Here is a 72,089-nt window from a genome sequence, read left to right as displayed (position 1 = left end):
CGGATGTCTTCTGACATCAGAGCTGTACAGCCTTCAATCAGAATGTCTTTAGACATCAGACAGGGGATTGGAAAGGGTTAAACTTCCATTGTTAAATCTAAAGCTTCAGAATTATAGAATTTTTGTTTACTTAGTGGCTCACCTGCTATCTACATGCTCTTAAAGTCATTACGTGACAGCAACAACATGGAGCGGTATACACCATACTGAGAAAGGCAGTCCAAGAACACTGGGACTCTCCAAAAAGGACCTCCTAGAGGTCCTTCAGCTAGCAGTGATGGAGCCATGAATAACATGAAATGCAAGAAAGCGGAACAAGAAAGAGCAGAGTTTGAGGTAATGCACCTGAAGAAAGTCATCACCATCCTAATCTAAAATTACCTTCCCAAAAAGATGCAGCTTTCAGAGAACTAACACTGCGCGTGTTCATTCCTCCATCTAAATTTCCAAATCGAATACGGAGGACAACCTCATTCTCAAGATTTCAGGATGGGAGTTTGGCTCATCAAATGTATGCCTCGTCAACTGGAATATGCATTAGAGGACTGGATTCAAACCCTACAGAAGAACGAGGACAATTAGAAACTAGCAAAACTAAGTCACTGTAGTTTTTAAGATCACTATGCAAGTTGCTGGAAAGCTGTTATTAAACTATTAGATAGTCATCAAGATAGCATTGGTAGCTCTAGTTCCTGCAGTCATGTCCAGAAATATGACCCTGTTGCAAAACTAAAGTTCAAGCAGAGTTGGTTAATAAACACAAAATGCTGGCAGGAACATTACATTCACGAAATGGGTATGGCGGTACTGTGAAAGTATCCAAAAATGTGTTTTTATTTTCTGCAGTTACAATAACAAGCAATGATTTAGTGATAAAGTATTTAAAGGGGTTGTCCCGCGGCAGCAAGTGGGTCTATACACTTCTGTATGGCCATATTAATGCACTTTGTAATGTACATTGTGCATTAATTATGAGCCATACAGAAGTTATAAGAAGTTTTTCACTTACCTGCTCCGTTGCTGGCGTCCTCGTTTCCATGGAGCCGACTAATTTTCGCCGTCTAATGGCCAAATTAGCCGCGCTTGCGCAGTCCGGGTCTTCTTCTTTCCTCAATGAAGCCGCTCGTGCTGGATGCCGGCTCCTTGTAGCTCCGCCCCATCACGTGCCGATTCCAGCCAATCAGGAGGCTGGAATCGGCAATGGACCGCACAGAAGCCCTGCGGTCCACCGAGGGTGAAGATCCCGGCGGCCATCTTCAGCAGGTAAGTAAGAAGTCACCGGAGCGCGGGGATTCAGGTAAGCACTCTCCGGTGTTCTTTTTTAACCCCTGCATCGGGGTTGTCTCGCGCCGAACGGGGGGGGGTGAAAAAAAAAAACAACCCGTTTCAGCGCGGGACAACCCCTTTAAGCATCACTTGTTTTGGGAATTCAGGTTTGTGTTCTATGCTGATTCCATGACTCCTATAGAAGTGAAAGAGAGTGACGGAAACGGCGTAAAATAGCGAGTTATGCAGTTTTCCTAACTTCTGAGATGTGAAAACTGTGTATAATGCTGATACGAGGTTTCTGTAACTCTCATTCACCTCTATGGGAGTTATGAAAACAGTGTGGAACCGCGAGTTAGTCTGTTTTTGTAATCCTGCTTACGTCAGGCAGTGAAAGGGAACTGGGAGGTATTACCCATGCGCCATGTTGGAGTTACTGGGCGCTGCTATTTTGGAGAAGCATCAGTAGAGGCTGAAGTTAAGAGGTTCTGCCCCCACCAGCGAGGAAGCGGTGAAGTGACTAGTGCGCCTCCACCACGGAAGTTTTTGTTGGCGCAAGGGAGAAGGAAAGGAGCTGCGTGAGAGTTGAGACGCAGCTAAAGTAGTGGCGCAACACAGTGAGGTAGGGTGGACCAGCAGCAGCTTGAAATAAACTGGCAGCGGCCATTGAAAGGGGGCTACACTGTATCCCCATGCTGGTGAGCTGCCATTGGCTAAAGAGCCTGATGACCTTGGGGACCAAAACGAATAATAGAGCAGCGACCAAATTCCTGGGGTATTCTAATGTTATGCATAAAGGGCTAATGACGACAGTGTAATGTATCTGATGTGATGTAATAGAGTGTAATAATGATAAGGCGGAATGATACAGTTAGGCACATGGTATAGAGTGTATATGAAATCGAGTAACACAGGACAGAAACTGCTAGTTGATTTAACAATGATTTAACGACCTCTGGACTTTAGCATCGTCTGCGATGTGTTTAATACATTCCATAAGTGGGGACGCTGTTCCTACGGTGCGTTTGAGGTCTGGGCCTATGACCTGTATACTGTATGTAGCGGTAATGTCACAAGTAAAGTACAATTATGCTGATAAAATATGAGGAACGCCATGTGCCTTACTGATGCCCGAGTGAACTAATGAGGAACTGGATGTATATGTTGTCGAAAGATGCCAAGTGATGAAAATGCCGCTTTAAGAGTTTATGCTACCAGTTTAGTACACAACGTTAAAAGTAGACTAGCCTTCCTATGGAGGGTAATCGGTTTATCATGCAACTGTTCAGTAATGTAATTTTTATAGAAAAAAGGATGTGCCGTCTCTGCCTTCATTTGTCATCACCATGCCATTCTGAACCTTTGTTGTATCACCCCCCGCAACTGCATACACAAGTATAAAGCAGCTAAGCTAAAATATGCTGGGGTAGATTTATTAATACTGTCTAATAGTTAAATAGTGTAACTTTACATCAGACAGTTTAAAGAAAGATGCCAAATTTATTGCAGTAGCTCATCCTGCATGATACATTTGGTGTATCTTTAGATACTTTTGTATATCTTTACACCACCTATTTGGCTTATCAAAATTTTGATGCAATTTTGGCACATGTTGTTGAAATTAAACTGTATTCCTCTGCCATCACACCATACCCCTTTACAATTAACTCATGCTTCTTGTTGAGCAAGGCATACAAAAGGGTTTAAGACACAAGGCATGTACGCTAGTTTTTCAGGGTTTTTTTTGCACACATTGGGCTTGAATTCTGAGGCATTTAGCTTATCTTCCCCATTGTATAAGCACAGTCTCAGAATAACAATGAAAAGATATCCTTCACTTATCAAAGCAACTGCTTCAGAACAAAAGACTTTGAAAGCTAAGTGCTTCATTTCTCATTAATGCAAAAAAAAAATTGAAAGAAAGCAGACCTGTTTTTCCAATCATGGACAACCCCTTCAAACACAGTGCCACAGCGCCACCCTTGTCCATAGGGTCGTGTGTGATATTGCAGCTCAGCTCTATAGAAGTGAATGGGAGTTGAGCTGCAATATCAGACACAACCCATGGACATATGTGTCACTGTGTTTGGTAGAAAGCAGCCATATTTTTCGAGCTCTGGACATCCCCTTTAAGTAAAAATCCAATTAGGCAAAGAATACAATGCTACCTCTATTTATATAATATAAATCCATTTGGATAAACTACACCAGTGGATACATACGAGACAGAAAAGAAGCTTTTTTGGACAAAGAAATAACAGCATTTTTATTGAGTGAGACACATTTGGGTTGCTTCCATAAACTCTCCCACTATGCGATAAACAAGCAAGCTCACTTTGTGGATTAACTCTTCATCATACTTCCTACATGAAACTTTAGATTGATTAATTGAACTCATAAATCCCATACAGGACACTGCATGACGAAATAAACCAGAAAGACACTTTTATTACACATACACAGGAACAGAGCTATTGTCAATGCCCCCACTTTCCTGCCAAAAATGGCAGAATCTGCTATGGAGACTCTGAATGCATTGGACGGCCCTGTTAAGTAGTTCGCCCATTGTAATTTTAGAATGGGCGGACTACTTAGCAACACTGCTCAATGCATTCAGCAGCTGCTTCCAGCGGGGGAATGACAGGGAAGGTAAGTATATCCCTTACATCGGCAGACTCCACAGGTCACCTACTTTCATGGCAAACTCCCTTTAAAGCAGATTTCCTGCCAGAATGAGTGCCAATCAACAATATAACAAGTTGTTTGCCACTTGTTTAACCCCTCTTACACCAGTGTCGCATCTTGCCGATGCTGGATTGGAGCTGCAGGTGTAGTAGCCGAGCCAGTCACTGGAGAGTACTCAGAATAGCCAGGAGTCATTATCGGGAAGTCATGGTATGCGGTACAAATGGATGAGATGGAAGCATAGTCAATGGAAGCCAATAGGTCAGCAGCAGAAGGTATCGGTCTGCAGTACAAATGGGACAGAACCGTAGTCAATGGAAGCCAAAGGTCAGCAGCAGTAGATATCGGTATGCTTGTAGAGGAGCCATAGGAAGAGGAGCCTTATCAAGGTATTGGAACACAATAATCATGCACTGAAGGAGTGGCAGGGCTAGGCTTATATAGGGAGTCCTAATTAGCAGGGTGGAGCCAGAACAGGGAGACAGCAAGGTATTGTCCAAATCCTGGATAGCTTAGTGGAGAGAGCTGCCAACTGGAACACAAGAGGTTGTGGGTTTGAGCCTTGACAGTAGCCACCCTCTTTGAGGATGGCCTCTGGACATCCCAGGTGCCGGTTTTCCTGGGTATCTCATGTGAAACTACTTTGTGAGCCTCAGAGCATTTTTCTCTGGCTCCCAGGAGTTCTCCTCTGGCACATACCCTTGCCACTTTACAAGGTACTGTATTTTACCTCTCTGAATTCTGGAGTCTAGAATCTTCTCTACCACAAACTCGTCTTGGCCCTGAACTTTCACAGGAGGGGGAAGCAGTTGATGTCTTCCCCCAAAAGTATTCTCATGAAATGGCTTTAGTAGGGAAACGTGAAAGACAGTGTTCTGGATCCTCAGGCTGTCTGGGAGCTTTAGTCGGAATACCACCTGGCTGACCCTTGCTGCCATTTTGAAAGGTCTTAAGAATCTTTGCCCGAGCTTGGGAGAGGGTATATGCGCCTTCAAGTTCTTGGAGACTAACTACACCTTTTCTCCAACCTGGAAGGTAGAAGCTGCTTAGAGATGATGGTTTTCTCTGCAGGTGATAACATGTAGGATAGAAATGCTCAAGGGTTTAGTTGCATCTTATCTCCAATTCGCTGTGACAGGAAGGCTCCCACAGCGGAGTCGGAGGCATCAACCTCCATGACAAAAGCAACTCAAGAGTTTGGGTGGATCAGTATTGGTGCTGAAGTAAATAAAGTCTTTAGTTTCTCAAAGGTGGTTTGTGCCTCTGGGGACCAGGAAAACGTGTGCGCTTTCTTTGTGAGGGAGGTGATGGTAGAGATAATTTTTGAGAAGTCCTTGATAAATCTTCTGTAGAAATTCGCAAAACCGATCAGGCGCTGTACTTCCTTCAAATTTTTTGGAATAGGCTAATCCAGGCCGACTTTAATCTTGCTGGGATACATGCTTAAGCCCACTGGGGAGATAATGTATCCCAGAAATTGCACTTGAGTCTGTTCGAGCTCACATTTCTCTAATTTGATGTAGAGGTTATTCCTTTGAAGTCGCTCCAAGACCACCCAAACGTGCTTGCGATGTTCCTTCAAGTTATCAGAGAAAATGAGGATGTGGTCATGATATGCCACTACGAATTGGTCCAACAGGTCTCGTAATATGTCATTGATGAAGTGCTGGGAAGGTAGCGGGAGCATTGCAGAGACCGAATGGCATCACTAGAGATTTGAAGGGTCTATATTTTGTTCTAAAAGACATCAAGGCATGGCCGAAGAGTAGAGTCCTTCTTTTCAACGAAGAAAATGGGTGCTCCTGCTGGGGAGGAAAATGGTCGGATGAAGCCCTTCTTTAGAGTCTCAAATTCTGAAACCCATAATTTTTTAATTTTTTCGTTGATTGAGCTGTTCTGAGGGCTTGTTTTTTGTGTGTGTTGAGCTGCAGTTTTTATTAGTACCATTTCAGGGTACATCTTTTTCTTTTCAATAATTTTTATTGTGTTTTATAATAAACAAAGAATAAAAGGAAGTTTACATCTTTTTGATCACTTTTTATTAATTTTTTTGGGAGCTCATATAACAAAAAAAAACCCTGCAATTTTGGCATTCTGTACTTTAATTATCCAGACCTTTATGGAGTTGAAGTTCACAACCAATTTAAAAGGGTGATTGGCAGTTTTTGCCAAGAGAAAATTTGGCTGGTGTACAAAGGATAGTGATATTGACAAATAATTTAATCAAACACTAAATTTCTTTTCATATGGGTGTGATGAATGGGGGTCTCAGTCTTGAGACCCTATTCTATTAGATAGAGGTAATCCTAGTGAATTTGGTCCATCTACATATTATATCGTCAGCCATTCATTTCTAGCAGCATCTTAGGTTTCTAAAACCAGATCTGGAAGCATCAGCCAGATGGTGGGCGGGCTTTGATCTAGGAAAAAAAGCTGTCATTATGAGATAACCCATCTTCATACATAGTTTCTTACAAATCACTGTACATTAGGATTTTTGTAATTCCAATAGATGTTCTGTTTTACACTATTTTATACCTGAAATAAGGTCTATGTGACACAGAACAAACCACACTGTTATAAAATCGGGTAAATAAAGCTGTAGACATCTATTAATGCTCATAAAAAGCTAATTTTCCATGCTGCCAAAGTGAACAAATACCATTGAACTGGTGGACAAATTACATGATGGTTTCTGCCACCACAAATTACCCAAATTATAAGGTAACCATCATTTTCTTGGCCCAAATACTTAATATCTTCATTTCAACCACAATGGTAAAAAGTTCTGCATAAAAGGAAGCTGAAAGCAATAGTGTACCACCCATGGAGTAGTTTTCTTCTGATACAAGTAGGGACTGTTTTCTCTGTAGCGAAAGCGACTAACAACTATCCACATAGTGATTCTAGCAGAGATTTTTTTTCTGATATAATGTATATTCATCGGTGGCATATCGGTCCACATTTCCCATAACTGAACTTTCAGATCATGCAAACTCGTAGGATCTTGAAGTTATAGCCCCATACAGTCCTATAGACATTCCATTGAAACCAGGCAGGCCACTGAAGTGTGACAATGTTGTGGAGGCATTCTTGTGCCCCCCTTGTGTGTGCGGCTGAGCATTATCCTGCTGGAAGACGTCTCTTGGAAGCGGCCACGAGAGGAACACGTGGCTGCAGGATGTCCTGAACATATTGCTGAGCTGTCATTGTCCCTCGTATCACTGCTAGGGATGACCAACTGTCGTATGCGATGCCCCCAGACAATCACACCAGCAGAGGGCAGTGTGCTACTCCACAACAAAGGCAGGATTGAGGTGCTCACCCCGAGGTCTCCAGACACAAACACAGCTGTCGTCAGTGCTTAAGACAACCCAGTTCTACTCCTTAGTAATCCAGCTTTGTCGTGCACAACACCACTATGAGCCCAAATTAGCTTCAGCCAAGCGCTTGGAAATGGTTCCAACAGACACATGAACCTGTAATGATGGCGCCACCTGTCACTGGATAGCGGACAATGAAACAGATGGAGCTGCTCGTTCTTGTTGGATGATCAGGCGATCCTTACTGTTGGTCTGAAGAGGGACTCCTGAGCCCGCTTGCCTTGTGTTTGTGCCCTCATGCATCCATGGATCTCAACACCTCTTAACAGTCTGGTCAGATCGGTCCTGGTGGTGGCAATTCATTGATATGACTATCAAGCTTCTCACATTCCAATACTGCGCCCCCTCTCAAATTCTTTTAACTGGGCTAAATCTCTTTGAATTGCATTTGCTGAGGTGTCTAGTGTACAACAAGTTCTACAAAGAGGTCACTGCACATAGGTAGCCTCTGAGAGCCTTTTTATAGGCCAAGGGTGGAACCACTTTTATGGCCTCAGGTGGCAAAACCGTTCATCTAATCACACCACAACTCTAATTATTTGTATATCTGCCTGAGATGTAACGGCATGCCGAGTTTTACAGTGAAACGACAACTCCTAATAGGTGCGTGATGCATGCACATTAGTTGCAAGTTATTGGATATGAATTTTATTTAATGGTTGTTTCATCAAGACTACTCTTTTTTTTACTTGAAGCCAGCTTGGAGATGTTTTTCTGCTGTAGGTCCCCAAAGAACAACTTCTGAAACCCCTTGTAAACAGCAGCCATCTGAAAGAATAAGTGACCATATAAGGGTTGTGGCTGGAACCCGACCTGCATGGCCTCATACTCTGCAAGCTCCTAACCTTTACTTCCTAAAACAAGCAGCACAAGGCTTTTCACCTGCTTCCACTAGTATCATGGGGAAAAAAAGCCCTTATGGGCAAGGTCGTCCATCAGTAGCAGTCGCCCACTGGGTCTTACACGCTGAATGGCTTGCTGCAGCGAGCCACACTGTCCTCTTCCGGTGAGCCGCTATTCTCTCTCCATGTGGCCTCCTAGGACAACTTCTCCTGTCACATTGCACCCACTGATAGAGGACCACAGCCTGCAGCCTCTTCTCCGGTGATGCCACAGGGAAAACCAGATAGCTCAGATAAGTTGCCTTCTGTGTGCTCTGCTCCTTCTCATGCAGCCTCCCTTTTCCCTATAGCTCCTGAATTCCTCCCTGTCCCCCAAATAAGCGCTCCGGTATCAGAGGTATGGGGCCTGCCCTGAGTTCAGTAGCAGGGATGAGTGGACTGTAGACGACCTCATTAACCCTTCCTCTACCTCTCCATAACTTCATAGAGGGGCCCCTAAGGATGTTTTTTATATGCCCTTCTGTTAAAGGAGGTGCCCCCCTACTTCTGTGCTGCATTTAGCCCACACACAAGCAGAAGCAGACATTACTTTATCTATGAGCCCATTTCACACACTCCAGACAGGGACTTCCTATCCTTCTGCAATGCCATCTTTCCCATCGCTATATTAGCAGCAATATTTCTCTCAGACACCAACTAAGAAGATCTTGTCAATGACTTCAAAATGGCATGCCGCTCAGAGGTTGCAGCTTTAAAACAGGATATCAAGCAGGTAGCAGAACGGGTAGACTCCTTGGAGGTGGCACACGATGAAACTCGCCAATATATCACCAAACCTTCAGGGGATGGTTGCTTCCCATGCTAATGCCCTCAGGAGTGCTAGTCACTACCTAGTGGATTTGGCGCCGCAATAATATACAAGTCCGCAGGCTTCCTGAGGTGACTGGTGCTGAAGATTACATTGGGGGCAATATTTAACCTGATCCCTGGCGAACCCCCCACCCATAAAATAAATTTGGATAGGGTACATCGAGCACCTAAAAGCTCAGCTATATACCCGTGAGATGCGGTCTGTTCTGTATATGACTTTGAGTTCAAGGAGACTATCATGGTCAGTGCTTGTGCATTGCACAACTTTGAGCTTGACAGAGCTCCCATACAACGTTTTCCTGACCTATCTTGGATCACCCTGCAAAAGTGGAGACATCTGCAGCCATTACTAAGCTTCCTGAGGGATAGTCAGATTGCTTACCGTTGGAGATTTCTTTCTTTCGTATAGCTAAGAAGGATGGACGCTTGATTGACCTGTAGACATTTTACTAACTTTCCTCTTTTTCTTTGCTGCAAATTCTAATATCCCTAATATCAGACTAGGAGAAGGACTATGCCGCTCTGGCACCCCCTCCATTATGGCAGCCAGTTCAACATAAGCGGAGACACCCTCCTTCCATTAATTCTACTACTTCGTCTCCAAGAAACAGTCTTCCTCGTTGATGAATTAGTTGTCTACTTTTGATTATGCCTGCTTATGTGGCACTGTATGTGGATATTTTGTTCACTGGTCTGTTTGCATAAACCTCAATGCTAGTATTCTTTCTACAATGGAGGGGGTGTGGCATGGAAATACAATTGAAACAAAAAATACCTGTGCTGCGCATGAACGCCAGCGAGCCTCTGCGGTCATCCGCAATACAGTAAAGTCTTCAAAAGAAGGCTGGATATTATTTAGTGAATCCTGCACTGAGCAGGGGGTTAGACCCGATGACCCTGGAAGTCCCTTCCAACTCTACCATTCTATGAAAGTGCCATATGCAAAGTCAACGACCAGGCTCACAGCTGGAATCCGCTGCGGGCCTCCCGAACGCAGAATCCGATCCCAGCTTAACAGAGGTCATCATTATATTGAATGAATGTATTAGGCTGAATACACACAGGCAGAATTTCCACCGTTGCACGCTGCCATAGGACTGTATTTGTTTATGGAATGCTATGCAGACAGCCGCAATTTGTTTGCGTGAAAATGCGCGTGGTAACAAAATCGAGGCATGTCCTATTTCAGTGCGAGCCCTTCGGAGGCACCACCGCTGACACGCCAGCTCTGCACTGCGCACATGTTGCTATGCGCCAGCCGGTATATCGCAGGGCAAAGAGAGAAGACGTCTAACGGGTAAGAGAGAGGTTAATGCAGGGGCTAGGGTCGCATCCCACTGCGATAATCTCGCAGTCAGAATCCGACCTGGCCGTCTGCATTCACCCTCAATAATCTGTATACTAATATTTCTGACTAGAAAATGTCTTGTTAAATTCATTACAATGTGGGATCCTGGGTAAAAAAAAAACCTGCATGCTAAAATTGTTTTCTTTCCATCACTTGTTTAGTAAGGGTTAGTCTGATGTCCATATTATGCATAACATTTTTGGTTAGGTTACTACTATTCTTCTTATTGCATTGTATTCCCATACTGGTGTGTTACTTTGTGATATCTGTTATTGTATCTGTACTTGTTGTTTGTGCCAGTTTTGAGCAATAAAATACTGTTGTATTGCAGGCTTTTATACCGGTGTACTTGTCTGCTGCACCTACAGTTGTCCTATTTTGGGCTTTTGCATGTGCAGGCTCCTGTATAGAAATGGATGGATGCCAGGGATCATCTTGTGGCCTGTGATTTAATTTGGAAAATACTAGAAGTAATAATTTCCCTCAACCACATTTTCCAAAATAGCCTGGTTAGAATTTTTTTAAAATTCTTCTATTGAAATAGTTTGGTTTTGCCGACTAAGAATACTTGCACACTAAGGGCTCGGTCAGATGAGCGTTTTCTTGGGTGCGCAAAAAAAGCGGAACCCTTACGAAGTCCCTTCATCCCTGCGGAGACTAACAGGAGTTAACAGCGGGACGTTTAAAAGGTGGTTTGGGCCAAAAGCACCCTTTAAGTGCCCTGCTGTAAGCAGCGGGTATCTATTCCCAGCGCAGGAATTTCCATTAGCTCCTGCTCCAATAGGAGTCAATGTAAACTCCTGTGCAAAACGCACCTATGCTCCTTTTTTAGGTTTGTGCTATTTTGCGCTGCAAATTCTGCGCATATGACCGCTTCTATAAGAACCCATGGGTCTTTTTAGAAGCGTTTATACACAGACCTAAAGCACGCTCATCTGACCGAGCCCTTAATATCAGGGGATTACTTTTATAACAATTAATCAATGTAGTTGCAATATTTAAAAAACGCTATAATCCTATGAAAAAGCTATTTACCTTCCTCCAGCTGCACCCTTTTATCCCTTATTTGTTATAATAAACTATTTTAATTAACTATGTCTTTGGGCTGGTTTACAGGGGCAGATGATCGCTCAAAGATCGCTTAAACAACAGTTTGAGTGACAGCTTTGAGCGATCATTTTTCATAAAAATTAATTGGTATTAAAGTAGCTACTCAGCTACTTAAATACCAATTACGTGTGCAAATGACCTTGCGGGATTTAAATGGCTAATAGCTGCGATTGGCCGAACGGCCGATAGCGGCTATTGCCCGCGGGTGTCAGCTGTTATAAACAGCTGACACCCGCACTGTATGAAGAGAGGTTGCCACGCAACCTCTCTTCATACATACCCCGCCGCTCCATGACGTACCGGTATGTCATGGAGCGAGAAGGGGTTAATGATCAGCTAACAGTGCCTGAAAAGCATACGATGGGCGCACATTTACATGCGCCGATTGGCGATTTTTTAGCGATCATCAGCTGGTGTAAATGGGAATCTTATCACTAAATTTAAATGTAAAATTAGCTGTTTGCTGAACATATTTTTAAGAAAAACCTGATGATTTTTTTCCATGTCACGATTAAAAAAAAAAAAAAAAAAGCTGAAATAGTGGCGTTTTGACACTATCCACTGAGCCCTCACTATAGACTGACGCTTCCCGCCATTTTTCAGCTATTGCTGTGTAAACGATACACAGGGTCAGCAGTCATCTCATTACCACCATAGAGCAGAATCACAATAGAAGGTAAACCCTCTGTTTTAAAGGAGTTGTCCAAAACCTTTTTTTTTCTATTAATGACCTGTCCTCATGACAGGCCATCAAGAGATGATTGTTAGGCTTTACCACTCTGACCCCTGCCGGTCAGCTGATTACCGATACCATTGTCCCTATAGAAAGCAGACTGCACTGACCATAGCGCCGTGGCCTGGGTTGGTATTGCAGGTGGAGCTCCTGTTGAATTCAATGAGAGCTGTGCCTGAAATACCAACTCGTGCCACTGAGCTATGCTCAGCGCAATCTGCTTGCTACATTTGTCATAGTTACAGCGGTGCCAGTAATCTGCTGACCGACGATGGTCAATAGAAAAAAAAAATGAAACAAGTCCCAGACAACCCCTTTAAATACCAAACATTTTTCAGGTTTTCATTTTTTCATGCCTCTGTTCGAGCTATAACTTTTTTAAGCATATGAGATCTCAATTTTTGTGTGAGGAGTCGTATTTTTTTAATGGTACAACTAAATGCACCATATTTTGTATTGGAAAACGTTTTAAAAATCTTGGGTGGAGTGCAATTGAAAAAAAGCAGATGCGCCATTTTTTGGAGGGCTCCGCTTTTGCGACACTCATGGTGCAAGAAGAAATTACATGTTAACTTCATTACGTGGGTCATTACCATTAGGGCTTATTTACACAAGCGTATATTGGCCGGCGTTTTCACGGCCGGCTGATATACGCTTCCATCTGAGCAGTCCCCCCGTTCCTTCCCCCTTATCGTCTTTCCTCCTCTCCGAGCAGTTTGCAATGGGAGTGGGCGGGATGTGGTGGAGCTAAGCTCCCGCCCCCTCCCCTTGTCCATAGCCAGCAATGGGAGTGGGCGGGACAGAGCGGAGCTTAGCCCCGTCCCCACCCATTGCAAACGCTGGAGTGGAGGAGAGAGGCAGAGAGCCGGTGAGGAGGAGGGAAAGGGGCGACTGCTCAGATGGTAGCAGATACAGCCGGTCGTGAAAACGGCGGCCGATATACGCTCATGTAAAGAAGCCCTTATGGCAATAATATGTTTATTTTTTTTCTGCTAGAATATTTGTTAAATAACTGAAACACACTAGAGATGAGTGAGCATACTCGATAAGGCAAACTACTCGAGCGGGTAGTGTCTTATTCGAGTACCTGCCCGCACATCTCTAAAGATTTGGCTGCCGGAGCGGGTGAGAGGTGAGTTGCGGCGGTGAGCAGGGGGGAGAGAGAGATCTCCCCTCCGTTCCTCCCCGCCCCCCCCCCCCCCCCCGCCGGCACGCGAATCTTTAGAGACAAGCGGGCAGGTACTCGCATAAGGCACTACCCGCTCGAGTAGTTTGCCTTATCGAGTATGCTCACTCATCTCCAAAAAACACCTTTATTAAATAAAAAGTGATTATATTCATAGCCCCATTTTTATTTTTCCATCAATAGGAGCGTAGTTTTTGGGAGGGCAAACTATAGTTTGTATTGCTACCATTTTTGGGTACAGATGACTATCACTTTTTATTCAACAATAAGGTGACCAAAAAACCCCCGCAATACTGGCATTGTATATTTTTTATAGCATTTACTATATGAGATAAATAATGTGATACTTAGCTAGCTTTGCCTTTTTTGATACAGTGATATAAAAACATTTTTCAGATTGTTTTGTGGGAGAATTAGGAAAAAGCGCCAGCAGTCAATCACAGCCATTCAGTGATGTCATCCACTGAATGGCTGTGACTGGCTCATCAAGCGCCGGCTGTCATTGGCAGATGGTGGGGTATTCAAAGCCCCGTCACCAGCAAAAGCTGAGCAGGCAGACGGGGAGGACTCAGCCGTTTGCCACAGCGTTGCCGGAGACCATCCAGATGTCGCGGACCAGGTGAGTATTGATTTTTTTTATTTTTGGGGCACCTGAGCTAGGTCCTATTTTCGGGGGAGGACTATATTTCAAGCTTCCCCAAAAACCCGATAGGTCTTACTATCGAGGGTAGGACCTATTTTCGGGGAAACAGTACTAAGTTTAAAAAAACACTGCAATACTCACCTCCCAGCCAGCGCCTGTGTCACCGGCGTGATAAGACTTCTCCCCGCTGTCATCTCCCTGCTCGGCTTTGAATTCCCCTGCCGTAAGCGCTATGATTGGATCGAGTGCCAGCCAATCACAGCCGGCGCTCGATAAACCAATCACAGCCATTCAGTGATGTCATTCACTAAATGTCTGTGAATGATCGAGTGCCGGCTGTGATTTGCTGGCGCTGGATACAATCACAGTGCTTACTTACACAGTAAGTCAATGGGTCTGCTTCTGTCCATTATGGCCCATGAAGCTGCTGAAAAGCATCTCTAAATGCTGTTAAATGTAGCTCAGGAAAGATGGCTGTCCCTACAGTCCTGTACGGACAAAATAAAAAATTCTACAATCAAAAAATTTAACAGATTTGGAAAAGAAAAAAAAAATTTGAAAATGTTTCACTATATGGTTTTAATTAGTAGAAACATATTGGGGTTACATACCCTTTAACAACCATCGAATATTTTCATTATTTCATCCCCAAATTTCAAGTGCTATAACTTTTTTTAATGTTAACTTAGCTGTATAAGGGCTTGACTTTAGAGGGATGGGTTGTATTTTTTAGTGGCACCATGAAGGGGTACATATGGGATTCCTGCCATGGTTCTATAAGAGCAATTTGCATGGAAAATTTTGCATCAGATTTCGCTGTTTGAACATACCCTTAATAGTACCATTTTGATGTATATCTAATTTACTTACTAATTCTAAGAATATCGATGTGAGATGGAATGGAAACTTTTTTATTAATCCTTTATTTATCTTTCTTTTTTGGTACCCTGTAGAACTTGCAGCAGCAATTTCTTAATCACTTACAAAATGCTTTGAAATACTTAGTACTGCACAGCACTAATGCCTGTCAGTGTGACACTAACAGTTAAACCTTTAGACCATGCCAATAGAAAAATGCTTATGGTAGACCTAGGAAGTCTTTCTTAAGTCGCTGTTTGCAAAGGTAACTAATCGGTGACCTGCGACTATGTTGCAGGGTGCTGATGACCTGACAGAGGGATTCCAGCTGACAATCATGCCTTATTTTAAGGCATTCCATGACATACATGTACACCATGTAGGGTAAAGGGTTAAGTACTAAAAAAAAAAAAACTCTCTGTAACAAATTGTTTAATGATTAGGCACTGTTAATATTTATGTTAAGAGTCAGGGTATTTTCAATATTTTTGGTGCCAATGATATTGTAGTCTGCATTGCCTAACTGCCTTGAAAAATACCTAAACCCAGACGACTCTATTAAAGATAATAGGGTCCTTTTTATACGATTGAAAATGGATTCTGCGTACTTGTCAGGGCTCCATTATAAGTAGAAAAAGTAAAAAGAACCTCTATTTTTGAATAAGGGATGGAGAAATGGTTGTGCTTGAGGGTCTGGGTCCTGGTGTGAGCGATTGTGGAGTGGACCTGAAGAGTAGTCTTCCAGTATGCGGTCTCACTACAGGGAACATGAGAGAAGGCAGAATCCTTGAGATGCAGGGACCGCTGACAGAGATGGAGCCGTAGCACCACAGGGGACTGTGATGGAAAGATGAAGCCCTTGAGAGTTGGGCCTGAGAGAGAAATTGTCACCAAATACATGTCAGACGCTGGGAGCTTACTGTGAGACTGTGTCAAGTAACATAGTCTGGATGCTATCTCTGGGAGTTGAACGGGGACCTGTAGAAGAAAGTTACATGACTTCAGTTTCTAGTTTGTTGATTATTTTGTAGCATTGACACGTCATGCCACCTTGTGTGTACTGACCCACTAAGAAGCTGTACTTCATCTGAGAGCTGAAACCATATTGTAACTTTGAAAGTGACAGTGGACATAACATATTGTGAGCTACTTTATTTACAGTTGTGTTTAGTAAAGTTGATTTGTTTAGACTTACATTGTTCAGTGATTGTCTCCTCTTAAGGTGGAATAACCATGAGGGAAGATACCCCACGTTACATATTAACCACCCCGTGAATGGAAAGTAATTCTGCCACATATGCCTTACAGCATCTGCATTGTGCCCCTGTGATATATCTATGCAGATAAAGTTGTGATGCCCTTCATTGTCTGCCACTCTCTCATAACCTGCAAGCTACCCAAGATTTGCATCCTGCCACCAGAGGTCTACATCACTGCCAGATTAGGATTACCCTGCCATTGGATTATTTTGTTGCATGTAGGTATTAATGGGTGTTACATCCAAGATGGACGAATATACAAACAGAATACAAAAAAATGGTGTATAAAGAAACATAAATGGGGAAAACAGAGAAAGTGAGCCTAACCAAATGATACTAGAGATTCCAGCCTAGAAGTGGGGCGATTACCCTGATGAAGGCAACCCCAAATAAGGAACCTGGGGAAACCCTGACTTTCCATAGTGAGTAACAGAGAATATGGCAAAGGTTAAATGAAAAATAAATGTAGAAACCATAAAGTACAGCGATAAGATGTAACCACATGATAAAAATGAACAGCAGACTTAGCTTTAAGGGGTTGTCTCGTGGCAGCAAGTGGGGTTATACACTTCTGTATGGCCATATTAATGCACTTTGTAATATACATCGTGCATTAATTATGAGCCATACAGAAGTTATTCACTTACCTGCTCCGTTGCTAGCGTCCCCGTCGCCATGGATCCATCTAAATTCGCTGTCTTCTGGCGTTTTTAGACGCGCTTGTGCAGTCCGGTCTTCTGCCTGGTGAATGGGGCCGCTCGTGCCGACGAGCTGGTCCCGCGTCGTCATCGTAGCTCCGCCCCATCACATGTGCCGATTCCAGCCAATCAGGAGGCTGGAATCGGCAATGGACCGCACAGAGCCCACGGTGCACCATGGGAGAAGACCCGCGGTGCATCGAGGGTGAAGATCCCGCCGGCCATCTTGGAGAAGGAAGAAAGAAGTCGTCGCAGAGCGGGGATTCGGGTAAGTAATATATATATATTTTTCTTTTTAACCCATCCCTTGGGTTTGTCTCGCGCCGAACAGGGGGCCTATTGAAGGAAAAAAAAACCGTTTCGGCGCGAGACAACCCCTTTAACTCTTCGAGGACCAAAGCATATATTTGTCCCATAGTTTTAAACCATTTCAAAACTGATTGAGTCAATTACGGTGTTGAAAGGGTTAAAAGGGTTGTCCCATGACTTAAAATTGCCTCACAAGCACTCTGTTCTTCCTGTGTGCTACTGACTAGGACATGTGACTGTTGTAGCAAGTCGCTGGCTATAGAAGGCTTTAGCTGTGGACAGTGATTGACAGTAGCAATCACATGTCTTTGTCAACAAAAATCAGGAAAGGCAGAGTGGTTGAGAAACAATTTTAAGGTTGTGGAAAAACCCTTTTAGCTCAACACCTAGAATAAGATAGGAGTCAGACTGACAGGGAATCACAGACCAGACCAGATCTTCACATAGTGTGACCAGACAGGGAGTCAGACCAGACCAAGTGACTAACCGTCATTCCTCTGTGAGGAGGAGCTGGAATAAATGTACACAAACTAATGGCGATTGGCTAGCTAGGCTGTCCTACTGCCCAGACAACCAATCCCCATATACATACAAAGAAGTGCTCCCGTTGGGGGCAGGAGCCCAAAATGACAGTGAGCATGCGCCAAGAAGCAGGTCTCATGGACCAGAAATGACACTGTGACATCACTCCGGTCCTGTTTCGGAGTTGCGGCCGGGGTGCCATGACAATGGGGTTTTTAGGCAATCAAGTGTCAGATTAATGTCATTTTATTGTTTGTAGTTCAGGAGGCAACTGAAAGCCATTAATTTCAAGCACAGGTGAGGCCCAGTTGTTACTATGTACTGGCTGAAAAGACCTCATTAGGAAAAAACTTTGAAGCCCAGCTTTAGAGAGCATTCATTCCTGACCTTTATTCTATAAAGCTATTTTTCCTTTACTGAAAGTAAATAATTTATCTAGGAAAGTAATTTAACTGTTGTTATTATTGCAGAGTTCTTCATAACGTTCCATTTTAACCTCAAGCTTCTATTATTCTATATCTGTATTTTTAGAAGACAGACTTTGCAGTGGTGTATAGTATCTGCATGACGCCACTAGATGTAACTGTACTCCCTGTCGCTGCTAGACTGGAATTGCATGTATGATCAGCATGATGAAAGACAGACTGGAGAAAATCAGCATTACTCTTTAATAGCAGTAAGCAGCTTTTACAGCAACAAATAACTTACAACTGCGCCCATACTAAGGTCTCTTTACCTTCAGATAACCTATTCAGTATGTAATACATGCTGCATTTTCATGGACCCGTGACTCATTAGATTTTTTCATATACTGTACATCTCTAAAATTCTATATAAAAGCATTAGTATGTTAATGTATATTAAAATAAGTAAATACACGGATATTCTACATTTATATGCATGTATATTAAAAATGTGAAGTAAAAAAATATAGTGCAAAAACTCACCACAATTATTCCAATTATGTTGTGATTTGTGGTGTATTGCAGGATTCAGGGTACGAAGCAGCAGATGGAGTAATCAAAATTCATAATATTTAGTAATAAACAGAAAAAGAGATGAATAATAGTATAGCAACAATAGTTGTTATTGAACCTTTTTACTTAGAATCACCTGTCACTAACTATGGCTAACTAGACCCTAAGGAAAATACTTTGCGCATTATATGAAATAATTCCAGAAGAACGATATCAATAACACAATTATCATCAGCACCGTTTCATACAATGCCTGGTTATAGATTAGGCACAGCTACACAGCTTCCACTTAGGGGTTAAAACTCCAAGTCTCTTAGAAAATCTGGTTCCCATATTCGTGTATAATGTCCCTTTAAATAACACAGTCCATAATCTTGTTTTGAGCATAAGAAACTTGTACAATGTTACTATCTTCAAACCTTTTGTCGGTGTGCACACCTATTGTCAGATTGAGGCTAACCTCACTTACAATATGTCGTGTGGGAATGCTCACTTTGACTGACCCAGGCTAGTTCAAGATTTGGAGTGCTCCACCACCATGGTTTCTGTAAAGCCTCATAGCTCTCCAGGTGTTCTGCTGGACTGGAGGCACAACACTTTCTCTCCATCTTTAAGCTCCAGGCAAAGCGCAGTCCCCGATCACTCTCAGCAACCTCCCCTCACAGGCAGCAGCTCCTAAGTACTCTCATGGCCAGCTTTAGGATCACCTCCAGCTCACTCTGCACAGTTCTGTCTCTCCACTATGACTCAGCACAGAAAAGTCCCTTTCATAACCAAAGCGCAAGTCCCTAGAAAGTTCCTACTGAGCATGCTTACTTCCAATGTGCCGAGATTTGGCACAAATCACAGTCCATCTCCATGATCACTCTTGTGTGAAAGCGCATGAGTGATCATCTCTGGGACGGCTGCCAGTGCTCGTGCATCTAACAGTCATCTCATGTAAAAGGGCCTTAACTTTCAAAAGGGCAATCTGGAAATAGTTACTAAGTGTCAAATAAACCTTAGCCGCAATTTACAAGAAACCATAACCACTAGAGCTATGAGGTCATCAGGACACCTTGAATTATATTGACACCTATGTTTACAGAGTCTCTAAATTTAGTTGTGCCATCAGGTTCTGAAACCTCAACGCAAAAACGTAGCTGATGCTAATGCTCACAGCAACAAATTAGTTTTCAGATTAGAAAAAAAAATGCTAAATTGTATCATCTTTCAAAATGTATCATGACACCTGTGTAATTACAAAAGGGCAGTGACAAAAACGGCTAGAAAGAGGTACAGTTACTCAAAAACCACAATGGCCCTTTTACGATTGGACCTACCCTGTATGGATATTAGACATGTGACTCCGAATTGCAGGATAAAATCAAGTGAGCAAGTTGATCAGTTTGAGTATGAATCCATATTGGAATGGGAAAATCCAGAGATCTGAGCAACTTCGAAAGAAGCCTGGCCAAAGGTGGTACATTAACCAGCTTTACAAAGACCCCAAGAGGGTCGAAACGTAGCAGGACTTTGGAGGAATAAATTATTATATTATACCACGCCCTGGATGCTGCCATTCCTTTGGTGAGAAAGTGGAACACAGGTACATTGGGGTCTCTGGAGGCTCTGACCCCAAAATTGTGGCGTGCATCCCATGGACTTAATAGTCATCTTTGTACTGGCTTAAAAATCCTGAAGTGTGCTGTGAGTCACATTCAGAGTGAAGTTGCGGTACATTAACCAGAACCAGTATTTCAAAGGCATGGTTTCCCAAAGTGTGGAGCTTAGCGAGAGATTCTCAGGGGCTCCAATGGAGAGTCTAGGTCCCCATTCTACTCACTGTTGTAGTGTCTGAATAGTCTGACACCGAGAAAATCAGCGGCTCCGGTCATGTGATCCACATTACTATGCCGACAACAGGTCCTGAATTCTGATTTTTCTCAGGACACCACTACAGTGGTGAGTAGAGCTGGGACCAATGGCAGATTATAATAGGGGTGATCGCCCCGGGCCCAAGACTCTAAAGGAGCCCATGGCCGTCTCAGTTGCACCTATTGTAATTCACACTGCTAAACTCTTACTACTGGGGCCGCAATGGGGGCGCTATCACTACTGGGGCCAGTATAGAGGATGCTATTACTACTTGGGCCACTGTGGGGGACAATACTACTACTCTGGCCAATATAGGGGTCACTATTACTACTGGGGCCACTATAGGGGAAGCAATTACTACTGTGGCCACTGTGGGGGACATTATTATTACTGGGGCCAAAATAGGGGTCACTATTACTACTAGGGCCACTATTACTACTAGGGCCACTGTGGGAGGTGCTATTACTACTGGAGCCGCAATAGGGGCTACTATTACTATTAGGGTCAATATAGGGAATGCTATTACTACTGGGGCCACCAATATAGGGGTCACAATTACTACTGAGGCCACTGTGGGGGACACTCTTACTACTGGGGCTGATATAGGAGACACTTACTACTGGGGCCACCAATATAGTGGGTCACTAACACTACATTGGACAGATTTGCTGCGGAATTTACAGCAGCTGTGGCAGCAAAGTGGATGAGATTTTGAAAATCTGATCCACGCGATGTGGAAAAAAATCTGTAACACATAGCCCGTGTTCTGCATACTTGGACAGCAGTGCCGGTCTTCATCCTTTTTTCCTGCTCTGTCACAAATGGGGTCAGAGGAGGATGTCAAGAATCGTTCAGACGAACAAGTGGTGCAGTCAAGGAAATTGCAGCAGAATCCAACTTTGGTGCGTCACATAATGTGTCCGAGTATACAACTTGTTGTTCCTTAGTATGGATGGGCTATAACAGTACATAGATGGAAATGACACTCGAACTGGCTTAGAGATACAGAAAGGCAAGACTATCTAATTGGCAAACGAGTGCAAAAGTTAAAAGACCAAGCAGTGGAACAACATTGCCTGGTCAGATGAATCCAGATTTCTGTTGCACCGTGCAGATGGGAGGGTCAGAATTTGGAGCAAGCAGCGTGATTCCATGAAACTTCCCTGTCAGCAGTTCAGGGTATGTCAGCACCTCCATCTAATTTGTGGAAACTCCAAGAAGCTTCCCTATTCGCATGGGCTAATATTTTTGCAGAATAATTTCAAGACCTAATGGGATCTATATCAGGACAAATTGTTTCCATTGTGAATGCCAAAGGAGGTCCAACACACTACAAGCTGGGCATCTTTACCAAAGTGGCCATTCAGTGTATTTCTAACTGCTCATAACTAAAAACTTAAAGGCAACAGTACTAGACAAAAGTGCAAAGAATAATTTCCTTTATTTATACATTGGAGAAAAGTTTTGTTATTCGATCCTACACATACCGTAAGTTACATTTAAAAATACTTTGTCATTTTGGGATATCAATATAAATAGGAGCCATACTGCAACTGAATGCTGAGGTCTCGCAATATGATAACAGCAAGTTGCTGATGGGTGGGTTCTCAGCCATGTACAGATAACAATTCGTTGGCTACTGCGAGCGGACGAGGCTTTCGTCATCCGTGGTTACCGCAAAGTGGGACCTTATAACATCTGTATGAAAAGGAATGTGTCATCAGAAAATGACCCATTGTTTATGGTGAAAAACTGAAATAAAAAAGAAACTGACATTTTGAATTTCCCCTAGAGGTCTTATAGGATTCCATGGGGCACATAGATGTTAAAAACAGAGTTATAAAAATAAGTTTAGAAAAATTGCATAATAAAATAAATAAAAATATAAAAAAAAATAAATTACTGCCCAAACCAACATAAACCATTGCCATAATGACCTGTAATCCAAGATTATAAAAAACATATCAAATTGTCAAACATATTGCTGTAATTTATTTTAATGTAAATGTCATCATTTTGAAAATAAAAAAATATAAAATTAAAAAAATTTCTGTGAACAAAAGGTATTAAAAAATAGCCCTGCAAGTCATGAAAAAAAAGGACGCAACAAAAAAATATTGGCAGCCCAAGGAAAAAAAAAACAAAACAAAAAACGACGACATGTGGTCCTTACGATCAAAACACTCGGTCTTTAAGGGGTTACATCAAGTTTTTATTTTAAACATATTTTTTTGAAAAAAAAAATGTTGGTGCCTTGTTAAAAATTTTCCAAGTCACTATGTATGTTTAAAAAAGTCCTAATATTTAGCAGTTTTCTCTCGGCCACTAATAATAGTCTGACACTTCCTTTTTGGTAGAGATCACTTTTCAGCAGTCATCCCATTATCATCACGGGTAGGATTACAATGAAAGGTAACATCTATATATAGAGAAGAGAGGCTCCACAATTCATAGCAGATGATGGTGACAGCTGACCTCCCTTCCTGCACAATGACCTCTGCACAGGTCACAGAGCATGCCTAGAACACTCTCCCATAGAGGTCAATGGGACATCTTCAATCAACAGGTTTCTATGGTTCATGTTACTTCTGTACATCATATCTCTAAATACTGTGAACAGTAGCTCAGGAAAGATGGCAGACCCCATAATCATTTACTAAAAAAATTGTATAAAAAAACCCAGCAAACAATAAAAACAAATTAAAGGAGGAATATTTAAGTAACTAAATTTAATGGTAAAAACAATATGTGATACATTACGTTTAACCCCTTAGTGACGGAGCCAAATTTTACAAATCTGACATGTGTCACTTTAACATAGAATCAAAGAATAACTCTGTGAAGGTTTTGCATATGCCAGTGATTCTGACAATGTTTTTTCGCCACATATTGTACCTGATTTAGTATTCACTAAGGGGGGTCGTGAGTATTTTGACCCCACAGGTTTTTTTTCAGGAATGAATGCAATTTAGAGGAGAAAAAATAAAATTTATTATTTTTGCAAATATGTCATTTTAAAGACATTCTTTTTCTATAGTGCACCTGAAAATGAGGATTTACACCCCAAAATGGATCCTCCTGTTTGTCCTGTGTTCAGAAACATCCGTTGTGGCCATAATTCTTATGTCTGTATGCACAACAGGGCCCAAACCAAAAAAAGCAGCCAGTTGCTTTCAGAACAGCACACATTTGAATGAAGACCTGTACCCCAAAATAGATACCCGTTTTTCCTGTGTTTAGAAACATACCCGTTGTGGCCCTAATATGTCCGTGTGCACAACGGGGCCCAAACCGAAAGCAGCAGCCAATAGCTTTCAGAACAGACATTTTGCTTGAAGGTGTTTTAGGCCCCTTTGCACACCTATAGAGTTCTTGAGCAGCCAAAACGACAGAGAACCCCCACAAATCCATTGGATAATGGCGATCACGTGACTGGGGACTGCTCACCGTGGCTCTCGGTCACTAATCCAGGCTCTCAATAACCTGTAGTAGCCAGCAGTAAGGAGATTTTAGCGACGGGCGCGCGCACAGAAGCCGGGGTAAGGTCTGCGGATACCCAAGGCCCCCTTAGGTAGGTAATTTCATCCTCCCTCACGGATATGATCCATGAGAGGAGATGTAACTTAAGCCTTTTTTTCTTCTTTTTTTTACTTTAAATGATCACTGTTATCCATTGGATAAAAGTGATTACGTCACCAGGAATCGGATACAGCGGTCCCCAGTGACATCTCTGCTCCAGGCTGCACATGCTGGCTGGGAGCAGAGGGATTTCCAACCTCCCAAGGCCCGAGCCCTTCTGGGCACGGCAGCGTCGGGCGCGCATGCGCAGAAGGCGACGTAAGGTCCTGGAAAGACCATATAGCCGCAGCACAACATGAAGAACGGGGGTATTTTCCTCTCCTCTCATGGATCTGATCCATGAGCGGAGGTGAAACTAAGTTTTTTTACTTTATTGAACTTTTCCGTGATTGTCGTTATCCATTGGATAGCAGCGATTAAGGGCCCGGGGACTAGTCACCACGGTCCCCAGTGACATGTCCTGCTTCCTGGCGGCCTTCGGTATCCAGAAAGCAGGAGATTTCAAATGTCCCGCGATGATTCAGTCTTCTACACGTGTATCGCTATTTTTCCTTTGTTGTGCTTGCACAGAAGACATCCAATGGTCCTTTTCAGACAAGATCATCGCGGGACAACGCGGAGGACGGTGGGTGAGTAGTTTCAGCGGCCCTCATGCATGCAATCCAGGAGGATGTGACCGTCATTAAAGCGCCGATCGCATGACCGGGATGGGGGGGTTGGGGGCTTCCCAATGCGAGGTTACAGTGAAAACATCTCAAATGAGAATGAAACTATTGAAAATCATTGGTTTCATTATCATGCGTTTTCACTCACTCTCGCATCGCAAGAATAACGGATCACCAGTGGGTGTTCACCCTAAGACGCACCTTTCTTCTCCTCAAAGTGTGTGGGGGAGGGGGGAGGGGAGAGGGATAAGTGCATCCTAAAAAGCAAACGTGCCAAAGTTTGGACCCGGACACCAGCTGTGTGAAAATGATCGCAAGTCCTTCTCACACAGCTTCCAGCCAAGACCACATGAATAGCAGCAGAGGAGAGACACCCGTACTAACAGCTGATTGGTGGAGGCAGGGGAGCAGCTGGGTGCCCAGTAATCACCTGTTCATATGGGCCGCTCTCCTCCCTCCTATGCTATGGAGGAGGGATCACAGGTCCGCTCAATAGCAGCCACCCATAAGAACTGCTGATCAGTGAGCGCTGGAGGGAACTGCTGCTACTCCCCCCTCCCCCAATCAGCTGTAGGTACAGACTGCTCTCCTCCCCTTCTTATAACACAGCTGCAGGCTCCATAGAAGGGGAGGTGAGCCACCAGTAGCTATAGATGATTCGTGCTCAGTTGTGCTGAAAGCTTTCTCTGGATCCTGAATGAGGGTTGGCCTGTAACGCTATATACTTCATTCCGAGGCGGTACTACTGCTGTTTATTCTTCCTGTAATACCTTCCCCACTGCCTGGTCTGGGTGAGTGCAAAATATTTTTCCCATTTTCCTCCTCTAAAACCTAGAGTTGTCTTATCAGGTGCGTCTTATAAAGCAAAAAATATGATAAATGAATACCTTTATAAGAAATATATCCCAGTTAGGGGTGGGTTAGTGTACTTATTTTTCTAAAAAGTTAAATAAAAATATTGATAAAAAAATAGCAAAAAAGTAGCAATGCAAAACCCCCAAAATATTAATTTTACCTTAGTCCAAAATGCAGGGTATTTGGCGACCATGGTTCACCCTTTAAAAACTTGAGTGCAGATGATAATAACTGTCTTTCAGATAACCACAGTGAGTGCACTTCAGCCTCCCATTGGGTGTTATCTGGGGGGTAATGACTTATTTTGCAATAATGGACTTACAGCTTGAATTTTGGTTGTGGATGAAATGCTGCTTTAAAGAGGATTAATAGGTTCTTTCATAGCCACACTGCTAACCTTGTATGTATGAACAGATTCATATAAAGATGGTTCACATAGAATTATTAAAGTAAATGACCCTACTCACTGATTAATTAGCATTAAAAAGTGAATGTGACCTCTTTTTTTAAGAGTCGTCACAGTCCTGCAGTGTATGGGTATTCCCAGTGGCCTCCAAGATGTGCGTGAATACAGAGTTTAATCCAAAATGCCATTCCTGGACACTCTAGTTACACTAACTCCCAGTTAAATATAATATAATGCCCAATTGTACACACTGGCATAAAGTTTATAGCCCATGCTAAGCTGCTAAAGGAGCCAAGAATGGATCTTATATATTTCAAGCTACACTTGAAAACTAATATTGTAAAAACAGTGCATGTTAACAAACATTCAGCTGAATGTCCCCCGTGTCTGAGAAGTTTGTGTGAAATAAGAATCTACCGCAGTTGACTATGGTGATTTTGTTGTTGATGATAATAAATATTACTATATTTCCAGCCCATAGGGGGCATCTTTTTGATTAATTTTATCTTGCAGCTTTGTCTGCCTTTATCAATGCAAATTTAATCAAGAAACCACTTTCCGGTCTACTATCCAGTGGGAGCAGTTTGCTTTAATAGCTATTAGAACTAATGTTGCGTACCTAGTCACCAGCCTACCTGAGCTTATAGCCTGGATGACTCTACACTTTATTTAACCATTATACAGTTACAATCAAAATTATTTAATCCTAACTGCAAATTATATTTTACTAGCTGATTACCCGCCGTTGCCCATGCATTTTATTTTTAGACACGAAAATAATTTAAACGTGTGTATATACATACATACACACACACACCATATCCCCTGAACCAAACCCCTCTGGATGCCACACGATTATAATTTTGGTTGCAGATTCCCCCCTCCTCCCTCCTAGGGGTATTGGGGCTGTCTTATCCCCCCCACCCCCCACATTTGCCCCCATGGGATGAGTTATATATGTACCAGGTTTGGTTGAAATTGCTCCAGGCGTTCATGAGTTATGATAGCACATACATACTATATATATTTACCAAATTGACAAACTTTCAGCTGTTTTCCAAAAAACAAACCTAGAACAATTTAGACAGCTCAGCAAAACTGATTGTCCGGCCATTTAAAAATTAGAATTGGTGAACACTTAGCAGTGCTTCTCAATGCATTCAGCTGTGACTTTTTTGTGGAAAAAAAAAAACGCACCAAGAAAAATTTTGGTAGCTGAAGGAAAAGAAATAGGGCAGTAAAACCACCACATGGGTAAAATTCCTAAAAAAGAGTCTGGTCCTTTAGGACCAAAACACTCTGGTCCTTTAGTGGTAAATGAGTACTGTAGAAGGGCAGTACACAGAATGGCCTGCAGGGGGATGTAGAAAAGCATTCTTGCACCTGAAATGAGAAAGTGAACACCTGTGGGTGTGGCAGGCAGTAAGAGAAAAGGATCAGTTTCTGCCACACTCCGGGGTCATATACATAAAAAATGGCGGCATGTCCCATCTTTCGGAACGCATCACCCATTGTTTTCAATGGGGCTAGAAAACACATTGCACAACATGATCGCACAAGTGCAATGCTAGGTTTCTCATTAAAAAAAAATGGGAAAAACTTGCCGAGTTTCACTGGCCAAGATTGAGCTCATATGTGTGAAACTAGCCTTAGTTGCATTTCTAACATGCAATCAAATGTCACATTCAACAAAGCTAAGGTGACACGTCTCGATTTAGGTGGGACAGTCCCGCTTTGGGACTCTGGGTCCAGCCTTCTGCCGGAACCCCAGCAGAACAGCCATTTGTCCTGCTTTAGGAAAATTTGTCCCTTTTTAGGAAAATTTGTCCTTTTGGTGACGTCTGGTCACCATTAAAGTAATTACCAGCCGAGGTGCTGCAGCTCCCTGGCCGGTAATCACTCTACAGCGCTGCGGGCCAGATGCACACACTGTCGACTGTGTGTGCATCTCCGATCTTCCTCACCTCTCGTCTTTGGTTCCACAAAAGAGAAGATGGGAGGAGGTGCTGTTGCACGTGCAGACACACTTCCGGCAGCAGCGCTGAGAGGAGTGTCGGCATTGTGAAGACCAGGAGGAGGGTTACTGTGGGGGTCACTATTATTGCTGGGCTGGTAGAGGGGAGTACTAATACTACGGGGCTACTGTGGAGGGCACTATTATTCCTGGGGCTGGTATAGGGGAGCACTAATACGGTGGAGCTACTGTGGGGGGCACTATTATTGCTGGAGCTGGTAGAGGGGAGCACTAATACTTTGGGGCTACTGTGGAGGGCACTATTATTGCTGGGCTGGTATAGAGGAGCACTAATACTGAGTCCAGTGTGGGGTTCACTATTACTACTTGGGCCAATATATGGAACACTATTACTACTGAGGTATGAGACATAAATGATATATTTATATATTATATATGCGCCTCTTCAGATCCATTTTATTATGCCTTCATGAGGGACCCTGTGAGGTCCGAAAGCTCGCTATAACATCATGTATTTTTGTTTGCCATTAAAGGGTATCATATCTACAAGACAACTTGGTTTCGCTCACTGAGAACAATCACACTTTACTGAGGCCAATGCATGTGGCAGCGTACATCAAGCTGACTTAGGAGATGTTTACACATGGTGAAAATGCTGCAGAATGTCTGTAGCAATTCTGCATCTAAAAAAAAAAAAAAACTGTCAAAACCTGTACCATTGCAGCTGATTTCATACTATGCGGCGCTCCCAGTCATCTCCTCCGTAGGATTCCTGCTGTCAGCGGACGGCATGGAGGACGTTGCTGAACTGCAGTGAAGTGAGTTTTTTACAGGAGGATTTGTGTAGAAATTGATGCCCAAAATTATACAGAATATTACATATGTGGTCTGACCAGAGACTTTAGTAAAGCTTCTGCCAGGAGCTTTATGATGCCCTTCCAAATACCTAATGCAGATATTGGGGAGAAAGGGAACTTGCAAAGACTTACTATTATTTCTTTCAAAACAAAAAGAGGGGTGTCCTGGTTGTAAAAAGTGGATTATACCCACCTGATAATCAGGTTTCCAGTAGTCTCCACGACAGCACCAATGAGATTGCCTCCTCCTGGTAGGACAGGAACATACTGAGAGGTTAAAAGCTCCCCCCCTTCCCCACTTTCCTCAGTGGATTCTAACGAATTGCCGGGGCAGGAGCTAAACTTAAATTTCTTCCCCTAACCGGGGTTTTTTTATTTTTAAATTTATTATTTTATTTTTATAGGGCGGGAAAGGTACGGGTGCTGTCGTGGAGACTACTGGAAACCTGATTATCAGGTGGGTATAATCCACTTTTTCCCCCAGTCGTCTCCACGACAGCACCAATGAGACGTACCAACTAAAGTTTATTAGGGTGGGATCGCTGCCGAGAGGACTTTGCGGCCGAAGGCCATGTCCTCGTCCTGCTGCACTTTTACCCTATAGTGTTTAGTGAACGTGTGGGTTTTTTTCCAGACTGCGGCCTTGCAAATTTGCTCGACCGAGGCTGAACTGTGTTCGGCCCATGAGGACGCCACTGCCCTTGTGGAATGGGCTTTAAGAGCTAACGGGATCTCCTTCCCGAGGGCTTTATAGGATTCTATGATGGCCAGGCGGATCCACCTGGCTATGGACCTTTTCGCTGCTTTGCTACCCTTATTTGGGCCACTGAACTGGACGAACAGGTTGTCGTCCCGCCTCCAGTGGCTCGTTGTATCTATGTAGGTTAGGACTGCTCTCCTAACGTCCAGGCAGCGTAGGGTTCTTTCCTCCTCGTTTTTTGGGTTGCTGAAGAATGAGGGGATTATTATATCCTGGGACCTATGAAAATCTGACACTACTTTCGGCATAAAGGCCGGGTCTGTTTTAAATATTAGTTTGGTGTCTGCAATTTTCATAAACGGGTGGCGGATGGACAAGGCCTGTAGTTCGCTAACCCGTCTTGCGGATGAAATGGCTACTAGGAAGATGGTCTTGATTGTAAGCATTCTTATAGGTAGCGACTCGATCGGTTCGAATGGTACCGCTGTCATGGCCCCTAGAACCCAATTAAGGTTCCAGTCTGGGAACAGGTTTATGGGCCTAGGGCGTAATCTAGCTGCTGCTGTTAGGAACCTGTGGACCCATCTATCGTCTGCGAATTTTGTGTCGCAGATAGCGCTAAGGGCTGAAACTTGGACTTTTAGGGTGCTCGGGGAGAGGCCCATCTCTAAGCCCTCCTGCAGGAATTCTAAGATTAGCGGAGTGTCGGGGATAGAATCCCCGCGATCCCTTCCCTGTCTCCATGAGGAAAACTTTCTCCAGACCTTCTGGTAGATCAGGTGGGTCGTCTTTTTCCTACTGGACATTAGGGTTTCTACTACTTTCTCTGAGAATCCTTTCTTTCTTAGCGAGGATTCCTCAAGAGCCATGCCGTTAAATGGAGTTTGTCTAGGCCGGGGTGGTTCAGTGGCCCCTGCGATAGAAGATCCGTCTAGGTAGGGAAGGTGACTGGGTCCTGGACGCTCAGTGTTGTCAGAAGACCGAACCAGCTTCTTTTCGGCCAGAAGGGGGTCACTAGGATTAGCGTGCATCCCTGGGTTCTGAAGTGCTGTAAAACCCTGGGGATTAGTGGTATGGGAGGAAAGGCGTAGGCCAGTCCTTGTCCCCAGTCCTGGCCTAGGGCGTCTACCGCTATCGGATGATCTCCTGGCCGGAGGGAGAAAAAGTTGCCTACTTTTGTGTTCTCCCTGGTTGCGAAGAGGTCCAACTGTGGGGTCCCCCACCGGTTGGTTAAGATTCTGAATGCCTCTGGGGAGAGGGACCACTCTCCTGGGTCTATCTGCTTCCTGCTGAGGAAGTCTGCTTTTCCGTTTAGTGTCCCCTTTAAGTGGGTTGCCGTGATCGAGAGGATCCGGCCCTCCGCCCAGTGAAAGATTTTCTGTGCGATGCTTTGCAGTGGGGGAGATCTTGTGCCCCCTTGGTGTCGTATGTGAGCGACCGCGGTGACATTGTCTGACAGTATTCTTATGTGTTGGTTCTGTAGCGAGTTGCCCAACTGCTGTAGAACCTGCCAAACTGCCTGTAGTTCTCTGAAATTTGAGGACTGTTCTTTTATCCTCTGAGGCCAGGGACCCTGAAAGAATTGGTTCCCCACATGCGCTCCCCATCCACAGGCGCTTGCGTCTGTTGTGATGTGGATGGCTGGGTTTTGTAGCCAGTGAACCCCTCTCCGCAGGTTCTCTGGGGATGTCCACCAACGCAGGGATGTTTTTGCCCTGTTTGGGATGTACATCCTTGCCCCTAACGAGGACTGCCTTTTGTCCCACGAGGATAGGACTACGGCCTGCAGGGCTCTGGTGTGGGCCTGGGCCCATGCTACTCCTGGGATGCATGATGTCAAGCTCCCCAGGAGAGACATTGCCTCCCGAATTGTGCAGAATCGTCTTCGTAGGAAGGTTTTGACTATTCTGCGGATTTTTTGTATTCTCTCCTCGGGTAGGTAGGAGCATTGCGATTCTGAGTCGAGAGTTATTCCCAGAAACGTCTTCTGCTTGCCGGGATCTAGGCTGGATTTTTCCCAGTTTATAATCCATCCCAATGATTGGAGAAGTTGTAGCACTGTCTCCAGGTGTTTGGTTAGGAGTTTTTTGGACTCTGCTATTAATAGAATATCGTCCAGGTACGGTACTACTAGGATCGATTTTTCTCTCAAGTGGGCGGCTACCTCTGCCATAATCTTGGTAAAGATTCTGGGAGCTGAGGATATCCCGAAGGGCAGGCATCTGAACTGGTGGTGCTCTATTCTTCCGCCCATGTCCACTGCGAACCGCAGGTATTTCTGTGAATCTTTGTGGATCGGGATGTGAAAATAAGCGTCCTTTAGATCGATGGACGCCATGTAGGCTCCTCTGGGGATCAACTTTATTGTCGAGGAGATGGTCTCCATTTTGAATCTCCTGTATCGGACGCAGGTGTTCAGGTCTTTCAGGTTTATTATCGTCCGGTGTTTCCCGCCGGGTTTTTTTTACTAAAAAGAGCCTGGAGTAATAGCCCTGGGTTTCCTCGTTTCGCGGTACGGGAGATATTGCGTTTAACCGTTGCAAGTCGCGCACGCTTCGCCCTAGTAAATGTAGCTGTTTTTTTGGGGCTCGCGTGGTAATAAATTTCCTTCTGGGGATGGACACCAGCTCTATCTGGTATCCGTACTGTAGGATCTTTGGGATCCATGGGCCCCCGCAGATTGCGGCCCATTGATCCACAAAGCTCCCCAGCCTTGCCCCTACGGGGATGGCGTCAGGGTCTTTGCTTCGGCTCCCCCTGGTGGGGGTTGAAGAGGATATTCCTTCCTCTGCCCCCCTTGGGGTAACTCCAGCGGCCTGTCTTGCCCTTGCCTCGGTAGGCCTCGGGCTGCTGCATTGGGGCCCGGGGAAAGGTCTTCACTCTCTGTGGTTTTTCCTCAGGGAACCCTTTTTTCCTGTCGGCCGCCTTCTCTAGAATTTTATCTAGGTCCGGTCCGAATAGAAATTGGCCGTAGAATGGGAGGGCACACAATTTGTTTTTCGAGGCCAGGTCGCCTGACCATGATCTCAGCCATAACACCCTTCTGGCTGAGTTAGCGCGGGCTGTGGCTTTTGCTGAGAGTTTGACGGTCTCGGCCGCGGCGTCCGCTAGGAAGTTAGTGGCCATGCGCAAGATGGGAAGGGAGCTAAGGATCTGATCTCTTGGTGTTTTGCTGGTCAGATGTAGTTCCAGCTGCTCCAACCATACCCCCAGGGTCCGCGCCACGCAAGTGGCTGCGATCCCTGGCCTAAGGATGTTTGCCGCTGCCTCCCATGATTTCTTTAGGAGTCCCTCTGCCTTGCGATCCATGGGGTCTTTTAGCTGTGCGGCATCCTCAAAGGGAAGAGTCGTCCTCTTGGCTACCTTGGCCACCGGGACGTCTACCTTAGGTATTTCGTCCCAGCTTGCGCAAGCTTCCTCCTCCAGGGGGTATCTCCTTTTTACGCCTCGAGCGGAGAAGGAACCTGCGTCTGGTTTACTCCACTCTCTCTGAATTATTTTAGAGATGTTTTTGTGGACCGGGAAGGTATGTTTGCGCCTCTCCCCAAGTCCACTGAATATCTCATCCTGTCGGGTCCGCGGCTCTCTGGGCTGTTCTATTTTTAACGTAGCCCTGACTGATTTAATAAGTTCCGTCAACTCGTCTTGATGGAACAAATATTTCCTGTAGTCCTCCTCCTCTGAGGACTCTTCGGCCGCCTGTTCCTCTTGCTCTGATCCGATGGAATTCTCGGAATCAGAAGGCTCCTCGGGAACATATGCCTTTCTTTGGCGTTTCGCTGGCGGTGCCGGCAGTGACGTTAGAGCTGATCGAACCTCCTCCTTCACCAGCTTCCTAACGTCATCCAGGAATCCCCCCGATTCCTCTCTGACTAGCCTAGCCACGCATGCCTTGCATAGAGGCCTCTGATACGTGGCTGGTAGTCTCGTCCCGCATTTTCGCAGTTTTGTTCTGGGGGGGATGTCTTTTTTATCCCCCTGACAAACAAAGCATTTTTGCGGGTAAACATGCAATTTTTCCATATACAGCATACTGGATATTTGCATTGTATTTTTTGCCGCACTGGCTACTTACGGCCGCTGAGGCTGAGGTTTCAGCTGTCTCTGGGGCTGGAGCACTCATCTTTATACCAGTGCTGCAGACACCTTGCGACCTGTAGTGCTGGTGTTCTGGCTTCTCTCAGGTTCCTATTTGAATTTTCGCGCTCCTGCGCTAAGCCCCGCCCCCTCCACTCCTAATGCAGACGCGATGACGTCATCGCGCTGGACGTGAGATGCGGCGCCCCGCCCCCTGCCGTCAAAGGGCTTCCTGGAGTGCTGCGCTGTAATTTCTGCCGGAGGACGAGGGGGACTGAGGCTCCCGCTTTGAACCCCCCATGGGCCGCCGCGGGAGGAACCTGGCCCGGGGGTTACCACCCTGATGTGGCGTCCCGGGAGTCGTCTGGCTGCGAAGGGATGACAGGGTGAGCCACTGCCTTCCGATCCGCCTGTATACTTTCGCTGGCTTCTCCACCAGCTCCTCTCATAGATCCTGCCTCCTGGCAGGACAGGAAGACACTGAGGAAAGTGGGGAAGGGGGGGAGCTTTTAACCTCTCAGTATGTTCCTGTCCTACCAGGAGGAGGCAATCTCATTGGTGCTGTCGTGGAGACGACTGGGGGAAATGTAACCACTTCAGGAGTGCCGAATGAATATATATGTCTTGCAGTACTGAAGTGTGTATGGAGCAGGCTTGGGAGCCACGTTTTATAGCCAATGGCTATCAGCCGTTTCTGATAGCTGACAGCCACTGCTATGATCAGAATTAGCTCTGGTTGCGGCAGTTAACTGTTTAGGTGCTGCGATCAAAGCAGACAGTGCATCTAAACAGACTGCGAGAAGGGGGGCACCCCTTCCAGCACGATCAGAGGGTACCCATGGGCTAGCATGGTAGCCCAAAGCTTCCCAGGGCTGCTCTGCATAGTTGTCTATCAAGCCCTGTCCAAGGCAGAACTTAAGAAGCAACATGAAAAATCGCCATTTACTGCAATACTGAAGTATTACAGTATATAGTACAAGTGGCAAAATGGTCACAAGTTCAAGTTCCCTGTGGGGACTAAATAAGTGTACACATATATTTAATAAAGTGTTTTTATCAGTTAAAAAAAACCTCTCCCCGTTTTTTCCTATTAAAAAAACCCACATACAGTATATGGTATCACTGTGTAGGGAAAAGCCTGAACTATTAGAATTTATCAAGCAACAATGAAGGCCTTAAAAGAAAATTCAATGGAATGCTACAATTGTGATTTTATTTATTTATTTTTAATCCCGACTCCCTAAAAATTTGAATAAAAAGTAATCAAAAATATGCATGCACTCCAATCGTAATAACGACAGCTCACTCTGCAATAAGCGAGTCCTCATGCAGCCAAATTGACAAAAAAAATTTTTAAAAAGTTACGCATTCCAGAATATGCTGACAGAAAGCAATTTTTGTTTAAAGGGGTTTTGTCATTAAAACAAAACCCTATTCCCCAGATGGGCCCTGCCTAAAATAACCAACAAGAGCTCCATGGGGCCATGGAACGCACCTGACAGACAGCGCCTGCATCAAAGGGGACTTCTCGGGAGCTGGGCTGAAGTATGTGATGCTGCAGCCAATCAGAGGCCGCAGTGTCATGTCTTCAAACTCCTGATATCATGAAGGCCAGGATATGAGCAGTGATAGCAGGAGCGACAACGCCGTCTGATTAGCTGCAGCAGTCCCATGCTTCCATCTGACAGTCTATCCGAAATTCACCACCAATCCCAGCACCGCGGCTGTCAGCTGCATCCCGAGGCCACAGGAGAGGTGAGTGTACCGTCGTTTGTTATTTTAGACAGGGCCTAGCCCTAGAAAAATCGTATTGATCTATAGAATAAAGTTCAGACATATGACATTTTTACTGCACTGGGATTGCTGTAAAAACTAACACCACTCCTCCCCAAAAATGGTGCAATTGTATTTTTTTGACGTAAAATACGTATATAGTTTTAGAACCGTAAAAGTTTTAAAATCAAAATAATTTCTAGACAACACGTATGATGACAGTGTTAAATATCTCATTGTAAAGAGGAAGGACCAATGTACCTACCATCAAGCGTCTGACCTCGGTATGAGGTTATTGGGTAATGCAATGGCGCCACCGTCTTGAGGTACTTAAATCGCTGAGACGCACGGCTAAAAATTGGTGTAGCTCTGGACTCCGGTGTGCTATCACGTCGTGTGAAGTGTCGTTTCACTTGTCTCAGTGAGTTCTACAAGTATATTTCAAACAAATAGCAAATAGTAAACATTTGAGAAAACTGTGGTGCAAAGAAGTGTGAAAATTTTATTTTGCAAAATATGGCTAATGAATGGCTTCAAAATGATCAAAAATCCATTTGCGAGGATAGAGCGGCTTGTAAGAATTACAAAAAGTCTAAAATCACTAATGCTGAACGTCAAAAGACTTATCGGGAGGGTCTCAAAGTTAAGGCGACCGAGCATCTTGTCTCTATCTCTAATTTACAAATGCCACTGTTCGGGGAATGATGGCTTACTCTGAGACTACAAAGACCACCAGAGAAAACATGATCGTTTATACACAAATGCCCATCATACTATGTGAAGATTTTAATAACAATGCCAAACTGAATTTACACAATTTAAGCTTCATAACGTATTTTATTCTAGATTATCTGTCCATCAAATCTCCCACGAGATTCGGGGTGGTACAAATAGAGATGTAACTTTCACCCATAACATTAATGTCAATCTCTCACCCTATGTATGCTACTTCTTATATCACAGACTTTAGAATTCCACTTAGTATGGAAGATTGTAAACTTGTTTAGAATTAAATAATGAAATTTAAAACCTCTACTGATTGGATCATTTATTTCAACAATACCCATCATGCGGTTTGTATTCTACTCCCCTAAAGACGTGAAAATGGCGGTCGATATACGCTCATGTGAATCAAGCCTTACATTCCTAAAAAAAAGGCCTTCATAGATCTGCGAAACTGCAGTGACCAGGTAGGTATAACTTTAGGGATGTTGTGAGCATCTTTCCTTCAAGTAAAAGCTGTACTTCCAACTTTACCTTTAGTTATATTCTGATATTCTACTCGTACAGCCTTGTGTAAAAAATACTAGTGTTTATTTTCTAGCAGGTTTCATAATTAAACAAGTGATCTGATTGGTTGTTATAAACTACATCTTTATATGAGGGGAAAAAGTGTTTGGGGGGATATCTATGATCACCGTTTAGCTATAGTGACCTCTAGTGATTGTTTCTGTACGTTACATCCAAAATACAATGGTTCAAGAGAAATCTATTATGTTTTGTGTAGGAATCAGTAGTCTGCCTGTGACAAAGTATGACAAAGTTTACAAGCTATTTCAAAAATGTTTGTAAACTATTGAAGTAATGACCATGAAGCTAATGTGAAGACAGTCTAACTAACTACAGCTGCCCCTTACGTCATTGCCCAGTGTACTGTGCTAGCAATCTGTGGGTAAGGGTGCTTTCACACATGCTGCTCCCCCCCCCCCCCCCCTTCTGATTACCGTTTCCTGATATTGACTTGACAAATTGCATCAAAATATGTGAAGACATTTTTAGGGTGGTTCCACACATAGGTGCAGATTTAGCAATACCATACCTTCCAGCCTTTGAACAAGAAAGAGAAGGACATTGCAAATGGCCAGTTTTTATGAAAGGCCACACCCCTTTTGCACTAAGCCACACCCTCTGTATACCATAATAGTACCCATCAGTGATGCCCTCCCCTCACAGTAATAGTGACCGAATGTGGGATAGTCTTGCCAAAGCTGGGATGGTTAAGACACATGCACAAGTAGTACAGTGCAGCATATAGCAATAAAACAATCATCTTCAAGTCCACGTAAGCGACAAGGAAAAGAAAAAAAAAAAGTAAATAAAGGTTAAAGGGGTTTTGTCATTACAACAAAACCCTGTCCACCTGCTGTGCCCGGCCTAAAACTGAAAAATTAAAATAGGGAATACCCTAAAATCTCTTTAAAGATATGGCCTGGTTTGATACTGAATGACGCAGCCCCATTGTTCAGATCTGACGTGTCACTTTATGAGGGCCTACCTTTTTATTTCCTTTTCTCATATAAGGGATTGTGAGAATGCTTTTTGTGATATGTTAGAAATCATAGGACTCATTTGTTATTCCATAGTCACAAAAGAAACTATTAAATCACAGAAGGACTAACATTAAAACCATCATAGATTACTGAAATATTACCATGAACTGTAACTGCATAAATATATTTCAAAGAATGATACAATTTAAGCAAGAAATCAGGACCAAAATGTCCGTAACAAACTATTCCTAATAAGAGCCGGTGATGTAGCCCCTGCCTATATGACACTGGAATAGCTGCCCTGACAAGGACCACTCCATCAGGAACCTCCTACTATCTGGAATCAATATACAGAGTAAGGGCCCATGCACACCAGTGGATTTTTGCTGCAGAATCCGCAGCGGGCGTTTGCTTGCCGATTCCTTAGCAATGTCCATCCATAGCATACAATGGGAAAGTGATTTTTCATGCACCCAAGCAGAACACAGTTGCAGTTTCCGCTCGCAGATAAAAAAACAAAACGCAGCATGCTCTATTACAGAGTGTTTTTTGGGTGGACTGCTTCTAGTGAAGTCAATGGAAACTGTCTGATCCGCGGCCCTTTTGCAATCATTGCAGAAAAGTTTCAGGATCTATGGCATCGCGTAGCGGCGGCACGGTAATTCTGCACAATACATGTGCACCGGTGGCCCATCTGTAGTACAGAAGAAAAGACAGGTACACCTGTTTGCCAGCAGGGGGCACGGGAGGATTCAGTGCGGGATTCCACACGCAGAATCCATGCGTGCCAGTGTGAAGGCGGCCTTAGAACTCTCAAATTGATGCACATATCTTACAAGAGACGAGCACACATGGTATCTGATCTATCATTGCAGATCATAGCTGGCAAGGGTACAACCATCAGAATAGATAATTCACTTCAAGAACCCAAAAACTAAATCTCACATGTAAAGCATAGAATACCCTCTAACGCATTTTCCTAGGTCATACTTTAACTATAGTTCATCAGAGAGTAAATAATATTCCAACCAAAGAAAGATAGATTACCCTGCTTTCAAATCAGAAACAGCATCATAAACCCATGGGTAGAGGGATATAGTTACGTGTCCTATATACACGTCACGGTGTTCTTGATAGAACTGGTGGATAGCAGGATTCTACATGGCTCAATCATCTATAGACGTCACAAGCCTTAAAAAATATAGCAGCAGTTTTTTTAACCCCTTAACGCTGCAGGGCGTACAGTTCCGCCCTGCAGCTTCCGGGTATGTATAAAGACAGATTGCGGGGTGATCTTGCTCCATACATCACGACTGCAAGCTGTTTCTTGCAGCCGACACCTACCCGCAACAGCTCCAATAAACCACACCACCTATTGGAGCTATTAACCCTTTAAATGCCTCCATAAATTCTGACAGCGGCATTTACATCCCCCAACTGATGTTCCGGGGTCCCGTACGGCCCCCCACGATGGGATTGTGGGTTGCCGTACGGGTGTCATGGCAGCTGGGGGCCTTCTAAAAGGCCCCAGGGCTGTCATAGCAGAATTGGGCCTGTGGCATGGCTTGATAGACATCGCTACAAAACGCATGTATGTGAAGCCCATGCTTTCCAATGGGTTCTTTCACATGAGTGGTGTTTTGTTACACCTCTGTATGTAGTGGTACAGTTAGCATTTTGAACCAACAGGTGTTTTACAACAATGTACAGCGGATTCTGCATAATGAAAACTGCTATTTTTTTTCACCATTTCAGTGCTCATTATGTTGTGTCCGGCTTGTGCCACTGTTGAGACAGCTCTCGTTTTTATGCTATGTGGTTTGAGGCCACTCACACATGCGTCCAGTTAAATGCCGCTCGAAACCACAACATTTTACTGCAATTCTGAGCAGCGTTTTTGAACGTGTTTGACAGCGCTTAACTCACCCAATCACCATGATGGGTGATGAGGTGCATTAAAGGCCGAAAGATAGGACAGCACACAAAAATCACGTTAGAAACGCTGTGTTTGAGCACATCTGCAAGGCCTCATTTAAATCAATGGGTGCGTTGTACCGCAATTAGTGTGGCACTTGGGACGCAGCGCCGATTGTGGTAAAAAGCGGTCGTGTGAGAGCGGCATTGGGAATACTCTAGAGTAGTTTTGTTAGGGGTTTTACTTGTATTTCAGTATACAATGTGGCAGCCAATGTAGGCTGTGTGCAGTACATCAGCGTATAATGTTTTTTCCTGGTGTCATTCATAGTGCTGTATAAATGGTAATCTTACTCTGCAGGTCAGTACGATTACAGGGATACCAAATGTACATACAGCACTGTGCAAAAGTTTTAGGCAGGTGTGGAAAAATATTGTAAAATAAGGGCTTATTCAGACAACCATAATTACGCAGGTTGTCTGTTTTATACGTGAAAACATAGGTGTTGACCTATCTTGTGTCGAGATACATAGGAAGCTGCCATAGACTTCTATCGGAGCTAGGAAAAAGCAAGGGAGAGGGAGTTACCCTGCATACAACGCTGGGAAAAGACAACAGCTTGCACGATTTAAGCATTATTGGTCATTCCGAAGATTTCTTTGAATCGCTGCTCGCTATTACTTCTGCTTACTTTTTAACATTCACACAGCAGCGCCCCGTGTAAATGGCATGAATTAAGCAAATAAACATCAGGACTCGATCGCGTCAAATCTTAATGCGATTATATGGTCGAACGTAAAAGCGCATACGGTTGTATGAAGGAGACCCAAGAATGCTTTCAAAAATGTAAGTGTTAATAGTTGTTTTGTCACTTAACTGACAGGGCTAAATCCGCACATGGACCTGCGCCAAAACACCATCAGAACTATGCGGATGTTAGAGGTGGAAGTCACACAGAAAATACTGCAGAATGGTTGGTCACCCGGGGATTATTATGATTGCCAGATTTCCCCCCTTAACCCCTTAGTGACGGCGCTATCGTAAAACTACGTCCTGCTGTTGCAGGACGTGTATGGAGGGAGGTAGCGCCGCTATCTCCCTCCATACAGCGCGGGTGTCAGCTGTTTATTACAGCTGACACCCACGGGCAATAGCCGCGCTCGGCCGTTCGTGGCTATTAATCCTTTAAATGCCGCTGTCAATTCTGACAGCGGCATTTAAATCCCCCGAACGCTGTTTGGGGGTCCCGCACGCCCCCCGTGGTGAGATCCGGGGAGCCGTGCAGGTGTCATGGCAGCCGGGGGCCTAATGAATGGCCCCAGGGCTGCCTTAGCAGACTGCCTATCAAGCCATCCACACAGGGTGGCTTGATAGACTGCCTGTAAAAAAGCTGTATGACGTAATGCTATAGCATTATGTCATACTGCAGGAGCGATCAAAGCATCGCATGTTAAAGTCCCCCAGGGGGACTTCAAAGTAAAGTAAGAAAAAAGATCAATAAAGTTTTTTAAATTGTAAAAAAAAAGTTATAAAAGTTTAAATCACCCCCCTTTTGCCATATCTATTATTAAAAAATCTAAATCATAAAATAAAAATATGTATTTGGTATCGCCGCATCCGTAAAAGTCCGAACTATCAAAGTAGTGCATTATTTTTCCTGCACGATGAACGTCGTCCAAAAAAAAAAAAAAAGAATACCAGAAATGCACTTTTTTAGTTACCCTGTCTCCCAGAAAAAAATGCAATAAAAAGCGATCAAAAAGTCGTATGTATTCCAAATTGATACTATCAGAAACTACAGGGCATCCCGCAAAAAATGAGCCCTTGCTCAACTACGTCGACGGAAAAATAAAAAAGGTATTGCGCGCACAAAATGACCGCAGAAAATAATTGAAAAAAATTAAATATCTTTAAAAAAAATAAAAATACAAGTACTACAGCAAAAAAACAACTATATAAGTTTGGTATTGTAGTGATCATAGTGACCCATAGAATAAAAATATCAGGTCGTTTTTATTGCAGTCTGTGCGCCGTAAAAACAGGACGCACCGAAAGATGGTGGAATGTCATTTTTTTTTCCATTTCTCTCCGCTAAGAATTTTTTAAAAGTTTTTCAGTAAATTATATGGTACTTTAAATAGCACCATTGAAAAATACAACTCATCCCGCAAAAAACAAGCCCACATACAGCGACGGCGATGGATAAAGGAGCTACAATTTTTTTTTAAAAGGGAGTAGGAAAAAACAAAAATGGAAAAAAGCTCCATCACTAAGGGGTTAAATTAGGAAAACAGACTTCTACTTCATTAGGTTTTTTGCCTTCCTTAGGATCAACATTGGTGGGTAATAGGCTGAACTAGATGGACATGTGTCTTTCTTCAGCCTAAAATATTGTTACCATGTAACAAACACAGCAGGTATAATGAAAACAAAGATCTGGTACCGTGTTAGCCAGTAGAGCAAAATGTGATTGTTCTCAGTAAGAGAAACGACGTAATCTTGTAGATATGATACCTTTTAATGGCTAACAAAAATACATGATGTAATAATAGCCAGCTTTCGTACCAACGCAGGGGTATAAGCCTGAAGAAGTACCCCTGCGTTGGTACGAAAGCTCGCTATTATTACATCATGTATTTTTGTTAGCCATTAAAAGGTACTATATCTACAAGATTACGTCGTTTCTCTTACTGAGAACAATCACAAACACAGCAAACACATCCATTGCATCAGACAGACATGTGGATTTACAAATTCGCTGCTCTGTTAGATGGGAAAATGCCATAGACTTTCACCACAGAATTCATCCACTGCAATGCAAGCAGTGAATGCAGCTCTTCTCCAGGAGGTGTGATCATACCCGAGGGGTACTTCTACACGGGACAACTGTCAGGTGCTTAAGTGCCCGATAGGCATCCCAATGATTATGGTTTTTGTGCTTTCACAGAGGTACGGTAGTGGTTCACTGAATGGAGGCTGAGCGGAGTGCGGCTCAGATCTCTTCCAGAAACCATTCTCAGTAAATGTAGTTCATGAAAAGGCCGTCTACATGGACCGACAGTCACTTGGTTTTTAGGCGAGCTGAAAACTAAGTGATAAACAAGTAATTGTCGCTCAGTCGCCCTGTTGGGTCCTGTGTTTACGCCTGTAATCGCTCTTGTAAGAGACTGTCGGACTGTATAAAAGTAGACTAGGGCCTCATGTCCACAGGGACAGATCCACACCGGGTCACCTGCAGGCATGATCCGCGCCCCCATAGGGATGCTTGGACACCCGCAGGTAGTTAAATACCTATGGACGTCATTTTCCCGAGGTGTGGATTGCGTCTGCAGGAAAACACCCGCGGCATGCTCCATTTTAGTGCGGGTCTCCCGCGGGGGCGGCTCCAGCAGGCTTCTGTTGAAGCCTATGGAAGCCGTCCGGATCTGCAACACACCGGCAGCTGAATTCCTGCTCTCTGGCTCGGGAGTGCAGGAGTTAAAAAAAAAAATGGAGTGCAAGGCGCATGCACGCGGCACGCAGAGCACATCCGCTGGGCCGAAGAAAGAAGTTCCGGCCGTGACGGAGGGCAGATCCGCATCGTCCAGACAGGTAAGTAATGCTTACTTTTTGGCCTCATGTCCGCGGGAAAGGAGGGACCCGCTGCGGGATTCTGCCTGAAGAATCCGTGGTGGGCCTGATTTTCCTCTTGCACATGAGGCCTTAGGGTATTTCACACCTGCACCCAGGGTTCCACTTTCCTCCTTCGTTCGGGGAGCAGGAAAGGGGGATCCCCACGGCCAAACAGCTCCTTCTTAGGACGGAACCAAACAGCGCCAGACAGACCCCACTGACTATAAGAAGGTCCAGTCAGTTTCCGCTCAGCTTTTAGATGGAAGAGCGCTGTATGCAGCATTATGTCTTCCGGTATTATGAGCTGGATCTGCGGGCAATCCCCAGCCGGAGGTTCCACTCCAGATGTGAAGCTGGCCTAAGGCTTCCTTCACACTCACTTTTTGTCTCTTTTTTCACTCCCCAAAAAAACGCAAGCCAACTTTTGTTTTTAAATGGTTAGGCCGGCTTCACACGGGGGCTAAAATTGCACGAGATTTGTTCGCTGAGACACACATATTACTATGAATGGGGTCATACACATAAGCGATATTTTTCTGCATAGCACCACGATGCAGGAAACAAATGGCGGCATGTCCTATCTTGTGTCAGGCTGTGATTCCCGGCCCGATATCACCCTCATGAAGTTAATCTCAGGCTACATGCACACAAGCAAGAACCTCGCGCAAATGTGTGTGTTGCAAGAAGCACACGACTCACGTGAATAAGAACTCCATTCGCTCATCACATAGCGGCGTGCATGCGCAGTACAGATTATGCCGCGTTGTTAGGCAATGATGCGGATTCTGCAAGGATTGCAGAAGAGCCCGCGGATCGGACGGCTTCCATTGACTTCAACGGAAGCCATCTGCGCTGCAATAGAGAATGTTGCAATTTTCCCTCTGCGATTGATTTCCGCTCGTGGACATGGAAAAGTGATTTTCCACAGCAGGTCTATGGGCGGTATTTGCTGTGGGATCCGGAGGCGGACACCCACTCTGGTCTCCGCAATGCAAGTCTGCCCGTGTGCAGGCGGCCTTCACATGGGTTAATGTGATCTCGGCCGTGAATCAGACTGACATCGCGCTCACCGCCAGGATGGGAGGTGTTTTTATATAAAACCGCCTTGCATTACTTCAGGGAAGCAGCGATCCTCCGCGGTGGATCATTTCCCATTGTTTTGAGTGTGAAGACCTTGCATGGCCTCCGTGTGCACCTCGCCTGCGGTGTGTTGCTGCCACGGGCCTCGTTGAAAACAATGGGCATTTCGAGGGCACACCCAAAGATGGGACGTGCCGCTATTAGTTTTACAAAAAAACCAAACAGAAACGATACCCTACTCAGAAGAACGGGGTTCATATTCCGCGTCTCAGTGTGAGAATCTCGCCTGTGTGAAACCGGCCATAGAAAGGCCAGTGCAAAAGCGCTAAAATGGGCACAAAACCGACAGCAAACCGATGCAACGGGGAAAAAAAATTACCCAACCCCCCCCGCATAAAAAAAAGCGGCAAGTGCAATTATGGCTTTATGGTCTGAGAAAGTGGGACAAAAGTTGCATTTTTCCTAAAAAGTTCCGTGTGAAGCCAGCAGCGACCCAAATGAGCTGCTGAGGACATAGAAGCGAGACGAGGGCTGCGCAGCATCCGCTCACATACACCGCAAGCGGGAACGTCAGGCCAGCGGGAAATGTCCAGCAGGCACCTCTATGGATGGGCCATAAACATGTGGTAAACTAGGGGGGTCTACATACAGCCCTGCGGGCCCCATGTGCACAGCATTAGCCCCTTCTATAGCTGCCCGGTGTACACGTGTGAGGAACCCATCACCACCGCCGCCCCGAGTACAGCACGTGTGACCCCGCCACCTGCACGCCGTATCACTACAATAAACTGCCCAGAAACCAGTCAGCTGCTTATAAAAAGTATAAAATGGCGGCCCCGCCTGACTGAGGTAAAATGACAGGTCAGAAGGCGGGAACCTCCCCAACGCGCGCCTCGTATCACATGGTTGGACCGTACCATCTAGAAAGCGCTACCGTACACCAACACACTAGACGCGCCGCAGAGCGGGGGAGGATGGAAACATATTCGATCGCTAAATAAAACCAGACGTGAATTTGAAGCAAATTTTTCCGCAGATTCTTTGAAACACATTATTTTTGGGATAAAACCCGCGGATATGGCTTCCTACGGTGAAGTTCGCTGCGGTGCCATTATTTTTCAACCCTACGTTAAAAAACGGAATGGTTCATTCTAATTGACAAGCGACAACCTACCTTAACTAGCAGTGGGCGTGTTCTTTGTGAGCTCTACGCCGCTTGTGATTGGTTCGTAGTGAGGCAGTGGCTGTGCGTTGTGGAAGCTGGTTGGTCGGATCAGCAGGGGCACCGTGCGCAGCTCGACGGGCATTTTGGGGTCGTGTGCAAACCGCGTGTGGCGCAGCGAAGAGGAACTAGAGATAAACAGCAGCTAAAGGGTGAGTAAGGACGCGGCTAGCGCGGGGAGAGCAAAGGGAAAGCCAGGTGAGAGAATCCACTGTGCGGCCTTATGGCGCGGGGAGCTCCGTGCTGTCAGCTGTGGTGTGCGCGCTGATGAGGGGGCGCGGCGCTAGGCCCGGGAGGCTGCTGCAGGCGGTGTGACTGCGGAGGGGAGATAGAACACACTGGAGTGCGCAGTTATTAGCGCCGCTGTCTGCGGCCTGCTGCTCACGTGGTTGGTGCTCGGGACAGGGCGGCTATTTATATCTCCGGGGCTGCGGGGACACGTGGTGTGCGGCGCTCTTCCATATATGGGTAGTAATGGGGTCCCACGCTGTGCAGCCCCCGAAGGAGAAGAGGACTACATAGTGGATGAGTGTGCAGTAATGGGGGGGCTGTACATCCAGCCGATGTATGGAGAGCAGCTAATAGTGCCCCCTATAGGAGAGGCCCTGTAACTGCAGCTGCTGGGGTTCTGGCACCTTCCCCCTGAATAACACATGGCAACCATATGGGTGCGTTTAGACGGAATGATTATTGCACATTTTCACTTGTTGGAATGGATTTTGCGTGATGATCGTCCTGTGTAAATGGACAAAGTGTTCCCCTCCTGCTGCGCCGCAGACTGCCTCCATCCGCGGCCACATGGGTGGTTTATGCACATGATCGCTGCAGCCAATAGGAAGCCCTCCCGAACCTCATCAGTGCCGTCCCGTAAGCCTGCGCCACCTGTTAGACGGCGGTTCGGCGCTGCAGTGACTGTATTTTTCCCTATAGATTTGGGCACAACACTGTATAAAAACTCCGAAGACCCTTTTATGAACAAATCGTGTTCCAGTGGAAAGTCTGACTTATTTCTATCAAGTAGCATAAACTTAGTCCCACAACTTGGTTCCCCCGCTGCTAGTGCCGCACTCCAGTTTCAGGCCACCATTCTGTCCCCGGACAGGCAGGGGGGAATTGCCTGCAGTTATACTTCTCTGCCGTCCCTTCCTTCAGGGTCCTGCTTATTGTTATCCGAGATGGCCAACGCAATCTTCACACTACCTCACCCCCACAGTGCTCTCTGATTGGCTACGGCTGCCCACGTGATCAGCAGTAGCCAATCAGAGGGCCGTGCTTTATGCTGCGCTGACACGGGTGAGCACGATGTAGGCGGATGGAAAAACTGTGACTTATGTCACATTTACATCTACTTTTTACACACAGTAAAAAAAAAAAATTGCATGCGGTTCCAGTATTGGAACAGTGAAGAGTTCAACAAAAATGGGACCTGCAGGGAAGTAACCCACTCGAAGTAAAGGGTTCTTCTCCCATATAAGGTCCGTCCATCTCACTATTGGGCAGGAGAATGGAGCGTGTGAATACCGCCAGAGGGAGCTAGAAGAGTGCTGCCGCCTTGTTGCCCAGCTGACAATGGGGTCTGGAGGTGGGGGTTATATACCGCCTTGTCCAGGACAGAATTGTGTCTGGAAACCAGAGCACCTTTATAAAAGGGGATGTCCGGGGGCTATATGGATTTTTAGTATCCAAATCTGTTAAAACAGTAAGCCAGGGGTATTTACCTGCCCTTTTCCCGGCGGTGCAGCCCACAGTCCTCCCAGGCCTTGTTTTGGAGCAACCGCAGTGGTCAGATGCCATTTTCCTGGCTCCCAGCATCAGGCTGGTGATGCCAGGAGAACAGTCCCTGCCTGCTGCGGCCTCTGATTGGCTGCTAGTGGTCAGGTGGTAGCTGTTCCAGAGCAAAGACTGAGATCTAACCGGTGCGGATTCTGCTTTGGGGTTCCGTCTCCATCAGATAGGTTGCCATCTCCTGCCAATAATCTACATAGTAAACTAACATTTTGTGTGTCCTGCGTGGCAGTTCTCCGCTGTACGTGGGTGAGATGGTTTCTGTCTTGTACTGTAACACTGTGGATTTTTGGCAGTGTTTGTCTTATTGCTCCCCTTAAGCATCCAGTCTAGGTGGATAATTTGGATTACGGCCTCCTCAACGCTCAGTTTTTGCAGCAGTTCTAAATTGCTAATAGATGGTGGACTGTATAGACATGGGTGGGCTAGGCCTGTCTGGTGACTAGAGGGGAGACCCCCTTCCCCAAAGGTCTGTATGCCTTACAGCTGAATTCCGTTTCAAAACCTGAGTGCAGAATTGCCAGCAGAATTAAGCAGTTTTCAATTCAGTGTCAAAATCCACGCAGCAAATCCGTGATGTGAATGTAGTTTCTTGGTGATGGCATGGTTGGCCTTACTTAATAACACACGTCAGCCTGGTAGCCAAGATTCCTGTGCAGTTGGTCAGATGCTTGGGAGTTTGTTCATACAGTATGTTCTAGCATTCTTTATACAATAAAGTTTTAAGTTAAGAGTGTGTTTCAGATTGTGTATACTCTGTTTATGACAGGTCTTTCTTTTATAGAAATCTACTCTTGAAACATGAGCAGCAACGAGTGCTTTAAGTGTGGCCGCTCTGGTCATTGGGCTAGGGAGTGCCCTACTGGTGGTGGACGTGGCCGAGGTGGAAGAGGACGTGGACGTGGTGGCTTTAACTCTTCAAGAGGTAACTGGATCTCCCCCATCCCTTTACTGCTTTTGGCTGCTGCTCACACAATTCCCTACCCCCTTTTCTTTAACACCTCTAATGCTTTGCAGTTTTATTAATACTTGTTTTTTTTTCTTCTCCGATTTATAGGGTTCCAATTCATATCTTCATCTCTTCCAGACATTTGTTATCGTTGTGGAGAGTCTGGCCATCTTGCTAAGGATTGTGATCTGCAAGAAGACGGTGAGTGCCCAGCGTGTATGCTACAAGTAGACACTGTTCATTGCTGATGGGTAATCCAAGGATATGCCATGACTTATTGAACAGTAAGGGATTGGCCGCTAGGACCCCTGCAACTCCCTCTTACAAATGAATAAAGGGCTTACAAGTACCGATGACTCCTAATGACTTGCTACTGGTAGCCTCAAGATATTTTATTGTTTCAGAGATGCTCTGCGGTATAAATGTTAGTGTTCTGTAAAGGTAACATTTGGATTATAGCCTATGGTGGTTACTATCTCTCTTGACTTCGAAGAGACTGGCACCTACTTTTACCCTTTATAAGCTAAATTTATAAACTGAAAGTAGGTAACCTGCTGAGTCCGGGATGTAAGTGTTATACTTACCTCCCTGTCGTCCTGGAAGCTGCCGCTCAGTGCATTGAGTGTTGCTGCTAAGTAGACCACCCATTATAAAATTGGAATGGGCAATCTACTTGGCAGTGCCATTCACCTTAACTCCTAGGGCTGAAAGTAGGTGACCTATTCCCTCTAAGTCTTGGAGATTAAAGAGAAGTGTCTGTGCTATAGTGGTAGTTTAGTTGCTATAATTCTAGAGCCGGATAGTTGAACATAAATGTCTGAGCCGTGGTCCTTCCGGAATGTGGTGGCTTTAGTCATACTTATTTATCATACATAAACCCTATGGAATCACATCCTCATGTGGTGGTGTTAATCTAACAATTCTGCATATATATGGCGCAAATTTAGTTAATTTTTTTTCTTCACGTGGATTTAAAATTCGTGACAGTGACGTGACCTTTTGACGTGGATTGCATCTCAGGAGTTCTGCACACAGATTTGCCTATTGAAAAGGGTTAAATTTGCGCACAGAAGCAGTGCTATACATTTGCATAACTGCGGCAGTAGTCTGCAGCTCAGCTACAGGTTTTCGACGGTCTTTAAAGGTGGAAAAATCTGTGTTGGATTCCATCTGAGCATACACTAAGGGGAATTTGACCTTGTTATAGCCAGGCTACACTGCCTGATGAGATTAACACTATATTAAAAGAGAACAACTAGTAAATGTGTAAGGGCATGTCCACATAGTTTTTAATGGGCAGATCCATATCGTATTTTCCTGAGGCAAGTGTGCATTTTCAGGCTGTTTTGCTTGTGGATTTCGTTCCAGTCAATGGGGCAAATCTGTGTGCGGCCAACTGATGTGCTTTCCACATGGGTGCCATGTCAAGAATTGACATGTCAGTGTCATCATGCTTGTATAAGTGACATAGAAATCTCACTAGACATTTTCAGGGAAATTAGGTATATATAAGTCCTACCCCAAAGGGAAAAAAAAACAATACATTACCAAGTAGGGCACCATCCAGGTCCTACCCTCTGGTCTCCGGAGTTCTGGCACTCTTGCTTGCAGTCGTCAGCTGCCAACAGAAGATCACTTGCAGGTAACAGGGTTTGTAAAACCCTCCTCCAGCAAGTGATGGATCAGCCACAGCAAGCGAGAACCAATCAATGCAGTGCTCGATGAAACAATGCGATGGCTGTGATTGGTTCTCGAGCTTTGGAGCTCAGCCAATCACAGGCATTGCATTGATTGTCTAGGCTGTGGCGCTCGAGAACCAATCAGAGCAATTGCTTCCTAGAGGCTGAGTTTACGAAGCCCATTACCAGGAAGCAATCTTCTGTCAGCTGCTGAGGACTGCAAGCAAGTGTGCCAGAACTCTGTAGACCAGCAGGAGGGACCCGGATGGCGCCTGCTAGGTAAGTATAAGACATCCCCCGATAATAAGACTCTATGCCTCTTTTGGATCAAAAATGAATATAAGACAGGGACTTATTTTCAGAGAAACGGGGCAGGTGGAAAGCAGGGGGGTCACCAATTGTAGTTTGCACTCCAGTATGATTGTCACGATGGAAGCATCAGGAAAAAGGATAGGCGAAAAACCGACAGACAGGATTCTGTAATGGAACTAATGGGAAATGTCAATTTTGTTAGTGTCCAGTTACAGCTGGTTTTCTAAGGGTGCATTCACACGGGCGATAAAATCGTATGACTTTTTTTGTGTGTGTGCGCATTAGGAAATGCACAAAAATAGGTGATATTTCTTGTTTATGTAATCTGTAGTTAAAGCTGCATTTTCTTCAGTTTGTAAAATAAAATGTAATTCTTTTTCAGCTTGCTACAATTGTGGAAGAGGTGGACACATCGCAAAGGACTGCAAGGAGCCGAGGAAAGAGAGAGAGCAGTGTTGCTATAACTGTGGGAAACCAGGTCACCTTGCTCGAGACTGTGACCATGCTGATGAGCAGAAATGTTATTCTTGTGGAGAGTTTGGTCACATCCAGAAAGACTGTACCAAAGTGAAATGCTACAGGTAAGATGTAATTCAGGTGAATTTAAAGGTATTATGTCATGAGGGAGAACCCAGGGAGATCAGCTGATCACTCCCTATTCTGGTAAATGGCGAATGTTGTTGGGGGAGCCCCTAGCCAACCGGGCCTTTTCCTTTACAGGAAATATAGTGCTCGAATGATTGAAGGACCATGTAAAACTGGGAATACTTAAGTCTGCCAAAATGGGAGTCCTTCGTACAGAGCAGCACTTTTTTTGGTTCATAGAGGGGGGTTAATACCAAAGCAGGGGATCCTTGCTTTATCATGTAGGTTGTACATAGGGGTAGTCTTCCTGAGAGAACCTCTTTAATCTAGATTTCTTTATATTGGGTATGCCTCTAACAAAACTATTCTTGGTCTGTTCTAGGTGTGGTGAGACTGGCCATGTAGCCATCAACTGCAGCAAAACCAGTGAAGTCAACTGTTACCGCTGTGGGGAGTCGGGGCACCTTGCACGGGAATGCACGATTGAAGCAACAGCTTAAATTTACTTTGTCGCCCCTCCTTTTTCTGATTGATGGTTGTATTATTTTCTCTGAATCCTCTTCACTGGCCAAAGGTTGGCAGATAGAGCTAGTCCCAGGCCAGTGAGCTTTACTTGACGTGCAAAAGGAGGAAAGGGTGGAAAAACGACTTCCTGCATTTAACTACAAAAAAAATGTTTATGTTTAGTTTGGTAGAGGTGTTATGTATAATGCTTTGTTAAAGAACCCCCTTTCCGTGCCACTGGTGAGTTGGGATGAAACGAATGGGAAGAGTTGAGTCAGACCAGTAGACCCTTTTCAGGTTTATTGTAGCGCCTGTGCAAAAGGGAGAACTGCTACTGGGAGAGTTTGTGAAAACTTCTGCAAATATTACTTTTTTGATGGTCTCATTGTCTGACCTCAGCTGTTCTTGACATCTGTATCGGGCTAAGGCAACGTTAACACGTCAATGTCGGCTAGTGGCCACGTGTACAAATCCGGTGAAAGCGGCCACCGAGATAGAATCGGAGATACAGGTGAAAGAAAGATCTGGAAATTTTTTTTTTTGTTTACCTTCTCATGGAAGTAATGAGTAAAACCCAGACCATGCATCAATGAATATAGCGAAAGTAAGCTGTTCAGGAGCTGCAGAGAAATGTTTTCACAGAAATCAAGATGTTATTTTTGTATACTATATCACTTTAGACAACTGTTTGAGTTTCATTTGCTTGTAATCGGTTTTTAAAGTCAGATGGTAAAAGAAACTGAAGTCCTGGAACATAGAAATGTAATTTTAAACTATCAATAAAGCTGGAGGAGGAAGGGGAGTTTGACTAAAGTTTGTTTCCATTCACTTATTTATTCTACCACAATTGTCTCAGAACATTCTGTCCCTGTTGGAAAAAACATTCAGGGTGCGTTCACAAAGGGCGGATTTTCTGTGGATTTTGGTGCCGATCTGCAACAAAATCCACGATGGGTGAACGCACCCTAATTCTTTCATGACCAAGGGTCATTGATGTACCAGCGTCCACATCATATTCCGCAATTTTTTTCTTTTCCCTCAGTCAAAAAAAAATCATGACTTGTATTTTCAATGATGCATTATATGGTACACTAAATGGTATTGAAAGACTTTATAAAATTCTTAAGTGGAGGGGACACAATTGCACCATTTTGGGGTGGTGGGGTATGTTTATGGCATTCATGATGCCGTAAAAATAACACTGACATATTATGTGGTTAGTATGCATACTATGATAACAAATTCATATAGACTTGTCTTTTTTAAATACATATTGGTGTGGGGAAAAAAAGCGTTGTTGCCATCATTTCTCTCCCCCCCCCCCCCCCCCCCCCCCCCTAACTTTTTTTTTTTAATTTAATTTTTTCGTCGATAGGGCTGTGCGGGGGCTCGTTTTTCGCCGGATGACCTGTAGTTTGTAATGGTACCATTTTGAGGACCATATGACTTTTTAATAGCTTTTTATTCAATTTGCTTTTCCTGAAGATGGAGTGACCAAAAAAACACAATTCTGTCATGTTTTTTTTCTTTATTCTGAGTTAATTGTGTCAGATTAATGTAATATTTTAATAACTGGACTATTACGGATGTAGCTACCCTTTTTTTAGATTTTTTTTTTTTTATGTGAGGACTTGAAAAAAGGGTTTTATTTAAACTTTGATAAAAAAAAAAGTAATAAAAAAAAATATTTTTAATAGTCCTCCTATTTTAATTTCCTGCCTAATGAAGTTCCTGCATGTCTTTAATAGGCAAATGATCATGGCAGGTCTTCTGAAAGTCTCTAGGCTACCATGGCACCTGCACAGAAGCCCTGCAATCTTCTTGCAGTGTTGTCACTCAGGACATTTAAATTCCCATTAGAACATTTAAATGCTGCTGTCAGAAATGCCTGAGAGAGTCCACTAGATCATAAAAAGAACTAATCAACATCCAGGCTGTCTGATTTAATCTTCGCAAGTGCTGGCAGAGCGGAGTGTCCTGAGACGCCAGGTTCTGTATGGGGAAAGCCTGATTGCTTCTCTTTGATAGCATACATGCTCTTGAAATGTTTGGACAGCACTGGACTGTTCTCAGGGTGTCTCCATTCTGCAGCCCTAGCCTTATTTAAGGCATCATCCACTTTGAAGGCCATCGCTCCTCTAAAGGTGGATTTGGAAGCTCCCCCATAATGAACATTATGATCCCTTGACCTCATGGATCTAAATCCTCTTCAAAGAAGGAGGATGGATATAACTCATCTAGGACCTAAAATTCTTCATCTGAAGAGGATCCTAACATGTCTCTTCTTTGGCGCACTCTTGAGCGCCTTGGATGGTGGGTGAAGGAATCTTTGAGATCATCCATGGGTTTCTGGACAAAAACCTTCACCCAGATAACCACATCCTAGATGATGGCTCTCAGGCAGGCTCTTGCAGACACCATCCTCAACACATTGATAATTCATAGCCATCTGAAAGCTGTGTACCACAACATCAGCGGTTCAAATGTCTCCTCTTCAAGGCAGCCTTTCTGCAGCAGACATGTCTACAAAATGAATATAAGGGGGATTAAATTATTAAATATATATAAGACTACACAAAAAGATAGTGACATACCAACAGGAAAATAATACAAATAGCAAAAAAATGCACAAATTCCTAGCAAGAAGCAAAACTGGAATCTTAATTCCAATGGCTCTAAAGATGAGGAAATGATATTGTGGGCGGTATTAATAGTAAAGGCTCCACCCCCAGAAGTGATGTCAGCAGAATAAATCTTTTAAGAATAACAATGCAAACTATGCTACAACTATACAAATACTAGTAAGTATTAGGAAATTATATAGTACCAGTTTTTCGGGTGGTACAATGTCTGCTACACACAGCTCCGCTACATCTATTCTTCATACGATAAGGATCAAAAGCAGCACGCACTGATCACCTTATGGTCATGTGACCCTGAACTCATCCCACACGGTTGACTCTTCACATGACGGTGACATCATCACAGGTTCTGTAAGCACACGGCTGCTGTAGGTGTTCGTTAGTTCTATCCCCTACAAACACCCGCGCCCTCAGTTGCTATAGAAGACTAACAAACACTGGACAGCAGCCATGTGCTTCCAGGACCTGTGCTGATGTCATTGTCATGTGATCAGGGCGGAGCATGTAACTCACGCACGGACGGACAGGTGGTCATTAGTATTTTGATAGTTGTGTAACCAGGTTGGCAGCAGTACAACTCTATTTAGAGATTTTTTTCTATAAAAAGATTGTGCCAGCATCCTCAGAGTAGCCACGTCACTTCTGGAGCAACAGGACCTTATGAACTTCACTCTCACAAGCGCAATACATATAGTGAGCTAATCCTTGAGCAACAACGTTTGACTCTGTGAGCATTGTCGGCGTCACATGGAATTTATTGGGATCGCTGCCAGGACAGGATGACTTGTTTCGCAGCAGAAGTTACTGTCCCTCAGAAAAACATCTGTGCAGGACAACCGCATACTGTACGATAAGCTGGGAATCTTTCTCTCTGGTAAGATAGACCTTAAAATAATTGCAACACTTATGGAATAATTAACAGTCAGTCTAACAGAAAAATTTACTGGTTGAGGGCTCCCTCACACGGCCGTAGGCATTTTTACATGCGCTCGCTAGCACTGTAAAAACGCATGAACGAGCGCACAAATATAACGTTTGTGCGCCCATTCAGAAGGCACGGGCGCCAGCGCATATACGCCGAGCCTGCAATGCTGTTGGGCTTCCTCTCTCCTCCTGTCCGGCTGTGTGCAATGGGAGGGGGGTGGAGCTAAGCTCCTGCCTTTTGTCTGCAGCCAGTAATAAGAAAGGGGAGAGCTTAGCTCCGCCCCCTCCCATTGCAAACAGCCAGGGAGGAGAAAAGGGAGGGAGTTTTAGCAGTCACGCTGCTAAACTTCCTCCCTTCTCCGGCCGTCTTCATTGGCTCCCATAGGAGCACATGCAGCAGGTGGCGTATTCCGGCCTGAAAAGGGTGATTATACCTACCCGATAATCGGGTTTCCAGGAGTCTCCACGACAGCACCACCTGAGATCGCCTTCCTCCTGATAGGACAGGAACACACCGAGAGGTTAAAATCTCCCCCCGTCCCCCCTTCCTCAGTGTATTTTAACGAAACTGCCAGGGTAGGAACTAACTTAAATTTTTTTACCTATCTGGTATATGTAAAATTTTATTTATTATTATTTATTTATTTATATATATATATGTCTATATTTTTCTTTCGGGAGGGAATGTACGGGTGCTGTCGTGGAGACTCCTGGAAACCCGATTATCGGGTAGGTATAATCACCCTTTTCCCAGGTCGTCTCCACGACAGCACCACCTGAGACGTACCAACTAAAGCTATTTTTTAGGGTGGGATTGCCGCCGAGAGGACCTTACGCCCGAAGGTTATGTCCTCATCAAGTTGCACTTTTACCCTATAATGTTTGACAAAAGTGTGTGGCTTTTTCCACACTGCTGCCTTGCATATTTGTTCCACGGAAGCCGAGCTATGCTCGGCCCATGAAGTCGCTACTGCCCTCGTGGAATGGGCTTTAAGAGTCGCGGGGGCCTCTTTCCCCAGGGTCCTGTAGGATTCGCTAATGGCCAGGCGGATCCACCGGGCTATTGAGCTTTTAGCTGCTTTTTTTCCCCTGTTAGGGCCTGAGAATTGGACGAATAGGTTGTCGTCCTGCCTCCACAGACCTGTGGCATCGATATACTTCAGGACCGCTCTCCTGACGTCTAGGCAGTTTAGGGCTCTCTCCTCGTTTTTAGGGTTATTAAAGAACGAGGGGATTACTATGTTCTGTGCCCTATGAAATGGAGACACTACTTTAGGCAAGAAGGTCGGGTCCGTTTTGAAGACTAACTTGGTGTCTGGTATTTTGAGGAGCGGGTGGCGGATGGATAGGGCTTGTAGCTCGCTAACCCGTCTGGCTGAGGAAACGGCCACTAGGAAAATTGTTTTAATTGTGAGCGTTCTTATTGAGAGCCCTTCAATTGTTTCGAAGGGTTCTGCCGACATAGCCCCCAGGACCAGGTTTAAGTTCCAGTCTGGACATATATTAGTAGGTCTAGGTCGCAACCTGTCTGCCGCCGTCAGGAATCTACTGATCCACCTATCCCCCGCTAGCTTAGTATCGAAAAGGGCACTAAGGGCTGCCGTCTGGACCCTTAGGGTGCTCGGGGAGAGGCCCATGTCCAGCCCCTCCTGCAAGAAGTCCAGGATTAATGGGATGTCAGCACCGCTACTCGAGGAATCCTTTCCCTGTCTCCAAGAGGTAAACCTCTTCCAGATCTTTTGGTAGATGCGGTTTGTTGTCTCTTTCCTACTTGCCAATAGCGTCCTGACTACCTTGTCTGAGAATCCTCTGCCTCTTAGTATGGATTCTTCAGTATCCAGGCTGTCAAGTGGAGTCTGCTTATATTGGGATGATTCAGAGGCCCCTGTGTTAGAAGACTCGCGTGAGCAGGAAGGGTGACAGGCTCCTGGATGCTCAGGTTCTTTAGAAGGCTGAACCAGCTCCTCCTTGGCCAGAAGGGAGCCACTAGTATCAGGGTGCATGCCTGTGACCTGAAGTGCTGCAGTACCCTTGGGATTAGTGGAATTGGGGGAAACGCGTACACCAGTTCTCCTCCCCAGTCCTGGCTCAGGGCGTCCACTGCTGCTTGCCGGTCCTCCGGTCTGAGGGAGAAGAAGTTCTCTACTTTGGCGTTGCGTCTGGATGCGAACAGGTCCAGTTGCGGGAGACCCCACCTGTCCGTTATTACCCGGAATGCCGCCTGGGATAGAGACCATTCCCCTGGGTCTATACGCCTTCGGCTGAGGAAATCTGCCCTTTGATTCAGGGATCCCTTCAGGTGTACCGCCGATAATGAGAGGATGCGGCCTTCTGCCCAGTGAAAGATTCTCTGTGAGATGCTTTGTAGGGCTGACGACCTCGTGCCTCCCTGATGCCGAATATGGGCGACTGCCGTGATATTGTCCGATAGCACTCTTATGTGCTGGTTTCTTACCTCGTCCCCCAGTTGCTGGAGGGCCTTCCAGATCGCCTGCAGCTCTCTGTAATTCGAGGACTGGTGTTTCATTCCCTGCGGCCATGGACCCTGTAGGAGCTTGTCTCCGACGTGCGCCCCCCATCCCCAGGAGCTTGCGTCGGTCGTGACCTGCATGGCCGGGTTCTGTGTCCAGTGGACTCCCCTTCGCAGATTCCCTGGGGAAGTCCACCAGCGTAAGGAAACCTTTACTGAGTTCCTTATCTGCATTCTTCTCTCTAGCGAGGTTTGCTTGCCGTCCCATGCCGCGAGAACTGCAGCCTGCAGAGATCTGGTGTGCGCCTGAGCCCATGCCACCCCCGGGATGCACGATGTTAGGCTTCCCAGGAGGGACATAGCCTCCCGGATTGAGCATGACCGTCTTTGAAGGAAGGATTCTACCCTCAGTCGGATCTTGTGCGCTTTTGACTCGGGGAGAAAGGAGCATTGAGCTTCTGAATCTAGTGTTATGCCTAGAAACACCTTCTCCGTGCTGGGGACTAGGCTGGACTTCTCCCAATTTATTAGCCATCCTAGAAATTGTAGTAGGTTGAGTACCGTCGCCAGGTTTTCTGTCAGGAGTTCTCTGGACTCGGCTATAATTAGAATGTCGTCCAGGTAGGGGACTATGAGGATCGACCTCTGCCTTAGGTTGGCTGCAACCTCCGCCATGATCTTCGTGAAAATGCGGGGTGCAGAGGAGATTCCGAGGGGCAGGCATCTGAATTGGAGATGTCTTGTCCTCTTGCCCATCTCTATCGCGAATCTTAGGTATTTTTGTGAGTCCTTGTGGATAGGTACATGGAAATAGGCGTCCTTCAAGTTGATCGAAGCCATATAGGCTCCCTTGGGGATCAACCTCGTTGCTGACGTGATTGACTCCATCCTGAACTTTCGGTATTTGACAAAGATGTTCAGGGGTTTTAGATTTATTATCATGCGTGTGCCCCCCCCCCCTGGTTTTTCTATTAGGAAGAGTCTGGAGTAATGCCCCCAGGTCTCTTCCCTCTGTGGCACAAGGGACACTGCTTTTAGCTGTTGTAGATCCCGAACCGCCTGCTGGAGCGGGTGCAGCTCTTGCGCTGGGCCTCTGGTAGTGACATATCTTCTGCTGGGGAGGGATACTAGTTCGATTCTGTATCCCTGCTGCAGGATCTGCGGGATCCATGGGCTCCTGCACACTGAGGCCCACCGATCCGCGAAGCCCTGCAGCCTCGCCCCTACTGGGATGGCGTCAGGGCTTCTGCTTGGCTGGATCCCCCTGGTGCGGGTTAAAGAGGAAATTCCTCCCTCTGCTTCCTTGGGGTAACTCCAGCGGCCCGTCTTGCCCTTGCCTCTGTATGGTTCTTGCTGCTGGGCTGGGGCCCGGAAGAAGGTCTTCCCTTTATATTGTTTCTCTTCCGGGAATCCTTTCTTTTTGTCTGATGCCTTTTCTAGGATCTTGTCCAGATCCGGACCGAAGAGGAACTGGCCGTGAAAAGGGAGCGAACATAATTTGCTTTTTGAAGCCAGGTCGCCTGACCATGACTTCAGCCACAGAAGTCTTCTGGCAGAGTTGGTTAGGGCCGTTGTTTTGGCTGAGAGTTTTACTGACTCCGCCGCTGCGTCTGCCAAAAAATTAGTGGCCATTTTCAGTATGGGGAGGGAATCTATAATTTGCTCCCTCGGTGTTTTATTTGAAATATGCAGCTCCAGCTGCTCTAGCCATACCCCCAGGGTTCTAGCGACACACGTGGCTGCGACCCCTGGTCTAAGTGTACTGGCGGCTGCCTCCCAGGATCTTCTTAATAGGCCCTCTGCCTTCCGATCCATTGGGTCTTTCAGTTGTGTGGCGTCTTCAAAGGGTAAGGTTGTCCTTTTCGCCACCTTAGCCACTGGGACGTCCACTCTGGGTATTTCTTCCCAGCTTGAGCATACCCCCTCCTCAAACGGATAGCGTCTCTTAACTCCCTTAGAGGAGAAGGATCCCGTGTCGGGTTTTTTCCACTCTTTATATATCAATTTGGATATATTGTTGTGGACTGGGAAGGTATGTTTTCGCCTCTCCCCCAATCCCCCAAAGGCCTCGTCTTGTATGGTGCGGGGTTCCTTGGGTTCTTCCATCTTTAACGTCGCTCTAACGGATTTAATAAGCTCCGTCAGATCTTCTCTATGGAAGAGGTATTTTTTATAGTCCTCTTCTTCTGAGGACTCCTCGAGCACCAGCTCTTCTGGTTCTGATTCTGAACTCTCTTCAGAGTCTGAGTGCTCCTCTGGGCTATACGCCTTCCTCCGGCGTTTCGCCCCTGATGCCGTTGGTGGCGTTTTTGGAGTCGTCAGGGCTGACCGTACTTCCTCTCGGACAAGCTTCCTGACGTCCTCGAGGAATCCCCCCGATTCCTCCTTGACTAATTTGGCTACGCATGTTTTGCATAAAGACCTCACATGCGAAGCCGGCAGTCTTGCGCCACATTCTGCGCATTTTTTCGCCTTGGATCTGGGAGGGGCATCCTTTTTATCCCCCTGGCAGATAAACGAGAACATTTTTTGCGTATAAGGATGCAACATTCACACATAACACACCGAATATGCATACCTTATTTTGCCCCACTGGCTACTTACGGTTGCTGCAGCTGAACCTTCCGCAACCTCTGGTGCTGGAGCACTCATGTCTTAACGCTGGTACTGCAGACACTCTTGGGGCAAAAGCCATATACTCACAGAGTGGCTTTTAGTTGATCTGCGCCATCTTCTCTCAGGTTCCTTTTGATTTTTTTGAATTTGGCGCCTTTAATTTTTAGCCCCGCCCCCTCCGCGCTCCGGCCGAGCCCGCCACGATGACGTCATCGTGCTCGTCACGTGCCGCAGCGCCCCGCCCCCCTCCGTGCTCGTTAAGGGGAAGCAGGAAGCGCCGTGCTCGGTCCTAAGCCGGCGTCTGAGGGGAGCTGGGACCCGCTTTGAACCCCCCATGGGCTGCCGCGGGAGGAACCTGGCCCGGGGGAACCACCCCATGTGGCGTCCCGGGAGTCGTTCTGCAGGAAGGGAGGGCAGGCTGGACCACTGCCCTCCGATCCGCCGGTAAGGATTTCAGGCTGGCGTCTCCACCAGCCCCTCTCGGTGATCCTGCCTCCTGGCAGGACAGGAAAACACTGAGGAAGAGAGGACGGGGTGGGGGGGGGGGGGGGAGATTTTAACCTCTCAGTGTGTTCCTGTCCTATTAGGAGGAAGGAGATCTCAGGTGGTGCTGTCGTGGAGACGACCTGGGAAAGACATTTCCAGGACTATCTTCGTGGGCCGGCGTGAAAGCGTGCGCCGCTTTCACACCGCGGGAATACGCCCATGTGATCTGATGCATTGGAATCCAATGTATTGGATTGTAGCGTATATCGGCTGGCCGTGAAAACGGTGGCCGATATACGCTAGTGTAAGAAAGATCTTAGGCTGAGTAAAAGAGTGTCAAAATTGAAAGGCAAAAGTGTTTTTAAAAAGCTATACTAAGGTCACTCACACACAGGCGTTTATAAAAACACCACGTTTTACAGCAATTTAGAACGACATTTGTAAACTGGTACAACAGTGTTTTTAACGCACCGTATCAATGCAATGGGTGCTGTGATGTGTGTTTAAAAACGCCGCAACGCACTAAAATAGAACAGACAGCGTTCGTTTAACGTGTTAAAATGCCAGAGAATACCCATTGAAATCAATGGTCGCACAGTACAGTGGTTTAGCGGGTGTTTTAGACGCCAGCTAAAACGCTGTAAACAATGCTTGTGTGAGAGCCGCCTGATTGTATGATACTACTCCAGCAGGAACAGTATGAACGGCACAAGTGACTTCCATCTGCATGGGATAGAAATAAACACATATCACTAGAGGGTTTCTGCCCCTATATGGGGGAAGGGTTGATTATATTAATTATGTTATTTATTGACTTCATTTCATTAAGATTCCATCTGTCCTGCCAGTCCACAAGGTCAGAATACCCCATCTGTGCTGCTGCGGGACATAAGGGAAGCAGTCTTTTTTTTTTAAACCTTTTAGGTCACTTTCACACCGTTTTTTACCATGTTTCAGACGCCACGCTAAATGCTGCACAATGACTCGATTGATTTTTCAATGGGGCTTCACAGACTAAGGGCTCTTTCCCACGAGGTCAGGCGTCCCACCCCCTCCCATTGCAAACAACCGAAGTGGAGGAGAGAAGGGGGAGGGAGTTTAGTAGTCACGCTGCTAAACTCCCACCCCCCTTCCCCAGCCGCTGTCATTGACTCCCATAGGAGCCCATGCAGCGGCTAACGTATTCCGGGCACAAAGATAGTGCCAGGACTATCTTTGCTGCCTGGCGTAAAAGGGCCCGGCGCTATATTTGCCGGCCTGGCGCTTTTACGTTGCGGGAATACGCCTGTGTGATCTGATGCATTGGAATCCAATGCATCAGATGGTAGCGTATATCAGCTGGCTGTGAAAACGGCGGCAGATATATGCTCATGTGAATAAGCCCTGATGCTTGAATGCAGTGTTTTCAACGCCATGATTTTCTAGCGCTGTCTGCCCTCTTTTCTCACATTTTAGCACTTTTTAATGCACCTCATCACCCATTGCAGTGATGGGGTGTGTTAAAAATTACTGTAGAATGAGTTAAAAAATGCTATTCAAAATCATGGTAAAACGCTGTGGTTTCGGACGCAGCATTTTGCTAGCGCATGTGTGAGAGCAATCTTAGTGATGCAGCCCTTTTTAAATTTTTTTTTTCTGCCCACTTTCAAAAAAATCCTAAGGCCCAATGTCCATGGGCGGATTTTTTTTTTTAACTTCTTTTTATTAGCAAAATCACAAAGCAAACATAACATACATTAAGATATGCATTGGCTAACAGTGATCATATAAAGATAAAAAGTGTAAAAAAAAAAAAAAAAAAGTTTAAAAATTAAAATTTCATCTCCGCTTACGGATCGTATCTGTGAGGGAACATGAAATTACATAACTAAGGTCCCCGGATTTGTCCCTAGATGGGATCTATATCTGCGGACCTTACCCCGGCTTTGGCGCATGCGCCCGTCAGCATAATGGCGGACACATGCACAAAAGTCAAGGATTGCACAGGAAATTTAAAATCTCCCTGCTCCCGGCAAGTAAAGGTCGCCGAGAGCCTGGAGATGTCACGGGGGGCCACTGTATGCGGTTCCTGGTCACGTGATCGCCGTTATCCAATGGATAGCAGCGATCATGTAAAGGTTTATTAAAAAGTTGAATTTTCATCTCCACTCACCCATGCGATCGATGAGGGGAGATGAAACATCTTCCCAGAGGCCTCTGCATTTGAACCCCGACGCATTTATCCTCCCCATGGACTGTTCCGGCTTCTGCGCATGCGCCTGTCAGCAAAATGCCGGACACGTTCGCAGGACCCGGGAAGCCTGGGAAATTTTGAATCTCCTTGCTCCCAGCGACCAACAGTCACCGAGAGCCTGGAGCGATGACCAGTGGCGTCGATGAGCGGTCCGTGGTCACGTGATAAAAAGGTAGCGATCTACAATTAGGCCGATCTCACATGACCGGAAAGAAATGACGGATTCTGCATGCGTTTGATACGCGGTAATACACAGATCAATCAAATGCATGGATTACACAATTCCACTCACATTAGCGGGTTGTAATTACGTAATCCACTTGCAGAAAACAGAATGCAGCATGTTCTATTTTACCGCGGATATCCACAACATAGAGCCCATTGTACTCTATGGTCACAGATATACCCGCAGCCCATACGCAACTACATTGTGTACAGGCAGCAGGTACCCGTGTCATCGCTAAGCGACAGCAGGGGAAAATATAAGCAAAAAATGGTGTATTGCGCATGACCGCCTATGGAGTATGCAGTTATGCGCCGTACATTACACGGCTATACGCAGGGCCACGGCCGGGCTCACAGCTGGGATCCGCTGCGGACCTCCGCAAGCGGATTCTACATACGGTCGTGTGAACTCGGCGTTATTCAGACCGCTACCTGTAATACGTCCTTTACAAGAAGCCCCGGGATCGCTCGCCTTCCTGCAGTTCCAGGAGCAGCTTGTTGAGCGCATTCTGGTTGAGACCACCGCACCTCAGCAAGATTACGGAGACTCACAGAGCACCACTTTTTACACCCCATTCCTGCCACTAAGGGCAATAAATACCCCCCCAAAAAGCATGTGCACATCCCAAGCAGTCTCTGTAATTACTAGAGATGAGCGAACGTACTCGTCCGAGCTTGATACTCGTTCGAGTATTAGCGTGTTCGAGATGCTCGTTACTCGTAACGAGTACCACGCGATGTTTGAGTTACTTTCACTTTCCTCTCTGAGACATTAGCGCGCTTTTCTGGCCAATTGAAAGACAGGGAAGGCATTACAACTTCCCCCTGCGACGATCAAGCCCTATACCACCCCCCTGCAGTGAGTGGCTGGCGAGATCAGGTGTCACCCGAGTATAAAAATCGGCCCCTCCCGCGGCTCGCCTCAGATGCGTTGTGACATAGCTGAGGGACAGTGCTATTGGTGCCGGAGCTGCTATAGGGAGAGTGTTAGGAGTTAGTGTAGGCTTCAAGAACCCCAACGGTCCTTCTTAGGGCCACATCTAACCGTGTGCAGTAGTGTGGAGGCTGCTTTTTGCAGTGTTGCACATTTTTTTTTTTTTGGTATATCGGCCGTGCAGAGCATTGCGCCCTGCAGTAATACTCCAGGGACAGAAGTGTGGAGGCAGGGAGAGCGTTAGGAGTTATTGTAGGCTTCAAGAACCCCAACGGTCCTTCTTAGGGCCACATCTAACCGTGTGCAGTAGTGTGGAGGCTGCTTTTTGCAGTGTTGCACTTTTTTTTTTTTTTGGTATATCGGCCGTGCAGAGCATTGCGCCCTGCAGTAATACTCCAGGGACAGAAGTGTGGAGGCAGGGACAGAAGACATATATTATTGATTGAATATACGCAGTGGTCCTTTTCAAAAAAATATTGGGCAAAAAATCTATTTGGCCTGCCTGTCACTGTGCTCAGTGTTCTGGGTCTGTGTGTGCTGGGTGTAGTACTTCAACAAAATCATACGCAGCCAGCTAAGTGTTACAGCAGGCTTGCGCCAAATTATTTCCTGGCTGTGAAATCACCGCTCTGTTGCAGTTAATAACAGTGCAACACTCTGCAGTTCTGTGACACACTCCAGGGACAGAAGACATATATTATTGATTGAATATACGCAGTAGGCCTTTTCTAAAAAATATTGGGCAAAAAATCTATTTGGCCTGCCTGTCACTGTGCTCAGTGTTCTGGGTCTGTGTGTGCTGGGTGTAGTAGTTCTACAAATAAATACGCAGCCAGCTAAGTGTTACAGCAGGCTTGCGCCAAATTATTTCCTGGCATTCCGTAAACGAAGTCAGCCTCCAACCACAGGCCAATAAGCGGCACATTTAATTACAGCGTTCTGTTTCTGCACTACTGCTAATACACCATGCTGAGGGGTAGGGGTAGGCCTATAGGACGTGTACGCGGGCGAGGACGCGGAGGCCCAAGTCAGGGTGTGGGCACAGGCCGAGCCAGTGCGGTGGCCAGGGGTAGAGGCAGGGCCAGACCGAATAATCCACCAACTGGTTCCCAAAGCGCCCCCTCACGCCATGCCACCCTGCAGAGGTCAAGGTGCTCTACGGTGTGGCAGTTTTTCACAGAGACGCCTGACGACCGACGAACAGTGGTGTGCAACCTTTGTCGCGCCAAGATCAGCTGGGGAGGCACCACCACCAGCATGCGCAGGCATATGATGGCCAAGCACCCCACAAGGTGGGACGATGCCCGTTCACCGCCTCCGGTTTGCACCACTGCCTCTCCCCCTGTGCCCCAACCTGCCACTGAGATCCAACCCCCCTCTGAGGACACAGGCAGTACCGTCTCCTGGCCTGCACCCACACCCTCACCTCCGCTGTCCTTGGCCCCATCCAGCAATGTCTCTCAGCGTAGCGTCCAGACGTCGCTAGCGCCACTGTTTGAGCGCAAGTACGACGCCACGCACCCGCACGCTCAAGCGTTAAACGTGCACATTGCAAAATTGATCAGCCTAGAGATGCTGCCGTATAGGCTTGTGGAAACGGAGGCTTTCAAAAGCATGATGGCGGCGGCGGCCCCGCGCTACTCGGTTCCCAGTCGGCACTACTTTTCCCGATGTGCCGTCCCAGGCCTGTACGACCACGTCTCCCGCAACATTGTACGCGCACTCACCAACGCGGTTACTGCCAAGGTCCACTTAACAACAGACACGTGGACAAGCACAGGCGGGCAGGGCCACTATATCTCCCTGACGGCACATTGGGTGAATTTAGTGGAGGCTGGGACAGAGTCAGAGCCTGGGACCGCTCACGTCCTACCCACTCCCCGAATTGCGTGCCCCAGCTCGGTGGTGGTATCTGCGGGGGTGTATGCTTCCTCCACTAAACCACCCTCCTCCTCCTCCTATGCAACCTCTATGTCTCGCAATCTAGATGTGTCAGCAGCAGCAGGACGTCGCCAGCAGTCGGTGTCACGCGGCTTGGCAGCACAGCGGTGGGCAAGCGTCAGCAGGCCGTGCTGAAACTACTCAGCTTAGGAGAGAAGAGCCACATGGCCCACGAACTGCTGCAGGGTCTGACAGAGCAGACCGACCGCTGGCTTGCACCGCTGAGCCTCCAACCGGGCATGGTCGTGTGTGACAACGGCCGTAACCTGGTGGCGGCTCTGCAGCTCGGCAGCCTCATGCACGTGCCATGCCTGGCCCATGTCTTTAATTTGGTGGTTCAGCGCTTTCTGAAAAGCTACCCCCACTTGTCATACCTACTCGGAAAGGTGCGCCAGCTCTGCGCACATTTCCGCAAATCCCACACGCACGCTGCCACTCTGCGGACACTGCAACATCGGTTTAATCTGCCAGTGCACCGACTGCTGTGCGACGTGCCCCACAGTGGAACTCTACGCTCCACATGTTGGCCAGACTCTATGAGCAGCGTAGAGCTATAGTGGAATACCAACTCCAACATGGGCGGCGCAGTGGGAGTCAGCCTCCTCAATTATTTACAGAAGAGTGGACCCAGGTTGGCAGCCATCTGCCAGGTCCTTGGAAACTTTGAGGAGTCTACCCAGATGGTGAGCGGGGATGCTGCAATCATTAGCGTCACCATTCCTCTGCTATGCCTCTTGAGAAGTTCCCTGCAAAGCATAAAGGCAGACGCTTTGGAATCAGAAACGGAGGCGGGGGAAGACAGTATGTCGCTGGATAGTCAGAGCAACCTGATGTCTATATCTCAGCGCGTTGAGGAGGAGGGGGAGGAGCATGAAGAGGAGGGGGAAGAGACAGCTTGGCCCACTGCTGAGGGGACAGATGCTGCTTGCCTGTCATCCTTTCAGCGCGTATGGCCAGAGGAGGAGGAGGGGGAGGAGCATGAGGAGGAGGGGGAATAGACAGCTTGGCCCACTGCTGAGGGTACAGATGCAGCTTGCCTGTCATCCTTTCAGCGTGTATGGCCAGAGGAGGAGGAGGATCCTGAAAGTGATCTTCCTAGTGAGGACAGCCATGTGTTGCGTACAGGTACCCTGGCACACATGGCTGACTTCATGTTAGGATGCCTTTCTCGTGACCCTCGCTTTACACGCATTCTGGCCACTACGGATTACTGGGTGTACACACTGCTCGACCCACGGTATAAGGAGAGCCTTTCCACTCTCATTCCCGAAGAGACAAGGGGTTCGAGAATGATGCTATACCACAGGGCGCTGGTGGACAAACTGATGGTAAACTTCCCATCCGACAGCGCTAGTGGCCGAAGGCGCATTTCCTCGGCCCAGGTAGCAGGGGAGGCGCAGAGATCAGGCAGCATGTACAGCGCAGGCAGGGGAACACTCTCTAAGGCCTTTGACAGCTTTATGGCTCCCCAGCAAGACTGTGTCACCGGTCCCCAGTCAAGGCTGAGTTGGCGGGAGCACTGTAAAAGGATGGTGAGGGAGTACGTAGCCGATCGCACGACCGTACTCGGTGACGCCTCTGCCCCCTACAACTACTGGGTCTTGAAGCTGGACACGTGGCCTGAACTCGCGCTGTATGCCCTGGAGGTGCTTGCTTGTCCTGCGGCTAGCGTCTTGTCAGAGAGTGTGTTTAGTGTGGCTGGGAGAATCATCACGGATAAGCGTACCCACCTGTCAACCGACAGTGCTGACAGGCTTACACTCATCAAGATGAACAAAGCCTGGATTTCCCCAGACTTCTCTTCTCCACCAGCAGACAGCAGCGATACCTAAACAATACGTAGGCTGCACCCGCGGATGGAAGCATCGTTCTCTATCACCATCCAAAACGGGGACCTTTTTGCTTCATCAATCTGTGTATAATATTCATCCTCCTCCTCCTGCTCCTCCTCCTGAAACCTCACGTAATCACGCCGAACGTGCAATTTTTCTTAGGCCCACAAGGCTCAGTCATATAATTTTTCTAAACAATTTTTATACGTTTCAATGCTCATTAAAGCGTTGAAACTTTCACCTCAACCAATTTTTATTTTAACTGGGCTGCCTCCAGGCCTAGTTACCAATTAAGCCACATAAACCAAAGCGATTAATGGGTTTCACCTGCCCTCTCGGTTGGGCATGGGCAATTTTTCCCAGGTACATTAGTACTGTTGGTACACCAATTTTTGTGGGCCCTCGCCTACAGTGTAATCCAATTAATTTTTTGCCCACCTGCATTACAGCTGACGTAACATCAGCTGTGATGGGCAATGCAATGGGATATATTTATGTTCCGCCGGTGGCTTCCTGGCACCCACCCATGCTGTGGGTCCACAGGGAGTTGTAAATGCATCTGTGTCCACTTCTAAAGAACCCCAGTCTGACTGGGGCATGCAGTGTGGGCCGAAGCCCACCTGCATTAAACATGACATTATTACCTCAGCTGTGATGGGCAATGCAATGGGATATATTTATGTACCGCCGGTGGCTTCCTGGCACCCACCCATGCTGTGGGTCCACAGGGAGTTGTAAATGCATCTGTGTCCACTTCTAAAGAACCCCAGTCTGACTGGGGCATGCAGTGTGGGCCGAAGTCCACCTGCATTAAACATGACATTATTACCTCAGCTGTGATGGGGAATGCAATGGGATATTTTTATGTACCGCCGGTGGGTTCCAGGGAGCCACCCATGCTGTGGGTGCACACGTAATTCCCATTGCGGAGTTGTACCTGCCTGTGACTATTTATAAAAAACCGCGGTCTGACTGGGGCATGCAGACACCTTGACAGAATGAATAGTGTGTGGCACATAGGTTCCCCATTGCTATGCCCACGTGTGCAGCTCCAGATGGAGGTGGCACAGGATTTCTCATTGCTTCTGTACAGCATTGTGGACTATCGCCCCGCCCCTTTTAAAGAGGGTCGCTGCCTAGCCGTGCCAACCCTCTGCAGTGTGTGCCTGCGGTTCCTCTGGCAGACGCACTTATAAATAGACATGAGTGTGGCGTGGCATGAGGGCAGCTGAAGGCTGCGCAGGGACAATTTGGTGTGCGCTGTGGACACTGGGTCGTGCAGGGGGGGTTGGGCAGCATGTAACCCAGGAGAAGTGGCAGCGGAGTGTCATGCAGGCAGTGATTGTGCTTTGTTGGAGGTAGTGTGGTGCTTAGCTAAGGTATCCATTGCTAATGAGGGCTTTTCAGAAGTAAAAGTTGTTGGGGGGGGCCCCACTCTTGCCGCTATTGTGGCTTAATAGTGGGACCTGTGAACTTGAGATGCAGCCCAACATGTAGACCCTCGCCTGCCCTATCCGTTTGGTATACAAAAATGCTCGGGTCGCCCATTGACTTCAATGGGGTTCGTTACTCGAAACGAACCCTCGAGCATCGCGAAAAGTTCGTCTCGAGTAACGAGCACCCGAGCATTTTGGTGCTCGCTCAATGGAGACGCGGTCACCTGAGATTTGTGCGCTATGTGTGGAGACGCGGTCACCTGAGATTAGTGCGCTGTGCGCTACGTGTGGAGACGCGGCCACCTGAGATTTGTGCGCTACGTGCGGAGACGCGGTCACCTGAAATTTGTGTGCTGTGTGCTACGTGTGGAGACACGGTCACCTGAGATTTGTGTGCTACGTGTGGAGACGCGGTCACCTGAGATTTGTGCGCTACGTGTTGAGACGCGGCCACCTGAGATTCGTGCGCTAAGTGTGGTGAGTACGTCACCCAAGATTTGCGCGACGCCACCTGACGCAACCTGACTTTTTTCGCAGATTTGTGCGCTACGTGTGGAGCCGCGGCCACCTGAGATTTGTGCGCTGTGCGCTACGTGTGGAGCCGCGGCCACCTGAGATTTGTGCGCTGTGCGCTACGTGTGGAGACGCGGCCACCTGAGATTTGTGCGCTGTGCGCTACGTGTGGAGACGCGGTCACCTGAGATTTGTGCGCTACGTGTGGAGACGCGGTCACCTGAGATTAGTGCGCTACGTGTGGAGACGCAGCCACCTGAGATTTGTGCGCTACATGCGGAGATGCGGTCACCTGAGATTTGTGTGCTGTGCGCTACGTGTGGCGACGCGGCCACCTGAGATTTGTGCGCTGTGCGCTACGTGTGGAGACGCGGTCACCTGAGATTTGTGCACTACGTGTGGAGACGCGGTCACCTGAGATTTATACGCTGTGCGCTACGTGCGGAGACGCGGCCACCTGAGATTTGTGCGCTACGTGTGGTGAGTACCCACCTGAGATCTGTGCACTGTGCGCTACGTGTGGTGAGTACCCACCTGAGATTTGTGCGCTACGTGTGGAGACGCGGCCACCTGAGATTTGTGCGTTACGTGTGGAGACGCGGTCACCTGAGATTTGTGCGCTACGTGTGGTGAGTACCCACCTGAGATTTGTGCGCTACGTGTGGAGACGCGGCCACCTGAGATTTGTGCGCTATGTGTGGAGACGCGGCCACCCGAGATTCGTGCGCTACGTGTGGTGAGTATGTCACCTGAGATTTGCGCAATGCCACCTGACTTTTTTTTGCAGATTCGTGCGCTACGTGTGGAGACGCGGCCACCCGAGATTCGTGCGCTACGTGTGGAGACGTAGCCACCTGAGATTCGTGCGCTATGTGTGGTGAGTACGTCACCTGAGATTTGCGCGACGCCACCTGACGCAACCTGACTTTTTTTTGCAGATTTGTGCGCTACGTATGGAGACGCGGCCACCTGAGATTTGTGCGCTACGTGTTGAGACGCGGCCACCCGAGATTTGTGCGCTACGTGTGGAGACACGGCCACCCGAGATTCGTGCACTACGTGTGGAGACGCTGCCACCCGAGATTTGTGCGCTACGTGTGGTGAGTATGTCACCTGAGATTTGCGCGACGCCACCTGACTTTTTTTTGCAGATTCGTGCGCTACGTGTGGAGACGCGGCCACCCGAGATTTGTGCGCTACGTGTGGAGACGCGGCCACCCGACATTCGTGCGCTATGTGTGGTGAGTACGTCACCTGAGATTTGCGCAATGCCACCTGACTTTTTTTTGCAGATTTGTGCACTACGTGTGGAGACGCGGCCACCCGAGATTCGTGCGCTACGCGTGCAGACGTGGCCACCCGAGATTCTTGCGCTACGTGTGGTGAGTACGTCACCTGAGATTTGCGCGACGCCACCTGACGCAACCTGAGTTTTTTTGCAGATTTGTGCGCTACGTGTGACGCGGCCACCCGAGATTTGTGCGCCTTTTTGCAAACTTACGTCTGGAGAGGATCCTGACGTTTGGACGCGTTTTGAGAAGAATTTCGCTTCGCTCGGACACCAGCTGACATAACTCGTCGAGGTAAGCTGCTGCATCTGCCAAAATTTTCATTGCGTGCATCTGCTCATATGTGCACATTTTGCGCATATTTGCAGGTTTTCGCTTGCATCTGCTCATATGTGCATATTTGCAGGTTTTTGCTTGCATCTGCTCATATGTGCATATTTGGTGCATATTTGTAGGTTTTTGCTTGCATCTGCTCATATGTGCATGTTTACATGTTTTCACTAGCATCTGCTCATATGTGCATATTTGGCGCATATTTGCAGGTTTTCGCTTGCATCGGCTCATATGTTCATATATGTATATATATTACTCTGTGTGTGTGTGTACGTGTGTGTATGTACGTACGTGTATGTACGTACGCGTATGTACATGTATGTATGTGTATGTACGTACGTGCATGTATGTATGTATGTGCATGTATGTACATCGAATTTGGACAATAATTTGCTGTCTTAAAATTTCATTTTATAGGCCGGATAACAGATTACATAAAATTTTTGAATTTTTATTTGGTATTTTTGGATACACTAATAGCTTTTATTTATTTTCTTGCAAACGTACAGGTGCCATCACAATACTGTACCAAATTAGCACACAGCTAACAAAGCTTCGGAAAAACATACCAATTGTCCAAATGAGATGTCTGGATCTATTAAAGTTGTGGTGAAGAAAAGCAGAGAGTAGGTAGCTTATAGCTGTTTAGAGATTTATTAGCCACAAAGTACGCAAACCCCCGGAATAAAGCAAACTTTTTTCCTTCTTCTTTACAGGTGAGCTGATAAGTTATTTCAAGATTACCACACTGTGTTTGCTCACAATCATTGTTGAAGCAGCAGAGAGACTGACGGTCCTAGATGTTGGCTCAGTAGGACGCTTTCAAGATAGGATTGCATTTCAATCCGCAATCCTATGCAGAAGGCCGT

At 46.1% G+C, this 72,089-nt stretch overlaps 1 protein-coding gene and 1 long non-coding RNA gene across 4 annotated transcripts; one reads left to right on the top strand and one right to left on the bottom strand.

Annotated features, from left to right (window-relative positions):
- Positions 1–22,002: 22,002 nt before the first annotated feature.
- Positions 22,003–45,564, bottom strand: LOC136621186 (uncharacterized). The gene is made up of 3 exons (XR_010791221.1): positions 45,485–45,564; positions 35,699–35,861; positions 22,003–22,244 (listed from the first exon to the last, which is right to left on the bottom strand). It is a non-coding gene; the product is annotated as an uncharacterized lncRNA (long non-coding RNA).
- On the top strand, positions 45,539–52,159 carry CNBP (CCHC-type zinc finger nucleic acid binding protein). Of its 3 annotated transcripts, none has more exons than XM_066596469.1 (5): positions 45,539–45,684; positions 48,102–48,242; positions 48,405–48,467; positions 50,640–50,838; positions 51,225–52,159. In XM_066596469.1, exons 2-5 carry the CDS (start codon positions 48,119–48,121, stop codon positions 51,340–51,342), a joined length of 504 nt encoding a protein of 167 aa, XP_066452566.1. In that variant the 5' UTR covers positions 45,539–45,684; positions 48,102–48,118; the 3' UTR covers positions 51,343–52,159. The 3 variants fall into 3 exon arrangements, with proteins under 3 accessions (XP_066452566.1, XP_066452564.1, XP_066452565.1); XM_066596467.1 differs by having other exon boundaries at positions 45,541–45,684; positions 48,375–48,467; XM_066596468.1 differs by having other exon boundaries at positions 45,594–45,730; positions 48,375–48,467.
- Positions 52,160–72,089: the final 19,930 nt, after the last annotated feature.

This window comes from Eleutherodactylus coqui, chromosome 3, assembly GCF_035609145.1.
Source record: "Eleutherodactylus coqui strain aEleCoq1 chromosome 3, aEleCoq1.hap1, whole genome shotgun sequence".
NCBI lineage: Eukaryota > Metazoa > Chordata > Amphibia > Anura > Eleutherodactylidae > Eleutherodactylus > Eleutherodactylus coqui.
Note: the sequence above shows the minus strand (reverse complement) of the source record. Positions and strands in the feature narration are given on the sequence as shown.

Excerpts from the sequence above, each read along its gene's own strand:
- CNBP (XM_066596467.1), top strand. The coding sequence starts at position 48,119 with ATGAGCAGCAACGAGTGCTTTAAGTGTGGCCGCTCTGGTCATTGGGCT. Across the intron at positions 48,243-48,374 it reads TGGCTTTAACTCTTCAAGAG|GGTTCCAATTCATATCTTCA; the intron begins GTAACTGGATCT and ends TCCGATTTATAG. Across the intron at positions 48,468-50,639 it reads TTGTGATCTGCAAGAAGACG|CTTGCTACAATTGTGGAAGA; the intron begins GTGAGTGCCCAG and ends ATTCTTTTTCAG.